This window comes from Triticum urartu, chromosome 2A, assembly GCF_056163025.1.
Source record: "Triticum urartu cultivar PI428250 chromosome 2A, HENAU_Tu73, whole genome shotgun sequence".
Classification (NCBI taxonomy): domain Eukaryota; kingdom Viridiplantae; phylum Streptophyta; class Magnoliopsida; order Poales; family Poaceae; genus Triticum; species Triticum urartu.
In genome coordinates, this window is record NC_141874.1 from 685,494,397 (window position 1) to 685,566,485 (window position 72,089).

Below are 72,089 nucleotides of genomic sequence, written 5' to 3' on the forward strand. Positions count from 1 at the left end.
GCGCGCTTCTTGGGTCTCTGTGCAGCTGTGCTGTTAGTGGCTTCAGTTGATGCAGGGGCACGTGTGGTGCCAGCCATTGGATACACTCGGGAGAGAGCTTCAACACCTTCAATATTTTGAGTGAAGCTCTGGTGTTCTGCATTCTGAAGACTTAATGGTTGCTTGGCAGGCTCTGGATATATTGCTTCAGCTGATGTGTCCACATCTGGCAAAAATATCCTATGGTTGCGGGCTGAGGGTTGATAGGAGATTGCAGAGTGAAGCTTGATCAGCCTCATAACCCAAGGAGCATAGAACTTTAATCCAAACAGTTCTGAGGCAGACGCTGCAAAGTGACGGATGAAGAGATCCTGTGCATTGAAGCATTTGCCATGAAGAATGCAGAAGATGAGAGTCTTCATTGCACCATCAATTGTTGCATATCGAGAGTGTCCCTTTACAGGCCATAGAGCCCGCCTTATGATGTGATATATTGTTCTGGGCAGGTACTCTAAGTCTTCAACGAAGAACCTAGTTGGATAGGGTGCATTAGGAGGCAGTGGCTTCATTATTGAGAGCATCTGACTCATATCTGGCTCAGGACGCTGAAATATGCTCTCAATTGCTTCAGCATGGAGTTGGCACCCTTCTTCAAAGAATTCGCCAGGAGTGGGAAGGCCGGTAAGCTCAATTAGGTCGAAAGCATTGGCTTCATGATGGATATTGCCTGTCATCCACTCCAGAATCCATATCTTCGGATCTCTGTTATAGCCTTTGATATGCAAAGTGGCATATAACTGGAGCAGAAGCTCTTCGTTCTAGTGCTCTTCATCAGTGATAAATGGCAGCAAACCCACTTGCTTGAAGCAATCCAGTGCTTCTTCCAGACCAGGCAGACCAGCAACAGCTTCAACCTCAAGGCGCTTGTGAGGAAAGATGCGGCCTTGGTTGTATAGGATGCAAGAATAATAGCTGCGCTGTTGATGGCTCCAGAACCTATCTGATACAATCCATTCCCTTGAATAAGGGTTCTTGGAGCGGTCGAAAAACGTGTTATCTGCCCTGAAGCCGTTGATGTTGAAGGAACCAGGAGCTGATGCAGGACCTGGGAACCTTGGCAGTCGTGGGATCGGCTTCTGGACCTGGGGTCTGTACGCAATATGATAGTTGAATTGTGGTCCGTCAGCAGACTCAGGCACAGAATGTTCAGGAGCAGTAGCTTCATTGTCTTCTGAAGCTATTGTTGGGTTGGGCTCCACATTTGCTTCGGCGTTGTTTGTGGCAGCCTCAACATTTGCAGACTCAGGCACGTTCTCCTGGAGAACTGCTTCTTGTTGGTGTGGGGGAGTTGGAGCTTGTGGTATCTCTGCATGCTCTTCGGCTGATGCAGCCTGAATGTCGTCAGCAGCCTGAGCCCTTGGCCCTTTGCGAAGCCTACGGAATGTAGGAGGCGGTGGAGTTGTAGTGGGTTGGGGCTCATCTTCCTCCTGTGGGCGATCTGCCCACGATGCATCTTGTGTGATTGGCGTCAATGGACGACCAATAATGATCAGTTCGCTTGTCTCAAGCTGAGGAAGGGCTGCATCACCTTGCACATTGTCTTGGAGACCAATGTCTTCAGCAGCGTTGGGTTCGTCTGCTGGAATGTCTTCAGCGTTGGGTTCATGCACAGTCAACTGACGATCTGCGTCAGGATAGCGGACGGAGAGGGGTTCAACTGTCAAGGGCTCTGTGGGAGCAGCCCGAGATTTCTTGGTCTTGCGCTTCTTGATGATGGGTTCAGAAGGAGAGGCTTCAGAGTGTTTTCTCTTCTTAGCTTCAGCCTCTGCAGTCCGTGTCTTCTTGAGCTGTGAGGCGGTTGATCGACTCTTTGGCTTTGAGCCAGTCGTTGCTGCGGGGAAGACAATCGGAGCAGTTTCTGACCTTGGCGCTTTAGGTTCAGGCACAACAGCCTTCTTTTTCTTCTTCGCGGCCATCCTGGGGTCAATGCCGGGACGCCCAAGTGCCTTGCGCTTCTCTCCCTCATTGTAGGCCTGCACGCAGCGATCAGCCAAAGTCTTCATGCGCTCTCGCGAGCCTAGAGCTTCAGCACGCGTCTTCAGAAAGTTCTCTTTCAGCTCGTGCAACATGATCTTGAAGTTTTTCACTTCTTGCACGCTGAGCTTGGCCACGTGCTTCTTGAACTGAGCCTTTTCATAATCAATTTTCTGCTTCAGTTCTACAATTCGCTGGGCTATTGCAAGTTCTGAAGCAATTGCACCTTGAAAGGCAACGCTGAGGCCTATGGGTAGCTGCAGATCATCGAAGCTTATGTCTGGTGTGTCAAACCATTCATCAATGAAGCTGTGGATGACGGCGACATCAAACAGAGGCAGATTGTTGAAGATTTCAGCCTCCTCCTTGCTCTTGATGAGCTGCTCAAGTGCGTCATCTCCAAGATCTTCATCGCTTGATAGATCAATGTTTTCGCAGCGCAGAACGGCAGCAGCTGTGAGCTCTTTGCCTGTGTGTGGCTGAGGTTTCTTGGCTTCTTGGGGCTTGGAGACTCGTGATATGTCTTCAGACTGCACACTGGCTTCAGGAGGTGCAGTTGCCAATGGCTTCGCTTGTGAGATTTTGGGAGAAGCGGCTGGCTTTGAAGCTTTTGGAGCTTTTGGCTTCTTCTGCTTTGGCTTCGGAGCAACAGGGGCGTCATCTGACTCAGTATCTGCTGGAGGGTCATTCACAGCAGTCCCTTGGACTAGGATGCGAGTGATGAGGCCTGCAAGATTTGCATACGGCCCGATGATATTGGGATCGGCGTCGCGTGTGCCATCTTCCCTTGGTGAGGAGGGACCAGGGTTGAAGTCAAGCCCAAATTTCTTCTTGTTTATCTTCGCTGACTGTTGTGCAAACTGAAAGTTGCGCTTGAAGAGATTATCATCGCGGCACCAGAGAAGTGATGACGGATGTGCTTCAGCTGGCTTTGGTCCTCTCACCATGCATGGATAGAAGCCTTGAGCAATGGCTTCGACTCTGGACCTGGGTACGAGATTTTTGTATAGTATGTCTCCCCACGGTCTCTTGATGGCGCACTTCTCCGCATATTCCTGAGTGACGAAGCGGTAGTGGAACCATTGCTCTGCCCAATATCTTCGAATCCATTGGATTCGTGTCTTGCGCTGACCATAGCTTTCTTCAGGATCAGTTTTGTACATCTCTGCCAACTCATCAGGCAGATCTTTGGACGTTTCACCACGTCGCTGTCTGCCTCCCTTCCTTGCAGCTGTTTCTGAAGCCATGAATCTTAACTTGGAAGGCTTCAAGACGTTCAAAGTCTTCAAAGGCTTCCTTTTGCTTGACCAACAAGAACTGGCTTCAGGAGAGTTGATGTGATGCTGCAAGTACTCTGCAAATGAATGCAGACTATGAGAACCAAAGGATTCTCCCACGGACATGTACCTGTGACAACATTAAGGTGCGAGGGAAGGGGAAGAGGTCATATGCATTCTCAGAAGATTTTGAAGATAAATCGGTTTAGAAGACATTGACCTCATCGTGCGAAGACATTCACTTATAGATAAGAAGTTGGTTCCAGATTTGTACGAACCCATAGATCAGTACAAGTGAGGAATCTAACTACTTTATGAAGCACAAGTGAATATACTAGGCATGTTATGAGTTGCAGCGAGAGATCTAACGTGTGTGAAGAGAAACTTCTTATGGTTGAAAGTGACAGAACCAAGAGATCAAAAGAAGCTGTAAAAAGAAGTTTTATTTACCCCACTGGAACTGCTAGACGAAGTGGGAGTTGAGGCCAAGCAGTTCGATCCTCCGTGCCCTAACTTGGCGACGGAAGACACCTACGGCGACGGTGGAGAGAGCGATGTCCGCTGTCGGCGTGAAAACGGCGTCGGAGAGGTTGCGGCAGTGAAGCGCTTCGTCGCCGGCGTCGTCGAGAGCTAGCGGTGGCGCTAGGGTTCGTGTGAGGGTGGAAGAAGAGATAATGACCGCAGTGAATCGTGTATTTATAGGGATATAGGCGGCACTGCGCTATTACTCAGGTGCCCCTGGCGGTTCGCATTTGAGGCACGTGTGGCCAGTTAGAGGATATTGGGGTTTGTTCCACGTCCCACGCACGCCTAAATTGTCGGGCGGTCGTTCCTGCTTCTCCGGATCTTATGTGGAGGAATGAGCATTAAAAAAACGGACTTTTATGGTTGTCTCTATGTCTTCAGCTGGCAAGGACACAGTGAAGACATTCGACAGTTTCAACAGAATGCATATGACTTGGAGAGATAGAGTTTGAGATAGAAAGCATAGATAGGTTAGGGTCCGATCACATTCACTTAGTTCAAAAAATTCAACCAAGAAGACATAGCTATAAGTGAATGCTGTAGAGGACAGAAATATAATCAACATATTGAAGCTAATCATGAAGACATGTTGAGTTCGAAGCCAAAACCAAATGTGAAGACATTTCGAGGTAACGCCATGAGTGAAACACTTCAAAATAGAACGTTTGGTGGTGGCGTTACCCACCGTATAGGAAGTATTAGACCCAGACACAGCGCACAATTATCGTGGCGCTCCGAAGTCAAATTCCACATTAATGTATTCACACTTAGAATGTATGTCTTCATTGATTGAAGATATACGTTACTTCGTGTGTTGCACATCTAAATCTTCAATATGCATAAGTGTTAGGATGTGTGCCTGATCACAGGACATTTGAGGATTCCAAGATATTTAGCTCACACCGTAACTTGCAAAACCTCTTCTCATCCAAAGGCTTGGTGAAGATATCTGCCAATTGCTCTTCAGTGTTGACGTGTATGATATCAATGTCTTCCTTCACAACATGATCTCTGAGAAAGTGATGACGAATTTCAATGTGCTTTGTCTTCAAGTGCTGAACTGGGTTGTTGGCAATCTTGATGGCGCTTTCGTTGTCGCAGTAAAGTGGCACTTGCTTCAGATGGATGCCATAATCCTTGAGTGTTTGCTTCATCCACAGAAGCTGAGCGCAGCAAGATCCAGCAGCAATGTATTCAGATTCAGCAGTGGAGAGAGATACATAGTTCTGCTTCTTTGAAGACCAACATACAAGTGATCGTCCCAGAAAGTGACATGTTCCTGATGTAGACTTGCGATCAACTTTGTCACCAGCATAATCAGCATCCAAAAATCCAACCAAATCAAACTCTGAGCCCTTTGGATACCATAATCCTAGAGTTGGGGTGTGAGCCAAATATCGAAGAGTTCGCTTCACAGCTAAGTGATGCGACTCCTTTGGTGCCGCTTGAAATCGAGCGCACATGCAAACACTAAGCATGATATCTGGCCTAGATGCACATAAATAAAGCAAAGACCCAATCATGGAGCGGTATACCTTTTGATCGAACTCTTTACCATTGTCGTCAGGACCTAGATGATGTTTGGCTGGCATTGGTGTTGTGAAGCCTTTGCAATCTTGCATACCGAACTTCTTCAGGCACTCTTTAAGATATTTCTCTTGAGATATGAAGATGCCGTTGCGTTGTTGCCGTATCTGAAGACCGAGGAAGAACTTCAGCTCCCCCATCATGGACATCTGATATTGCTCTTGCATCATGTATCCAAACTCTTCACTGTACTTCTGATTGGTGCAGCCGAAGATAATGTCATCCACATATATTTGGCACACAAACAATTCACCATCGTATGTCTTCGTGAAAAGAGTGGGATCCAGTGAACCAGGTATGAAGCCTTTGCTCTTCAGAAAGTACTTCAGTGTATCATACCAGGCCCTAGGGGCTTGTTTGAGGCCATACAGTGCCTTGTTGAGCTTGTATACCATATCAGGATGTTTTGGATTTTCAAAGCCAGGTGGTTGTGCAACATACACTTCTTCTTCAATCTTGCCATTGAGAAAAGCACTTTTCACATCCATTTGATATAGAAGTATGTTATGATGATTTGCATAGGCCAGCAGTATGCGTATGGCTTCAAGCCTAGCCACAGGAGCAAATGTTTCATCGAAGTCAATGCCCTCCACTTGAGTATATCCTTGAGCAACGAGACGAGCTTTGTTTCTGACAACTTGACCATGCTCATCTTGCTTGTTGCGGTATATCCATTTGGTGCCTATTATGTTGTGCTTCCGTGGATCAGGACGCTTAACCAGTTCCCATACATTATTCAGCTCAAACTGTTGAAGCTCTTCTTGCATAGCTTGAATCCATTCCGGTTCCATGAAGGCTTCTTCAACTTTCTTGGGTTCTGATATTGAGACGAATGCGAAATGCCCACAGAAGTTTGTTAGCTGAGTTGCCCTTGAACGAGTGAGTGGACCAGGTGCATTGATGCTGTCAAGTATTCTGTCAATCTGTACTTCATTTGCAACACGAGGATGTGTAGGGCGAAGACTTTGCTCTTGCTGATCTGCGTTGTCGTTTGGAGGAATGTCTTCATGCTGAGCGTTGTCTTCATGTTGATCAGGTGCTGAGATGATAAGTTCTTCTTCAGGATGAGCTTCAGAAGGCATGATCTCACCAGTTCCCATAAGCTTGATTGATTCACTAGCTGGGACTTCATCTAGCACTTTTGGTAGTTGCTCTCTTTGTGAACCATTTGTTTCATCAAACCGCACATCCACTGTTTCGACCACTTTGTAATGGAAGAGATTGAAGACTCTGTAGGAGTGTGAATCCTTTCCATATCCAAGCATAAAGCCCTCATGTGCTTTTGGTGCAAACTTTGAGGTGTGGTGTGGGTCCTTGATCCAGCACTTTGCGCCAAATACTCTGAAGTAACTGACATTTGGCTTCTTGCCAGTTAGGAGTTCATAAGATGTCTTGTTCCGAAGCCTGTGAAGATAAGCACGATTGATTGTATGACATGCAGTATCAATGGCTTCAGTCTAGAATTTCCTTGGAGTCTTGTATTCATCTAGCATTGTTCTGGCCATCTCAATGAGTGTTCTGTTCTTGCATTCGACGACGCCATTCTACTGTGGCGTGTATGGAGCTGAGAATTCATGTGTGATGCCCAAGGTATCCAGATATGTATCAAGGCCAGTGTTCTTGAATTCAGTGCCATTGTCACTTCTGATGTGCTTTATCTTGGCGCCAAAATTGTTCATGGCTCGATTGGCGAAGCGTCTGAAGACATCCTGCACTTCAGTCTTGTAAAGGATTATGTGTACCAAAGTATATCTAGAGTAATCATCAACAATGACGAAGCCATAGAGGCAAGCAGAAGTAGTAAAAGTTGAGTAGTGAGTGGGACCGAAAAGATCCATGTGAAGCAGTTCGAAGGGTTGTGTAGTAGTCATGATTGTCTTCGAAGGATGTTTTGCCCTTGTCATTTTCCCTGCTTCACAGGCACCGCATAAATGATCTTTCTTGAACTTGACGCCCTCGATGCCTATGACGTGCTTTTTCTTCGCAAGGGTGTGGAGGTTCCTCATGCCAGCATGCCCAAGCCTTCGATGCCAAAGCCAGCATTCTGAAGCTTTTGCAAGAAGACATACTGCAAGTTGTGGTCCTGCGGAGAAATCTACCATGTACAAATCACCTTTCCGATACCCTTCAAACACTAGAGATTTGTCAGATTCCATTAGCACCAGGCAACGATATTTTCCAAACATTACAATCATATTCAAATCGCAAAGCATTGAGACAGACATTAAGTTGAAGCCAAGGGATTCAACAAGCATGACTTTATCCATGTGTTGATCCTTTGAGATTGCAACTCTACCTAGACCCAATACCTTACTTTTACCAGTGTCAGCAAATGTGATGTGACTCTTGTCGGATGGACGTAAAGTTGAGTCCATAAGAAGACTTCTTCTGCCAGTCATGTGATTTGTACACCCACTGTCAATAATCCATTCTGAAGACTTTGAAGTTGCTGGTGTCGTACCCTACAGTGCAGTTAGGGGGATAGGCTTCACGAAGAGAGTTGTGAAGCATAAACATTTGACGAACCAGTGGGTTATGAAAACTTAGATCCAGATTAGGACTAATAGGGAGAGTAGCATGCGATTCAGGAGCAAAGTACATAATGATGCCATTCGGGCATTTTATCTTGCGCCCTACAAGATTTTTAAGGTCCCCAGCAATAGCATCAGAAGATTTTGTTTTTCTGCTGGAGACCTTTCCCTGCAAAACAGAGTTAAGCTTTCTTAAACACCCACATCTTCAAGGGTGGCTTAGAAGCAATAAGTCTAAGTGCAGCATCTGAGAATTTTGGCTTTGGAGCCCTAGCAAACAGTCTAGCAGGGGGACAATAATACTCATAGGAATAAGTAGAATAATTTTTGGTCATATGAGCATGACGGTTTGATGAACCGCTCTCATATTCATATGTTTGAGTATGGTTTCCCTGCAAAACATTTGCATTAGTGTAACTCAGCTGAGTCCTGTGTTTGTATGAAGCCATTGGACCGTATGAAGCCTTTGGTCTGAGGTTTGTCTTCTTTAAGTGAGGTGTCATGAAGACATTCACAGGAAGATTTTCCAGACACTTTTTCGGAACCCAGATCTTCTTCATAGGCGGTCCATTCCTGCAGTTAGTACCAATGTACCTGGCAAATACTTCACCATTCTGACTCTTAAACAGTTTGTAGTTTGCATCAAAGGATTCATCAATGATAATGGGGTTGGCACAAGCGAAGCCAGATAGATTCGATGGATCTGCTGAGGATTCCTTTGCAGCAACCCATGTGGTTTTGGGGTACTGCTCAGGTTTCCAGTAAGAGCCATCTGCATTAGTTTTCCTCACGAACCCAACACCCTCTTTCCTAGGGTTTCGGTCCAAAATCTGCTTCTTAAGGACATCACATAGTGTCTGATGCCCTTTCAGACTTTTGTACATTCCTGTTTCAAGCAATGTCTTCAACCTAGCATTCTCATCAGCAATAGTAGTGGTATCCTCAGCAGAGGGGTTAGTTACCACATCAACAGTTGAAGATATTGGAATAGCAGTAGCAGTGGAGCATTCGGCAACAGAAGTAGCATTATCACGCTCAATGCATTTAAGGCATGGTGGTTCAAATCCTTCCTGAGCGGAACTGATCTGTTCGGCTCGAAGTGACTCATTTGCCTTTTGAAGATCTTCATGATCCGCTCTCAACTTCTCAAGATCTTGCTTCTTTTGAAGATAATCATAGGAAAGCTTTTCATGAGTAGTTGAGAGAGTCTCAAGACGATCTTCAAGTTCCTGATACTTAACGTGAAGATTTTTTATGTCTTCAATTAAGGATTCAGAACGAGTCATTTCAGCACCCAACAGATCATCGCTTCTGTCTAACAGTTTTTGAATATGTTCCATAGCTTTCTGTTGTTCAGTTGCAATTTTAGCAAGTGTTTTGTAGCTAGGTTTTGAATCACATTCAGAGTCATCGTCACTAGATGTTTCATAGCGAGTAGTGCGTGTGTTTACCTTGGCACCGCGTGCCATGAAGCAGTAGGTAGGAGTGGAGTCGTTCTTGTCATTTGCGTCGGTGTCGGTGATGCAGTCATTGTCTTCAGTGTTGAAGATGGACTTGGCAACGTATGCTGTAGCCAGACTCGCAATGCCAGAATCAGACTCCTCCTCAGACTCCACCTCTGCCTCCTCAGATGCGGACTCCTCCTCTGAATCCATCTCCTTTCCAACGAACGCACGTGCCTTGCCAGATGAGCTCTTCTTGTGTGATGAAGACTTTGATGAAGACTTGGAAGAAGACTTTGAGTATTTCTTCTTTTTCTTGTCGTCATAATCATATTCCTTGCTCTTCTTCTTCCTTCTGTTCTCATTGTCCCATTGTGGACATTCAGAGATGAAGTGTCCAGTTTTCATGCACTTGTGACATGTTTTCTTCTTGTAGTCATGAGCAGAAGCTTCATCATTCCTTGAGCTTGATCGTGAAGATTTTCTGAAGCCTTTCTTCTTGGTGAATTTTTGGAACTTCTTCACTAGCATTGCAAGTTCCCTTCCAATGTCTTCAGGATCATCAGAACTGCTGTCAGATTCTTCTTCAGATGAGGAAGCAGCTTTTGCCTTCAAGGCACGAGTTCGCCCATAGTTTGGACCGTAGATATCTCTTTTCTCAGAAAGCTGAAACTCATGTGTGTTGAGCCTCTCCAGTATGTCAGATGGATCGAGTGTTTTGAAATCAGGACGTTCTTGAATCATCAGGGCCAGGATGTCAAACGAACTATCAAGTGATCTCAGCAGCGTCTTGACGATTTCATGTTTGGTGATCTCAGTGGCGCCGAGGGCTTGAAGCTCATTTGTGATGTCAGTGAGCCGGTCAAATGTGTGCTGGACATTCTCATTGTCATTTCGCTTGAAGCGGTTGAAGAGATTGCGAAGGACACTGATTCTTTGATCTCTCTGGGTTGAGATGCCTTCATTGACCTTGGAGAGCCAGTCCCAAACCAGCTTGGATGTCTTCAAAGCACTCACACGGCCATACTGTCCTTTGGTCAGATGACCACAGATGATGTTCTTGGCAGTAGAGTCCAGTTGAATGAATTTCTTGACATCAGCAGCAGTGACACCTTCTCCAGCCTTGGGAACGCCATTCTCGACGACATACCATAGGTCGACGTCAATGGCTTCAAGATGCATGCGCATCTTATTCTTCCAGTAGGGATATTCAGTTCCATCGAAGACGGGGCACGCAGCGGAGACTTTGATTATCCCTGCAGTCGACATAGCTAAAACTCCAGGTGGTTAAACCAAATCACACAGAACAAGGGAGCACCTTGCTCTGATACCAATTGAAAGTGCGTTATATCGACTAGAGGGGGGGTGAATAGGCGATTTTTATGAAAGTCTTCAAAACTTGGGAGTTATGAAGACAAACAGTGAAGATTATGCCTATTACTATGCAGCAGAAGTTAGATTACACTAGGCCAGCCATGGTCATGTATTTAATAGAGTGAAAGCACAGTGACAAACAGCTTCAGTGTAATAAGGATCAAGTAGGAAGAAGTTATGAAGCCAAACAGATCATGCATTCATGTTGTGAAGACAAATGATAAAGCAAGCACGCAATGACTTCACAATGAATAACAGTAAGTCAAAGGAAGTGAAGATGAAACCAGTGACTCGTTGAAGACAATGATATGTTGGACCAGTTCCAGTTGCTGTGACAACTGTACGTCTGGTTGGAGCGGCTAGGTATTTAAACCAAAGGACACACAGTCCCGGACACCCAGTCAAGGACACTTAGTCCAAGACACCCAGTCCTCACCGTTTTCTCCTTGAGCTAAGGTCACACAGACCTCGCTCAATCACTCTGGTAAGTCTTCAAGGTAGACTCCCAAACCTTCACAGACTTCGTTCACTGGCAATCCACAATGTCTCTTGGATGCTCAGAACGCGACGCCTAACCGTCTGGAGGATGCACAGTCCTCAAGTGTAATAAGTCTTTAGGTCACACAGACAAGAAGACTTAAGTGATGCCCAATTTACTCTGGCTCTGGGTGGTTAGGGCTTTTCTCCTCACTAGGAATTTTTCTTTCAAAGGCTTCGAGGTGGGTTGCTCTCAAATGACAAAAGCCGTGCACTGAAATCTGAGCAGCCAACCGTTTATGGTTGTGGGGGTGGACTATTTATAGCCACTTGGCAACCCGACCTGATTTGTCCGAAATGACCCTGGGTCACTAAGGAACTGACACGTGTACCAACGGTCGAATTTTGAACTCACACGGCAACTTTACTTGGGCTACAAGTAAAGCTGACTTGTCTGACTCTGGACAAGATTTGCTCTCATAGTCTTCGCTCGAAGACATAGGATTTGAGTTAGGCATCACTTCGGTCATTCTGTCTGGTTCTCTTGGACCCCACTTAACAGTACGGTGGTTCCTACGACACAACATAAATGAAATGAAACTACGAAGGATCTAAGTCTTCGAGTTCCATAAGCTTCATAGGGAGTCTTCTCATGTCATTGTCTTCAATATGAATATCTTCATAAACCAGCATTGTCTTCAACGTCTTCGTACATTTTTAGGGGTCATCTCTGGTGGTAAAACCGAATCAATAAGGGACTTCTACCTGTGTTTTCCTGCAATTCTCACAAACACATTAGTCCCTCAACTAGGTTTGTCGTCAATACTCCAAAACCAACTAGGGGTGGCACTAGATGCACTTATATCCGTGATCTGAGGTTTATCCTCATTGCTGCACAGAAGAATTATGTCCTTGATGCACCGCTAGGTCACGGACCTATTGCAGGAGCAGATGCAGACGTTATGAACGTTTGGCTAGCTCAATATGATGACTACTTGATAGTTTAGTGCACCATGCTTAATGGCTTAGAATCGGGCCTTCAAAGACGTTTTGAACGTCATGGAGCATATGAGATGTTCCAGGAGTTGAAGTTAATATTTCAAGCAAATACCCGAGTTGAGAGATATGAAGTCTCCAACAAGTTCTATAGCCAAAAGATGGAGGAGAATCGCTCAACTGGTGAGCATGTGCTCAGATTGTCTGAGTACTACAATTGCTTGAATCAAGTGGGAGTTAATCTTCCAGATAAGATAGTGATTGACAGAATTCTCTAGTCACCATCACCAAGTTAGTAGAACTTCGTGATGAACTATGATATGCAAGGGATAACGGAAACGATTCCCAAGCTCTTCGTAATGCGGAAATTAATGAAGGTAGAAATCGAGAAAAACATCAAGTGTTGATGGTAGACAAGACCACTAGTTTCAAGAAAAGGGCAGAGGGAAGAAGGGGAACTTCAAAAAGAACAGCAAGCTAGTTGCTGCTCAAAGTGAAGAAGCCCAAGTCTGATCCTAAGCCTGAGACTAAGTGCTTCTACTGCAAAAGGGACTGGTCACTGGAAGCGGAACTACCCCAAGTGATTGGCAGATAAGAAGGATGGCAAAGTGAACATAAGTATATTTGATATACATGTTATTGATGTGTACTTTACTAGTGTTTATAGCAACCCCTCAGTATTTGATACTAGTTCAGTTGCTAAGATTAGTAACTCGAAATGGAAGTTGCAGAATAAACAGAGACTAGTTAAGGGTAAAGTGACGATGTGTGTTGGAAGTGGTTCCAAGATTGATATGATCATCATCGCACACTCCCTATACTTTCGGGATTAGTGTTGAACCTGAATAAGTGTTATTTGGTGTTTGCGTTAAGCATGAATATGATTTGATCATGTTTATTGTAATATGGTTATTCATTTAAGTAAAAGAATAAATTGTTGTTCTGTTTACATGAATAAAAACTTCATGGTTACACACCCAATGAAAATAGTTCGTTGGATCTCGATCGTAGTGATACACATAATCATAATATTGAAACCAAAAGATGCAAAGTTAATAATGATAGTGCAACTTATTTGTGGCACTGCCGTTTAGGTCATATTGGTGTAAAGCGCATGAAGAAACTCCATGTTTATGGGATTTTGGAATCACTTGATGCTTGCGAACCATGCCTCATGGGCAAGATGACTAAGACTCCGTTCTCTGGAGCGAGCAACTGACTTATTGGAAATAATACATACTGATGTATGCGGTCCGATGAAGTTAAGGCTCACGGCAAGTATCGTTATTTTCTGAACTTCACAGATGATTTGAGCAGATATGGGTATATCTACTTGATGAAACATAAGTCTGAAACATTTGAAAAGTTCAAAGAATTTCAGAGTGAAGTGGAAAATCATCGTAACAAAAATTGAAAGTTTCTACGATATGATCGCAAAAGTAAAATATTTGAGTTATGAGTTTGGTCTTCAATTAAAACAATGTGGAATAGTTTCACAAACTCATGCCACCTGGAATACCACAGCATAATGGTGTGTCCGAACGTCATAACCGTACTTTATTAGATATGGTGTGATCTATGATGTCTCTTACTGATCTACCACTATCATTTTGGGGTTATGCATTAGAGACAGCTGCATTCACGTTAAAAGGGCACCATCTAAATCTGTTGAGACGACACCGTATGAACTATGGTTTGGCAAGAAACCAAAGTTGTCGTTTCTTAAAGTTTGGGGTTGCGATGCTTATATGAAAAAGTTTCATCCTGATAAGCTCAAACTCAAATCGGAGAAGTGCGTCTTCATAGGATATCCAAAGGAAACTATTGGATACACCTTCTATCACAGATCCGAAGGCAAGAATTTTGTTGCTAAATTCGGAAACTTTCTGGAGAAGGAGTTTCTCTCGAAAGAAGTGAGTGGGAGGAAAGTAGAACTTGACGAGGTAACTTTACCTGCTCCCTTATTGGAAAGTAGTACATCACAGAAAAATGTTTCCGTGACACCTACACCAGTTAGTGAGGAAGCTAATGATGATGATCATGAAACTTCAGAACAAGATACTACTGAACCTTGTAGATCAACCAGAGTAAGATCCGCGCCAGAGTGGTACGGTAATCCTGTTCTGGAAGTCATGCTACTAGATCATGATGAACCTATGAACTATGAAGAAGCGATGGTGAGCCCAGATTCCGCAAAGTGGCTTGAAGCCATGAAATCTGAGATATGATCCATGTATGAGAACAAAGTATGGACTTTGGTTGACTTGCCCAATGATCGGCAAGCCATAGAAAATAAATGGATCTTCAAGAGGAAGATGGACACTGATAGTAGTGTTACTATCTACAAAGCTAGAATTGTCGCAAAAGGTTTTCGACAAGTTCAAGGTGTTGACTACGATGAGATTTTCTCACTCGTATCTATGCTTAAGTCTGTCCGAATCATGTTAGCAATTGCCGCATTTTATGAAATCTGGCAAATGGATAAACAAAACTGCATTCCTTAATGGATTTACTAAAGAAGAGTTGTATACGATGCAACTAGAAGGTTTTGCCGATCCTAAAGGTGTTAACTAAATATGCAAGCTCCAGCGATCCATCTATGGACTGGTGCAAGAATCTCGGAGTTGGAATATACGCTTTGATAAGTTGATCAAAGCATATAGTTTTATACAGACTTGCGGTGAAGCCTGTATTTACAAGAAAGTGAGTGGGAGCACTACAACATTTCTGATAAGTATATGTGAATGACATATTGTTGATCAGAAATAATGTAGAATTATTCTCCAAAGCATAAAGGAGTGTTTGAAAGGAGTTTTTCAAAGAAAGACCTCGGTGAAGCTGCTTACATATTGAGTATCAAGATCTATAGAGATAGATCAAGACACTTGATACGTTTTTTCAATGAGTACATACCTTGACAAGATTTTGAAGTAGTTCAAAATGGAACAGTCAAAGAAAAGGTTTCTTGCCTGTGTTACAAGGTGTGAAGTTGAGTAAGACTCAAAGCCCGACCACGGCAGAAGATAGAAAGAGAATGAAAGTCATTCCCTATGCCTTGGCCATAGGTTCTATAAAGTATGCCATGCTGTGTACCAGATCTATTGTATACCCTACATTGTGTTAAGCAAGGGAGTACAATAGTGATCTAAGAGTAGATCACTGGACAGCAGTCAAAATTATCCTTAGTGGAATAAGGAAATATTTCTCAATTATGGAGGTGACAAAAAGGTTCGTCGTAAAAAGTTACATCGATGCAAGCTTTGACACAGATCTGGATGACTCTAAGTCTCGATCTAGATACATATTGAAAGTGGGAGCAATTAGCTAGAGTAGCTCCGTGCAGAGCATTGTAGACATAGAATTTTGCAAAATACATGCGGATCTGAATGTGGCAGACCCGTTGACTAAACTTCTCTCACAAGCAAAACATGATCACTTTTTGGGTCTTAATCACATAGCGATGTGAACTAGATTATTGAATCTAGTAAACCCTTTGGGTGTTAGTCACATGGAGATGTGAACCAATCACATAAAGATGTGAACTATTGATATTAAATCACATGGCGATGTGATCTAGATTATTGACTCTAGTGCAAGTGGGAGACTGAAGGAAATATGCCCTAGAGGCAATAATAAAGTTATTATTTATTTCCTTATTTCATGATAAATGTTTATTATTCATGCTAGAATTGTATTAACCGGAAACATAATACATGTGTGAATACATAGACAAACAGAGTGTCACTAGTATGCCTCTACTTGACTAGCTCGTTAATCAAAGATGGTTATGTTTCCTAACCATGGACAAAGAGTTGTTATTTGATTAACGGGATCACATCATTAGGTGAATGATCTGATTGACATGACCCATTCCATTAGCTTAGCACCCGATCGTTTAGTATGTTGCTATTGCTTTCTTCATGACTTATACATGTTCCTATGACTATGAGATTATGCAACTCCCGTTTGCCGGAGGAACACTTTGGGTGCTACCAAACGTCACAACGTAACTGGGTGATTATAAAGGAGCATTACAGGTGTCTCCAAAGGTAGATGTTGGGTTGGCGTATTTCGAGATTAGGATTTGTCACTCCGATTGTCGGAGAGGTATCTCTGGGCCCTCTCGGTAATGCACATCACATAAGCCTTGCAAGCATTGCAACTAATGAGTTAGTTGCGAGATGATGTATTACGGAACGAGTAAAGAGACTTGCCGGTAACGAGATTGAACTAGGTATTGGATACCGACGATCGAATCCCGGGCAAGTAACATACCGATGACAAAGGGAACAACGTATGTTGTTATGCGGTCTGACCGATAAAGATCTTCGTAGAATATGTAGGAGCCAATATGGGCATCCAGGTCCCGCTATTGGTTATTGACCGGAGACGTTTCTCGGTCATGTCTACATTGTTCTCGAACCGTAGGGTCCGCACGCTTAAGGTTTCGATGACAGTTATATTATGAGTTTATGAGTTTTGATGTACCGAAGGAGTTTGGAGTCCCAGATGAGATCGGGGACATGACGAGGAGTCTCGAAATGGCCGAGACATAAAAATCGATATATTGGATGACTATATTCGCACATCGGAAAGGTTCCGAGTGATCCGCGTATTTTTTGGAGTACCGGAGAGTTACGGGAATTCGCCGGGGAGTATATGGGCCTTATTGGGCTTTAGGGGAAAGAGATAGGAGAGGTTGGGCGCCCACCAAGGCCTAGTCCGAATTGGACTAGGGGGAAGGGCTGCGCCCCCTCCTTCCTTCTCTCCTCTTTTCCCTTGCCTTGACTCCTACTCCTAATACATGGAAGGACTCCTAGTTGGACTAGGAAAGGGGGAATCCTACTCCCGGTGGGAATAGGACTCCCCTAGGGCGCGCCATAGAGAGGGCCGGCCCTCCCCTCCTCCACTCCTTTATATACGGGGGCATGGGGCACTCCAAAGACACACAAGTTGATCCTCGTGATCGTTCCTTAGCCGTGTGCGGTGCCCCCCTCCACCATATTCCACCTCGGTCATATCATAGCGGTGCTTAGGCGAAGCCCTGCGACGGTAGAACATCAAGATCGTCACCATGCCGTCGTGCTAACGGAACTCCTCCCCGACGCTTTGCTGGATCGGAGCCCGGGGATCGTCATCGAGCTGAACGTGTGCCAAGAACTCGGAGGTGCCGGAGTAACGGTGCTTGGATCGGTCGGATCGGGAAGACGTACAACTACTTCCTCTACGATGCGTCAACGCTTCCGCTTCGGTCTACGAGGGTACGTAGACAACACTCTCCCTTCTCGTTGCTATGCATCACCATGATCTTGCGTGTGCGTAGGAAATTTTTGAAATTACTACGTTCTCCAACAATTACACGGACTGGGTCCGTAACTTGAGGATTATCCTCATTGCTGCACAGAAGAATTACGTCCTGGAAGCACCGCTGGGTGCCAGGCCTGCTGCTGGAGCAACACCAGATGTTATGAACGTCTGGCAGAGCAAAGCTGATGACTACTCGATAGTTCAGTGTGCCATGCTTTACGGCTTAGAATCGGGACTTCAACGACGTTTTGAACGTCATGGAGCATATGAGATGTTCCAGGAGTTGAAGTTAATATTTCAAGCAAATGCCCGGATTGAGAGATATGAAGTCTCCAATAAGTTCTATAGCTGCAAGATGGAGGAGAACAGTTCTGTCAGTGAGCATATACTCAAAATGCCTGGGTATAATAATCACTTGATTCAATTGGGAGTTAATCTTCTAGATGATTGCGTCATTGACAGAATTCTCCAATCACTGCCACCAAGCTACAAGAGCTTCGTAATGAACTATAATATGCAAGGGATGAATAAGACTATTCCCGAGCTCTTCGCAATGCTGAAAGCTGCGGAGGTAGAAATCAAAAAGGAGCATCAAGTGTTGATGGTCAATAAGACCACTAGTTTCAAGAAAAAGGGCAAAGGGAAGAATAAGGGGAACTTCAAAAAGAACAGCAAGCAAGTTGCTACTCAAGAGAAGAAACCCAAACCTGGACCTAAGCCTAAAACTGAGTGCTTCTACTGCAAGCAGACTGGTCACTGGAAGCAGAACTGCCCCAAGTATTTGGCAGATAAGAAGGATGGCAAGGTGAACAAAGGTATATGTGATATACATGTTATTGATGTGTACCTTACTAATGCTTGCAGTAGCACCTGGGTATTTGATACTGGTTCTGTTGCTAACATTTGCAACTCGAAACAGGGACTACGGATTAAGCGAAGATTGGCTAAGGACGAGGTGATGATGCGCGTGGGAAATGGCTCCAAAGTCGATGTGATCGCGGTCGGCATGCTACCTCTACATCTACCTTCGGGATGAGTATTAGACCTAAATAATTGTTATTTGGTGCCAGCGTTAAGCATGAACATTATATCTGGATCTTGTTTGATGCGAGACGGTTATTCATTTAAATCAGAGAATAATGGTTGTTCTATTTATATGAGTAATATCTTTTATGGTCATGCACCCTTAAAGAGTGGTCTATTCTTATTAAATCTCGATAGTAGTGACACACATATTCATAATGTTGAAGCCAAAAGATGCAGAGTTGATAATGATAGTGCAACTTATTTGTGGCACTGCCGTTTGGGTCATATCGGTGTAAAGCGCATGAAGAAACTCCATACTGATGGGCTTTTGGAACCACTTGATTATGAATCACTTGGTGCTTGCGAACCGTGCCTTATGGGTAAGATGACAAAAACACCGTTCTCCGATACTATGGAGAGAGCAACAGATTTGTTGGAAATCATACATACAAATGTATGTGGTCCGATGAATGTTGAGGCTTGTGGCGGATATCGTTATTTTCTCACCTTCACAGATGACTTAAGCAGATATGGGTATATCTACTTAATGAAACATAAGTCTGAAACATTTGAAAAGTGCAAAGAATTTCAGAGTGAAGTTGAAAATCATCGTAACAAGAAAATAAAATTCCTGCGATCTGATCGTGGAGGAGAATATTTGAGTTACGAGTTTGGTGTACATTTGAAACAATGCGGAATAGTTTCGCAACTCACGCCACCCGGAACACCACATCGTAATGGTGTGTCCGAACGTCGTAATCGCACTTTACTAGATATGGTGCGATCTATGATGTCTCTTACTGATTTACCGCTATCGTTTTGGGGTTATGCTCTAGAGACGCCTGCATTCACGTTAAATAGGGCACCATCAAAATCCGTTGAGACGACTCCTTATGAACTATGGTTTGGCAAGAAACCAAAGTTGTCGTTTCTGAAAGTTTGGGGTTGCGATGCTTATGTGAAAAAGCTTCAACCTGATAAGCTCGAACCCAAATCGGAGAAATGTGTCTTCATAGGATATCCAAAGGAAACTATTGGATACACCTTCTATCACAGATCCGAAGGCAAAACTTTTGTTGCTAAATTTGGAAACTTTCTAGAGAAGGAGTTTCTCTCGAAAGAAGTGAGTGGGAGGAAAGTAGAACTTGATGAGGTAACTGTACCTGCTCCCTTATTGGAAAGTAGTACATCACAGAAACCAGTTTCTGTGACACCTACACCAATTAGTGAGGAAGCTAATGATGATGATCATGAAGCTTCAGAACAAGATACTACTGAACCTCGTAGATCAACCAGAGTAAGATCCGCACCAGAGTGGTACGGTAATCTTGTTCTGGAAGTCATGCTACTAGATCATGATGAACCTACGAACTATGGAGAAGCAATGGTGAGCCCAGATTCCGCAAAATGGCTTGAAGCCATGAAATCTGAGATGGGATCCATGTATGAGAACAAAGTATGGACTTTGGTTGACTTGCCCAATGATCGGCAAGCAATTGAGAATAAATGGATCTTTAAGAAGAAGACTGACGCTGACGGTAATGTTACTGACTACTAAGCTCGACTTGTCGCAAAAGGTTTTTGACAAGTTCAAGGGATTGACTATGATGAGACCTTCTCACCCGTAGCGATGCTTAAGTCTGTCCGAATCATGTTAGCAATTGCCGCATTTTATGATTATGAAATTTGGCAGATGGATGTAAAAACTGCATTCTTGAATGGATTTCTGCAAGAAGAGTTGTATATGATGCAACCGGAAGGTTTTGTTGATCCAAAGGGAGCTAACAAAGTGTGCAAGCTCCAGCGATCCATTTATGGACTGGTGCAAGCCTCTCGGAGTTGGAATAAACGCTTTAATAGTGTGATCAAAGCATTTGGTTTTGTACAGACTTTTTGAGAAGCCTGTATTTACAAGAAAGTGAGTGGGAGCTCTGTAGCATTTCTGATATTATATGTAGATGACATATTACTAATCGGAAATGATATAGAATTTCTGGATAGCATAAAGGGATACTTGAATAAGAGTTTTTCAATGAAAGACCTTGGTGAAGCTGCTTACATATTGGGCATTAAGATCTATAGAGACAGATCAAGACGCTTAATTGGACTTTCACAAAGCACATACCTTGACAAAGTTTTGATAAAGTTCAAAATGGATCAAGCAAAGAAAGGATTCTTGGCTGTGTTACAAGGTGTGAAATTGAGTAAGACTCAATGCCCGACCAATGCAGAAGATAGAGAGAAAATGAAAGATGTTCCCAATGCTTCAGCCATAGGCTCTATCATGTATGCAATGCTGTGTACCAGACCTGATATGTGTCTTGCTATAAGTCTAGCAGGCACGTACCAAAGTAATCCACGAGTGGATCACTGGACAACGGTCAAAAACATTCTGAAATACCTGAAAAGGACTAAGGATATGTTTCTCATATATGGAGGTGACAAAGAGCTCATCGTAAATGGTTACGTTGATGCAAGCTTTGACACTGATCCGGACGATTCTAAATCGCAAACCGGATACGTGTTTACATTAAACGGTGGAGCTGTTAGTTGGTGCAGTTCTAAACAAAGCGTTGTGGCGGGATCTACATGTGAAGCAGAGTACATAGCTGCTTCGGAAGCAGCAAACGAAGGAGTCTGGATGAAGGAGTTCATATCCGATCTAGGTGTCATACCTAGTGCATCGGGTCCAATGAAAATCTTTTGTGACAATACTGGTGCAATTGCCTTGGCAAAGGAATCCAGATTTCACAAGAGAACCAAGCACATCAAGAGACGCTTGAATTCCATCTGGGATCTAGTCCAGGTGGGAGACATAGAGATTTGCAAGATACATACGAATCTGAATGTAGCAGACCCGTTGACTAAGCCTCTTCCACAAGCAAAACATGATCAGCACCAAAGCTCCATGGGTGTTAGAATCATTACTGTGTAATCTAGATTATTGACTCTAGTGCAAGTGGGAGACTGAAGGAAATATGCCCTAGAGGCAATAATAATGTTATTATTTTATTTCCTTATATCATGATAAATGTTTATTATTCATGCTAGAATTGTATTATCCGGAAACGTAATACTTGTGTGAATACATAGACAAGCCAAACGTCACTAGTATGCCTCCACTTGACTAGCTCATTAATCAAAGATGGTTATGTTTCCTAACCATAGACATGTGTTGTCATTTGATTAACGGGATCACATTATTAGGAGAATGATGTGATTGACATGACCCATTCCATTAGCTTAGCACCCGATCGTTTAGTATGTTGCTATTGCTTTCTTCATGACTTATACATGTTCCTATGACTATGAGATTATGCAACTCCCGTTTGCCGGAGGAACACTTTGTGTGCTACCAAACGTCACAATGTAACTGGGTGATTATAAAGGAGCTCTACAGGTGTCTCCAAAGGTAAATGTTGGGTTGGCATATTTCGAGATTAGGATTTGTCACTCCGATTGTCGGAGAGGTATCTCTGGGCCCTCTCGGTAATGCACATCACATAAGCCTTGCAAGCATTGCAACTAATGAGTTAGTTGCGAGATGATGTATTACGAAACGAGTAAAGAGACTTGCCGGTAACGAGATTGAACTAGGTATTGAGATACCGACGATCGAATCTCGGGCAAGTAAAATACCGATGACAAAGGGAACAGCGTATGTTGTTATGCGGTCTGACCGATAAAGATCTTCGTAGAATATGTAGGAGCCAATATGAGCATCCAGGTTCTACTATTGGTTATTGACCGGAGACGTGTCTCAGTCATGTCTACATTGTTCTCGAACCCGTAGGGTCCGCATGCTTAAAGTTTCGATGACAGTTATATTATGAGTTTATGAGTTTTGATGTACCGAAGTTAATTCGGAGTCCCGGATGTGATCACGAACATAACGAGGAGTCTCGAAATGGTCGAGACATAAAGATTGATATATTGGACAGCTATATTCGGACACCGGAAGTGTTCCGGGTGATTTCGGAGAAAACCAGAGAGCCGAAGGGTTACCGGAACCCTACCGGGAGAAGTAATGGGCCATATGGGCCTTAGTGGAGAGAGAGAAGGGCAGCCAGGGTGGGCCGCGCGCCTCCTCCTCCCTGGTCCGAATTGGACTAGGAGAGGGGGGGGGGGCGCCCCCCTTTCCTTCTCCCTCCCCACTTCCTTCCCCCTCCTAGTAGGAGTCCTACTCCTACTAGGAGGAGGACTCCTCCTGGCGCGCCAATAGGAGCCGGTCAGCCTCCTCCCCTTGCTCCTTTATATACGGGGGTAGGGGGCACCCCTAGACACACAAGTTGATCCACGTGATCATATTCTTAGCCGTGTGCGGTGCCCCCTTCCACCATAATCCTCTATAATATTGTAGCGGTGCTTAGGCGAAGCCCTGCGACGGTAGTACATCAAGATCGTCACCACGCCGTCGTGCTGACGAAACTCTTCCCCGACACTTTGCTGGATCGGAGTCCGGGGATCGTCATCGAGCTGAACGTGTGCTAAAACTCGGAGGTGCCGTAGTTTCGGTGCTTGATCGGTCGGACCGTGAAGACGTACGACTACATCAACCGCGTTGTGCTAACGCTTCCGCTGTCGGTCTACAAGGGTACGTAGATCACACTCTCCCCTCTCGTTGCTATGCATCACCATGATCTTGCGTGTGCGTAGGAATTTTTTTGAAATTACTACGTTCCCCAACAATTGGAAGCCTATATTTGTGGAGCGCACTCCTCTAGTCCTGTCTTGAGCTTAGCTTTCTTTTCCGTTGAATTAGTTGCCTATTCGAATCTTCCTTTTCAAATAGTTGACAAAGCTAGACTTTATCGAACGAATAGGTCTAGCTTTCGCCTTCTATTCCTTTTGGAAGGGGGCTCGGGGGAAACCTTTTATCGGAAAATATAACTGAGTCAATTTGCCCAAATTTTCAATTCGCAAAATTCATGTGACTAAAATACATACCTTTCTTTAGTCTTCTGGTATAGCGTGACGTCGGTCGATGTCACAGAGTCCAATCCTTTTTCGGACTTGAACTCAGTGGGTTCCAGCAGCTAGCGTATGCCGGAGAAGAACCACAACCTGTGCCGTCTCGTTCTCAGCGGTGACAGTCTCTTTTTCAGTTCATTACCAGGGAGATAGATGACACTGATCCAATCTCAAATTGGTCTAATTGTCATGATCTTTCCTAGTTGATTGAAGCAACTTGCATTCAGGGAATGTCTGGTAAGGCCGGTTGCCTTGTAGTTTCACCTTATCCCCGGGAGATGATTTTACTCGATAGGATCGTGGCACTTCGAAAGCTAGTCTACCGAATGTTTGTCGAAGCAACTGTCGTACGCGCTGAGAGTTCACAGGTCAAGCTATGTCAATTCATAACGGCCTAAGTTTGAATGAAATTAGAGATCTGAAATAGGATCAGTTTCCGTACTTCTTTCTTTTTCAGAAAGTAAGGTCTGCCGGTTTGCAACTCCGAAGCTGAAAAGTAAAAGTAACGTTAGCAGGTTTCCAGTTCGTTAGCTGACTGCTCCGCCTTAACGCAAAAAGATAGGAAAAGTGCCTTTCTTATTTTTCGGTTCAAGTTCCTTGCACTTGAAATAGGGTCCTACTTCGTTTTTAGTGGAACGCATTTGAAGGCGATTCCTTTAGTAAAAGAGGCGTTGTGGTACCTCTTATTTCCCTTGTGAAAACAAGGCTTCGATAGGTAGGGTCTCGAAGGGGCCTCCCTCGTTCTTGCTCGTAAAACAAGTGTCTCCTTCGGTTTTGATTTTTTTTTGGCTTCCTTAATTTGAGGAAATAAAGCTGTTCGACCACAGATAGGAAAAGCCACTGTTTCCTGCCCTTTTCTGAATAGGGAAATCTGCTCGGAAAAGCTCCTTGTTGCTAGTTCGGTAAATAAATAAAGAGTGTCCGACCCTTGGGAGGACTTCCATTTAATAGCTAAGCAGTTCTATTCCTTGCCCGGAGTGGAGTGCAAATGTGCGGTTCTGAATGCATTAGGCAGAGCCCTTGTTTTCTATTAAAAAATGTTTCTAAGAAGGACTTGGAGCCTGATTGTGCAGGATCATACGTCTGGTCTCCTAAATCGGCCAAATAGGCCTCCTTTTTGGAGTGCAATAGCCTTTTCCCTTTGATCCCGTGAGGGATCAAATCAAGTAAGTCTACTGGAAAGCGAAGTACATCAACGAATAGTAGTTCATAATGTTGGTCTTATTCAAGGTTTTTCAAAATCTAGCAATACCATTCAGAACAAGGTCGACGAGGAGTGACCGATCGATGGAACGAACGAGGAAGACCACATCGGAATAGTTCCGGGTGAAATCGGGATTTTACCAGAGTACCAAGAGGTTACCGGAACCCCCCGGTAAATGTATGGGCCTTATTGGGCCATAGTGGAGAGAGAGAGAGGAGACCATGGTAGGCTGCGCGCCCCCTCTCCCTTTGGTCCGAATTGGACTAGGAGGGGGGCGGCGCCCCCCTTTTCCTTCCTTCCTCTCTCCCCCTTCCTTCTCTCCTAGTCCAACTAGGGAAGGGGGGAATCCTACTCCCGGTGGGAGTAGGACTCCTCCCGGCGCGCCCTGCTAGGGACGACCGGCCTCACTGTTGGGGAACGTAGTAATTTCAAAATTTTCCTACGCACACACAAGATCATGGTGATGCATAGCAACGAGAGGGGAGAGTGTTGTCTACGTACCCTCGTAGACCGGCAACGGAAGTGTTGACACAACGTAGAGGAAGTAGTCGTACGTCTTCCCGATCCGACCGATCCAAGCACCGAACGTACGACACCTCCGAGTTCTAGCACACGTACAGCTCGATGACGATCCCCGGACTCTGATCCAGCAAAGTGTCGGGGAAGAGTTCCGTCAGCACGATGGCGTGGTGACGATCTTGATGTTCAACTGTCGCAGGGCTTCGCCTAAGCACCACTACAATATTATCGAGGATTATGGTGGAAGGGGGCACCGCACACGGCTAAGAAAACGATCACGTGGATAAACTTGTGAGTCTAGGGGTGCCCCCTGCCCCCGTATATAAAGGAGCAAGGGGAGGAGGCCGGCCGGCCCTATGGCGCGCCAAGGAGGAGTCCTCCTCCTAGTAGGAGTAGGACTCCTACTAGGAGGGGGAAGGAAGTGGGGAGGGAGAAGGAAAGGGGGTGCCGCCCCCCCTCTCCTAGTCCAATTCGGACCAGGGGGGAGGAGGCGTGCGGCCCACCCTGGCTGCCCTTCTCTCTCTCCACTAAGGCCCATATGGCCCATTACTTCTCCCGGGGGGGTTCTGGTAACCCTCCGGCTCTCCAGTTTTCTCCGAAATCACCTGGAACACTTCCGGTGTCCGAATATAGCGGTCCAATATATCAATCTTTATGTCTCGACCATTTCGAGACTCCTCCTTATGTCCGTGATCACATCCGGGACTACGAACTAACTTCGGTACATCAAAACTCATAAACTCATAATATAACTATCATCGAAACCTTAAGCGTGCGGACCCTGCGGGTTCGAGAACAATGTAGACATGAACGAGACACGTCTCCGGTCAATAACCAATAGCGGAACCTGGATGCTCATATTGGCTCCCACATATTCTACGAAGATCTTTTATCGGTCAGACCGCATAACAACATACATTGTTCCCTTTGTCATCGGTATGTTACTTGCCCGAGATTCGATCGTCAGTATCTCAATACCTAGTTCAATCTCGTTACCAGCAAGTCTCTTTAACTCGTTCCGTAATGCATCATCTCGCAACTAACTCATTAGTTGCAATGCTTGCAAGGCTTATGTGATGTGCATTACCGAGAGGGCCCAGAGATACCTCTCCGACAATCGGAGTGACAAATCCTAATCTCGAAATACGCCAACCCAACATTTACCTTTGGAGACACCTGTAGAGGTCCTTTATAATCACCCAGTTACGTTGTGACGTTTGGGAGCACACAAAGTGTTCCTCCGGCAAACGGGAGTTGCATAATCTCATAGTCATAGGAACATGTATAAGTCATGAAGAAAGCAATAGCAACATACTAAACGATCGGGTGCTAAGCTAATGGAATGGGTCATGTCAATCACATCATTCTCCTAATAATGTGACCCCGTTAATCAAATGACAACACATGTCTATGGTTAGGAAACATAACCATCTTTGATTAACGATCTAGTCAAGTAGAGGCATACTAGTGATGTTTAGTTTGTCTATGTATTCACACAAGTATTATGTTTCCGGATAATACAATTCTAGCATGAATAATAAACATTTATCATGATATAAGGAAATAAAATAATAACATTATTATTGCCTCTAGGGCATATTTCCTTCAGTCTCCCACTTGCACTAGAGTCAATAATCTAGATTACACAGTAATGATTCTAACACCCATGGAGCTTTGGTGCTGATCATGTTTTGCTCGTGGAAGAGGTTTAGTCAACGGGTCTGCAACATTCAGATCCGTATGTATCTTGCAAATCTCTATGTCTCCCACCTGGACTAGATCCCGGATGGAATTGAAGCATCTCTTGATGTACTTGGTTCTCTTGTGAAATCTAGATTCCTTTGCCAAGGCAATTGCACCAGTATTGTCACAAAAGATTTTCATTGGACCCGATGCACTAGGTATGACACCTAGATCGGATATGAACTCCTTCATCCAGACTCCTTCGTTTGCTGCTTCCGAAGCAGCTATGTACTCCGCTTCACATGTAGATCCCGCCACAACGCTTTGTTTAGAACTGCACCAACTGACAGCTCCACCGTTTAATGTAAACACGTATCCGGTTTGCGATTTAGAATCGTCCGGATCAGTGTCAAAGCTTGCATCAACGTAACCATTTACAATGAGCTCTTTGTCACCTCCATATATGAGAAACATATCCTTAGTCCTTTTCAGGTATTTCAGGATGTTCTTGATCGCTGTCCAGTGATCCACTCCTGGATTACTTTGGTACCTCCCTGCTAGACTTATAGCAAGACACACATCAGGTCTGGTACACAGCATTGCATACATGATAGATCCTATGGCTGAAGCATAGGGAACATCTTTTATTTTCTCTCTATCTTCTGCATTGGTCGGGCATTGAGTCTTACTCAATTTCACACCTTGTAACACAGGCAAGAATCCTTTCTTTGCTTGATCCATTTTGAACTTCTTCAAAATTTTGTCAAGGTATGTGCTTTGTGAAAGTCCAATTAAGCGTTTTGATCTATCTCTATAGATCTTAATGCCCAATATGTAAGCAGCTTCACCGAGGTCTTTCATTGAAAAACTCTTATTCAAGTATCCCTTTATGCTATCCAGAAATTCTATATCATTTCCGATTAGTAATATGTCATCTACATATAATATCAGAAATGCTACAGAGCTCTCACTCACTTTCTTGTAAATATAGGCTTCTCCAAAAGTCTGTATAAAACCAAATGCTTTGATCACACTATCAAAGCGTTTATTCCAACTCCGAGAGGCTTGCACCAGTCCATAAATGGATCGCTGGAGCTTGCACACTTTGTTAGCTCCCTTTGGATCAACAAAATCTTCTGGCTGCATCATATACAACTCTTCTTCCAGAAATCCATTCAGGAATGCAGTTTTGACATCCATCTGCCAAATTTCATAATCATAAAATGCGGCAATTGCTAACATGATTTGGACAGACTTAAGCATCGCTACGGGTGAGAAGGTCTCATCGTAGTCAATCCCTTGAACTTGTCGAAAACCTTTTGCGACAAGTCGAGCTTTGTAGACAGTAACATTACCGTCAGCGTCAGTCTTCTTCTTGAAGATCCATTTATTCTCAATTGCTTTCCGATCATTGGGCAAGTCAACCAAAGTCCACACTTTGTTCTCATAAATGGATCCCATCTTAGATTTCATGGCTTCAAGCCATTTTGCGGAATCTGGGCTCACCTTCGCTTCTCCATAGTTCGTAGGTTCATCATGATCTAGTAGCATGACTTCCAGAACAGGATTACCGTACCACTCTGGTGCAGATCTTATTCTGGTTGATCTACGAGGTTCAGTAGTATCTTGTTCTGAAGTTTCATGATCATCATCATTAGCTTCCTCACTAATTGGTGTAGGTGTCACAGAAACTGGTTTCTGTGATGTACTACTTTCCAATAAGGGAGCAGGTACAGTTACCTCATCAAGTTCTACTTTCCTCCCACTCACTTCTTTCGAGAGAAACTCCTTCTCTAGAAAGTTTCCGAATTTAGCAACAAAAGTCTTGCCTTCGGATTTGTGATAGAAGGTGTATCCAATAGTTTCCTTTGGATATCCTATGAAGACACATTTCTCTGATTTGGGTTCGAGCTTATCAGGTTGAAGCTTTTTCACATAAGCATCGCAACCCCAAACTTTCAGAAACGACAACTTTGGTTTCTTGCCAAACCACAGTTCATAAGGCGTCGTCTCAACGGATTTTGATGGTGCCCTATTTAACGTGAATGCGACTGTCTCTAGAGCATAACCCCAAAATGATAGCGGTAAATTAGTAAGAGACATCATAGATCGCACCATATCAAGTAAAGTACGATTACGACGTTCGGACACACCATTACGCTGTGGTGTTCCGGGTGGCGTGAGTTGCGAAACTATTCCGCATTGTTTCAAATGTACACCAAACTCGTAACTCAAATATTCTCCTCCACGATCAGATCGTAGGAATTTTATTTTCTTGTTACGATGATTTTCGACTTCACTCTGAAATTCTTTGAACTTTTCAAATGTTTCAGACTTATGTTTCATTAAGTAGATATACCCATATCTGCTTAAGTCATCTGTGAAGGTGAGAAAATAACGATATCCACCACGAGCCTCAACATTCATCGAACCACATACATCTATATGTATGATTTCCAACAAATCTGTTGCTCTCTCCATAGTACTGGAGAACGGTGTTTTTTGTCATCTTACCCATCAGGCACGGTTCGCAAGTACCAAGTGATTCATAATCAAGTGGTTCCAAAAGTCCATCAGTATGGAGTTTCTTCATGCGCTTTACACCGATATGACCCAAACGGCAGTGCCACAAATAAGTTGCACTATCATTATCAACTCTGCATCTTTTGGCTTCAACATTATGAATATGTGTGTCACTACTATCGAGATTTAATAAGAATAGACCACTCTTTAAGGGTGCATGACCATAAAAGATATTACTCATATAAATAGAACAACCATTATTCTCTGATTTAAATGAATAACCGTCTCGCATCAAACAAGATCCAGATATAATGTTCATGCTTAACGCTGGCACCAAATAACAATTATTTAGGTCTAATACTAATCCCGAAGGTAGATGTAGAGGTAGCGTGCCGACCGCGATCACATCGACTTTGGAACCATTTCCCACGCGCATCGTCACCTCGTCCTTAGACAATCTTCGCTTAATCCGTAGTCCCTGTTTCGAGTTGCAAATGTTAACAACAGAACCAGTATCAAATACCCAGGTGCTAGTGCGAGCATTAGTAAGGTACACATCAATAACATGTATATCACATATACCTTTGTTCACCTTGCCATCCTTCTTATCCGCCAAATACTTGGGGCAGTTCCGCTTCTAGTGACCAGTCTGCTTGAAGTAGAAGCACTCAGTTTCAGGCTTAGGTCCAGGTTTGGGTTTCTTCTCTTGAGTAGCAACTTGCTTGCTGTTCTTTTTGAAGTTCCCCTTCTTCTTTCCTTTGCCCTTTTTCTTGAAACTAGTGGTCTTGTTGACCATCAACACTTGATGCTCCTTCTTGATTTCTACCTCCGCAGCTTTCAGCATTGCGAAGAGCTCGGGAATAGTCTTATTCATCCCTTGCATATTATAGTTCATCACGAAGCTCTTGTAGCTTGGTGGCAGTGATTGGAGAATTCTGTCAATGACGCAATCATTTGGAAGATTAACTCCCAATTGAATCAAGTGATTATTATACCCAGACATTTTGAGTATATGCTCACTGACAGAACTGTTCTCTTCCATCTTGCAGCTATAGAACTTATTGGAGACTTCATATCTCTCAATCCGGGCATTTTTTTGAAATATTAACTTCAACTCCTGGAACATCTCATATGCTCCATGACGTTCAAAACGTCGTTGAAGTCCCGATTCTAAGCCGTAAAGCATGGCACACTGAACTATCGAGTAGTCATCAGCTTTGCTCTGCCAGACGTTCATAACATCTGGTGTTGCTCCAGCACCAGGCCTGGCACCCAGCGGTGCTTCCAGGACGTAATTCTTCTGTGTAGCAATGAGGACAATCCTCAAGTTACGGACCCAGTCCGTGTAATTGCTACCATCATCTTTCAACTTTGCTTTCTCAAGGAACGCATTAAAATTCAATGGAACAACAGCACGAGCCATCTATCCACAATCAAACATAAACAAGCAAGATACTATCAGGTACTAAGTTCATGATAAATTTAGGTTCAATTAATCATATTACTTAAGAACTCCCACTTAGATAGACATCCCTCTAACCTCTAAGTGATTACGTGATCCAAATCAACTAAACCATGTCCGATCATCACGTGAGATGGAGTAGTTGTTGGGGAACGTAGCAAAAATTCAAAATTTTCCTATGTGTCACCAAGATCTATCTATGGGTCATCTAGCAACGAGGGAGGAGTGGATCTACATACCCTTGTAGATCGCGCGTGGAAGCGTTCAAGAGAACGGGGTTGATGGAGTCGTACTCGTCGTGATCCAAATCACCGATGATCCTAGCGCCGAACGGACGGCACCTCTGTGTTCAACACACGTACGGAGCAGCGACGTCTCCTCCTTCTTGATCCAGCAAGGGGGGAGGAGAGGTTGATGGAAGATGGCTCCAGCAGCAGCACGACGGCGTGGTGGTGGTGAAGCTGCAGTACTCCGGCAGGGATTCGCTAAGCACTATGGAGGAAGAGGAGGTGTTGGAGAGGGAGAGGGAGGCACCAAAGGCCAAGGTATGAAGTCCTCCATCTCCCCCACTATATATAGGGGGGCCTAGGGGGGGCTCCGGCCCTAGGAGATCCAATCTCCTAGGGGCGGCGGCCAAGGGAGGAGTCCCTCCCCCCCAAGACACCTAGGGGTGCCTTCCCCTCTTAGGACTCTTCCCCTAGGGTTTCCCCACCCTTAGGCGTATGGGCCCTAGGGGAAGTGGCGCCCCAGACCACTTTGGGCTGGATCCCTTCCCACTTCAGCCCATGGGGCCCTCCGGGATAGGTGGCCCCACCCGGTGGACCCCCGGGACCCATCCGGTGGTCCCGGTACAATACTGGTGACCCCGAAACTTGTCCCGATGGCTGAAATAGCACTTCCTATATATAATTCTTTACCTCCGGACCATTCCGGAACTCCTCATGACGTCCGGGATCTCATCCGGGACTCCAAACAACATTCGGGTTACTGCATATACATATCCCTACAACCCTAGCGTCACCGAACCTTAAGTGTGTAGACCCTACGGGTTCGGGAGACATGCAGACATGACCGAGATGACTCTCCGGTCAATAACCAACAGCGGGATCTGGATACCCATGTTGGCTCCCACATGTTCCACGATGATCTCATCGGATGAACCACGATGTCAAGGACTTAATCAATCCCGTATACAATTCCCTTTGTCTATCGGTACGACACTTGCCCGAGATTCGATCGTCGGTATCCCGATACCTTGTTCAATCTCGTTACCAGCAAGTCTCTTTACTCATTCCGTAACACATCATCCCGTGATCAACTCCTTGATCACATTGTGCACATTATGATGATGTCCTACCGAGTGGGCCCAGAGATACCTCTCCGTCACACGGAGTGACAAATCCCAGTCTCGATTCGTGCCAACCCAACAGACACTTTCGGAGATACCTGTAGTGTACCTTTATAGCCACCCAGTTACGTTGTGACATTTGGCACACCCAAAGCACTCCTACGGTATCCGGGAGTTGCACAATCTCATGGTCTAAGGAAATGATACTTGACATTAGAAAAGCTTTAGCATACGAACTACATGATCTTTGTGCTAGGCTTAGGATTGGGTCTTGTCCATCACATCATTCTCCTAATGATGTGATCCTGTTATCAATGACATCCAATGTCCATGGTCAGGAAACCGTAACCATCTATTGATTAACAAGCTAGTCAACTAGAGGCTTACTAGGGACATGGTGTTGTCTATGTATCCACACATGTATCTGAGTTTCCTATTAATACAATTCTAGCATGGATAATAAACAATTATCATGAACAAGGAAATATAATAATAACTATTTATTATTGCCTCTAGGGCATATTTCCAATAGTCTCCCACTTGCACTAGAGTCAATAATCTAGTTCACATCGTCATGTGATTAACACTCACAGGTCACATCACCATGTGACCAACATCCAAAGAGTTTACTAGTGTCACTAAACTAGTTCACATCATCATGTGATTAAGACTCAATGAGTTCTAGGTTTGATCATGTTTTTCTTGTGAGAGAGGTTTTAGTCAACGGGTCTGCAACATTCAGATCCGTATGTACTTCGCAAATTTCTTATGTCATCTTGTAGATGCAACTACTACGCTACATTTGGAGCTATTCCAAATAACTGTTCTACTATACGAATCTAGTTTACTACTCAGAATAATCTGGATTAGTGTCAAAGTTTGCATCAGCGTAACCCTTTACGACGAACTCTTTTACCACCTCCATAATCGAGAAAATTCCTTAGTCCACTAGTTACTAAGGATAACTTTGACCGCTGTCCTGTGATCCATTCTTAGATCACTCTTGTACCCCTTGACTGACTCATGGCAAGGCACATTTCAGGTGCGGTACACAACATAGCATACTGTAGAGCCTATGTCTTAAGCATAGGGGACGACCTTTGTCCTTTCTCTCTATTCTGCCGTGGTCGAGCTTTAAGTCTTAACTTCATACCTTACAACTCAGGCAAGAACTCCTTCTTTGACTGATCCATCTTGAACACCTTCAAGATCATGTCAAGGTATGTGCTCATTTGAAAGTACCATTAAGCGTTTTGATCTATCCTTATAGATCTTGATGCTCAATGTTCAAGTAGCTTAATCCAGGCTTTCCATTAAAAAACACTTTCCAAATAACCCTATATGATTTTCATAAATTCTACGTCATTTCTGATCAACAATATGTCAACAACATACATTCATCAGAAATTCCATAGTGCTCCCACTCACTTCTTTGGAAATACAAGTTTCTCATAAACTTTGTATACACCCAAAATCATTGATCATCTCATCAAAGCATACATTCCAACTCCGAGATGCTTACTCCAGTCCTCAGAAGGATTGCTGGAGCTTTGCATACTTATTAGCATCTTTCAGGATTGACAGAACCTTCCGGTTGTATCACATACAACCTTTCCTCTAGAAAATCTTCGAGGAAACAATGTTTTGACATCCTATCTGCAAGATTTCATAAATAATGCAGTAATCGCTAATATAATTCCAACAGACTCTTAGCATCGCTACGAGTGAGAAAGTCTCATCGTAGTCAACTCCTTGAACTTGTCGGGAAACTTCTTAACGACAAGTCGAGCTTTCTTAATGGTGACATTTACCATCATTGTCCGTCTTCCTTTTAAAATCCATAAGTACCTAACAGCCTTACGACCATCAAGTAGTTCTCCCAAAGTCTACACTTTGTTTTCATATATGGATCCTCTCTCGGACTATATGGCCTCGAGCCATTTTGGAATCCAGTCCCACCATCGCTTCTCCGTAGCTCGTAGGTTCATTGTTGTCTAGCAACATGACTTCCAAGACATGATTACGTACCACTCTGAAGTAGTACGCATCCTTGTCATCCCACGAGGTTTGGTAGTGACTTGATCTGAAGTTTCATGATCACTATCATAAGCTTCCACTTCAATTGGTGTAGATGCCACAGGAACAACTTCCTGTGCCCTGCCACACACTAGTTGAAGAGACGGTTCAATAACCTCATCAAATCTCCACCATCCTCCCACTCAATTCTTTCGAGAGAAACTTTTCCTCGAGAAAGGACCCGATTCTAGAAACAATCCCTTATTGCTTTCGGATCTGAGACAGGAGGTATACCCAACTGTTTTGGGTGTCCTATGAAGATGCATTTATCCGCTTTGGGTTTGAGCTTATCAGCCTGAAACTTCTTCACATAAGCGTCGCAGCCCCAAACTTCTAAGAAATGACAGCTTAGGTTTCTCTAAACCATAGTTCATATGGTGTCATCTCATCAGAATTACATGGTGCCCTTTTTAAAGTGAATGTGGTTGTCTTTAATGCCTAACCCATAAACTATCGTGGTAATTCGATAAGAGACATCATGGTATGCATTATATCCAATAGGGTGCAGTTATGATGTTCGGACACACCATCACACTATGGTGTTCCAGGCTGTATTAGTTGTGAAACAATTTCCACAATGTCTTAATTCTGTGCCAAACTCGTAATTCAGATATTCATCTCTATGATCATATCATAGATCTTTTATCCTCTTGTCACGATGATCTTTCAACTTCACCCTGAAATTACTTGAACCTTTCAATAATTTAGACTCGTGATTTATCAAGTAAATATACTCAACATCTACTCAAATCATCTGTGAAGTAAGAACATAACGATATCCACTACATGCCTCAGCACTCATTGGATTGCACACATCAAAATGTATTACTTCCAACAAGTTGCTTTCTAGTTCCATTTTACTGAAAATGAGGCTTTCAGTCATCTTGCCCATGTGGTATGATTTGCATGTCCCAAGTGATTCAAAATCAAGTGAGTCAAAACGGTCCATTTGCATGGAGTTTCTTCAAGCATATACACCAATAGACATGGTTCGCATGTCTCAAACTCTTCAAAACGAGTGAGCCCAAAGATCCATCAACATGGAGCTTCGTCATGCGTTTTATACCGATATGACTTACGTGGCAGTGCCACAAGTAGGTGGTACTATCATTACTATCTTATATCTTTTGGCATGAACATGTGTATCACTACGATTGAGATTCAACAAACCATTCATTTTAGGTGCAAGACCATTGAAGGTATTATTCAAATAAACAGAGTAACCATTATTCTCCTTAAATGAATAACCGTATTGCGATAGACATAATCCAATCATGTCTATGCTCAACGCAAACACCAATCTCGATGGTAGAGGGAGTGTACGATATTTGATCAACCTTGGAAATACTTCCAACACATATCGTCATCTCACCTTTAGCTAGTCTCCGTTTATTCCGTAGCTTTTGTTTCGAGTTACTAACACTTAGTAACCGAACCGGTATCTAATACCCTGGTTCTACTAGGAGTACTAGTAAAGTACACATTAACATAATGTATATCCAATATACTTCTATCGACAGCCTTCTCATCTACCAAGTATCTAGGGTAATTCTGCTCCAGTGGCTGTTCCCCTTATTGCAGAAGCACTTAGTCTCGGGTTTGGGTTCAACCTTGGGTTTCTTCACTAGAGCAGTAGTTGATTTGCCGTTTCATGAAGCATCCCTTTTTGCCCTTGCCCTTCTTGAAACTAGTGGTTTCACCAACCATCAACAATTGATGCTCCTTCTTGATCTCTACTTTTGTGGTGTCAAACATCGCGAATATCTCAAGGATCATCATATATGTCCCTGATATATTATAGTTCATCACGAAGCTCAAGCAGCTTGGTGGTAATGACTTCGGAGAAAACATCACTATCTCATCTGGAAGATCAACTCCCACTCGATTCAAATGATTGTTGCACTCAGACAATCTGAGCACAAGCTCAACAATTGAGTTTTTCTCCTTAGTTTGTGGGCTAAGAAAATCGTCGGAGGTCTTATACCTCTTGACGTGGGCACGAGCCTGAAATCCCAATTTCAGCCCTCGAAACATCTCATATGTTTCGCGATGTTTTAAAACGTCTTCGGTGCCTCAACTCTAAACCGTTTAACTGAACTATCACGTAGTTATCAAAATGTGTATGTCAGATGTTCGCAACATCCACAGACGACGTCCGAGGTTCAGCACACTGAGCGGTGCATTAAGGACATAAGCCTTCTATGAAGCAATGAGGACAAACCTCAGTTTACGGACCTAGTCCGCATAATTACTACTATCAACTTTCAACTAAATTTTCTCTAGGAACATATCTAAACAGTAGAACTGAAGCGTGAGCTACGACATAATTTGCAAAATCCTTTTGACTATGTTCAGGATAAACAAGTTCATCTTATGAACTCCCACTCAGATAGACATCCCTCTAGTCATCTAAGTGATTAAATGATCCGAGTCAACTAGGCCGTGTCCGATCATCACGTGAGACGGACTAGTCATCATCGGTGAACATCTTTATGTTGATCGTATCTACCATACGACTCATGCTCGACTTTTCGGTCTCTTGTGTTCCGAGGCCATGTCTGTACATGCTAGGCTCGTCAAGTCAACCTAAGAGTTTCGCGTGTGTAAAACTGTCTTACACCCGTTGTATGTGAACGTTAGAATCTATCACACCCGATCATCACGTGGTGCTTCGAAACAACGAACTGTCGCAACGGTGCACAGTTAGGGGGAACACTTTCTTGAAATTATTATGAGGGATCATCTTATTTACTACCATCGTTCTAAGTAAACAAGATGCAAAAACATGATAAACATCACATGCAATCAAATAGTGACATGATATGGCCAATATCATATTGCTCCTTTTGATCTCCATCTTCGGGGCTCCATGATCATTATCGTCACCGGCATGACACCATGATCTCCATCATCGTGTCTTCATGAAGTTGTCTCGCCAACTATTACTTCTACTACTACAGCTAACGGTTAGCAATAAAGTAAAGTAATTACATGGCGTTGTTCAATGACACGCAGGTCATATAATAAATAAAGACAACTCCTATGGCTCCTGCCGGTTGTCATACTCATCGACATGCAAGTCATGATTCCTATTACAAGAACATGATCAATCTCATACATCACATATATCATTCATCACATCCTTTTGGCCATATCACATCACATAGCATGCCCTGCAAAAACAAGTTAGACGTCCTCTAATTGTTGTTTGCATGTTTTACGTGGCTGCTATGGGTTTCTAGCAAGAACATTTCTTACCTACGCAAAAACCACAACGTGATATGCCAATTGCTATTTACCCTTCATAAGGAGCCTTTTCATCGAATCCGATCCGACTAAAGTGGGAGAGACAGACACCCGCTAGCCACCTTATGCAACTAGTGCATGTCAGTCGGTGGAACCAGTCTCACGTAAGAGTACGTGTAAGGTCGGTCCGGGCCGCTTCATCCCACAATGCCACCGAATCAAGATTGGACTAGTAACGGTAAGCATATTGAACAATATCAACGCCCACAACTACTTTGTGTTCTACTCGTGCATAGAAACTACGCATAGACCAAGCTCATGATGCCACTGTTGGGGAACGTAGCAAAAATTCAAAATTTTCCTATGTGTCACCAAGATCTATCTATGGAGTCATCTAGCAACGAGGGAGGAGTGGATCTACATACCCTTGTAGATCGCGCGCGGAAGCGTTCAAGAGAACGGGGTTGATGAGTCGTACTCGTCGTGATCCAAATCACCGATGATCCTAGCGCCGAACGGACGGCACCTCTGTGTTCAACACACGTACGGAGCAGCGACGTCTCCTCCTTCTTGATCCAGCAAGGGGGGAGGAGAGGTTGATGGAAGATGGCTCCAGCAGCAGCACGACGGCGTGGTGGTGGTGAAGCTGCAGTACTCCGGCAGGGCTTCGCTAAGCACTATGGAGGAAGAGGAGGTGTTGGAGAGGGAGAGGGAGGCACCAAAGGCCAAGGTATGAAGTCCTCCATCTCCCCCACTATATATAGGGGGGCCTAGGGGGGGCTCCGGCCCTAGGAGATCCAATCTCCTAGGGGCGGCGGCCAAGGGAGGAGTCCCTCCCCCCCAAGACACCTAGGGGTGCCTTCCCCTCTTAGGACTCTTCCCCTAGGGTTTCCCCACCCTTAGGCGTATGGGCCCTAGGGGAAGTGGCACCCCAGCCCACTTTGGGCTGGATCCCTTCCCACTTCAGCCCATGGGGCCCTCCGGGATAGGTGGCCCCACCCGGTGGACCCCCGGGACCCATCCGGTGGTCCCGGTACAATACCGGTGACCCCGAAACTTGTCCCGATGGCCGAAATAGCACTTCCTATATATAATTCTTTACCTCCGGACCATTCCAGAACTCCTCATGACGTCCGGGATCTCATCCGGGACTCCAAACAACATTCGGGTTACTGCATATACATATCCCTACAACCCTAGCGTCACCGAACCTTAAGTGTGTAGACCCTACGGGTTCGGGAGACATGCAGACATGACCGAGATGACTCTCCGGTCAATAACCAACAGCGGGATCTGGATACCCATGTTGGCTCCCACATGTTCCACGATGATCTCATCGGATGAACCACGATGTCAAGGACTTAATCAATCCCGTATACAATTCCCTTTGTCTATCGGTACGACACTTGCCCGAGATTCGATCGTCGGTATCCCGATACCTTGTTCAATCTCGTTACCAGCAAGTCTCTTTACTCGTTCCGTAACACATCATCCCGTGATCAACTCCTTGATCACATTGTGCACATTATGATGATGTCCTACCGAGTGGGCCCAGAGATACCTCTCCGTCACACGGAGTGACAAATCCCAGTCTCGATTCGTGCCAACCCAACAGACACTTTCGGAGATACCTGTAGTGTACCTTTATAGCCACCCAGTTACGTTGTGACATTTGGCACACCCAAAGCACTCCTACGGTATCCGGGAGTTGCACAATCTCATGGTCTAAGGAAATGATACTTGACATTAGAAAAGCTTTAGCATACGAACTACATGATCTTTGTGCTAGGCTTAGGATTGGGTCTTGTCCATCACATCATTCTCCTAATGATGTGATCCCGTTATCAACGACATCCAATGTCCATGGTCAGGAAACCGTAACCATCTATTGATTAACGAGCTAGTCAACTAGAGGCTTACTAGGGACATGGTGTTGTCTATGTATCCACACATGTATCTGAGTTTCCTATCAATACAATTCTAGCATGGATAATAAACGATTATCATGAACAAGGAAATATAATAATAACTATTTATTATTGCCTATAGGGCATATTTCCAATAGTAGTTTCATTGGTGAACATCACTATGTTGATCATATCTACTATATGATTCACGCTCGACCTTTCGGTCTCCGTGTTCCAAGGCCATATCTGTATATGCTTGGCTCGTCAAGTATAACCTGAGTATTCCGCGTGTGCAACTGTTTTGCACTCGTTGTATTTGAACGTAGAGCCTATCACACCCGATCATCACGTGGTGTCTCAGCACGAAGAACTTTCGCAACGGTGCATACTCAGGGAGAACACTTCTTGATAATTAGTGAGAGATCATCTTAAAATGCTACCGTCAATCAAAGCAAGATAAGATGCATAAAAGATAAACATCACATGCAATCAATATAAGTGATATGATATGGCCATCATCTTGTGCTTGTGATCTCCATCTTCGAAGCACCGTCGTGATCACCATCGTCACCGGCGCGACACCTTGATCATCATCACAGCATCATTGTCGTCTCGCCAATCTTATGCTTCCACGACTATCGCTACCGTTTAGTGATAAAGTAAAGCATTACAGCGCAATTGCATTGCATACAATAAAGCGACAACCATATGGATCCTGCCAGTTGCCGATAACTTGGTTACAAAACATGATCATCTCATACAATAAATTTTTAGCATCATGTCTTGACCATATCACATCACAACATGCCCTGCAAAAACAAGTTAGACGTCCTCTACTTTGTTGTTGCAAGTTTTACGTGGCTGCTACGGGCTTAAGCAAGAACCAATCTTACCTACGCATCAAAACCACCACGATAGTTTGTCAAGTTGGTGCTGTTTTAACCTTCGCAAGGACCGGGCGTAGCCACACTCGGTTCAACTAAAGTTGGAGAAACTGACACCCGCTAGCCACCTTTGTGCAAAGCACGTCGGGAGAACCGGTCTCGCGTAAGCGTACGCGTAATGTCGGTCCAGGCCACTTCCTCCAACAATACTGCCGAACCAAAGTATGACATGTTGGTAAGCAGTATGACTTATATCGCCCACAACTCACTTGTGTTCTACTCGTGCATATAACATCAACACATAAAACCTAGGCTCGGATGCCACTGTTGGGGAACGTAGTAATTTCAAAAATTTCCTACGCACACACAAGATCATGGTGATGCATAGCAACGAGAGGGGAGAGTGTTGTCTAGGTACCCTCGTAGACCAGCAACGGAAGTGTTGACACAACATAGAGGAAGTAGTCGTACGTCTTCCCGATCCGACCGATCCAAGCACCGAAAGTACGGCACCTCCGAGTTCTAGCACACGTTCAGCTCGATGACGATCCCCGGACTCCGATCCAGCAAAGTGTCGGGGAAGAGTTCCGTCAGCACGACGGCGTGGTGACGATCTTGATGTTCAACTGTCGCAGGGCTTCGCCTAAGCACCACTACAATATTATCGAGGATTATGGTGGAAGGGGGCACCGCACACGGCTAAGAAAACGATCACGTGGATCAACTTGTGTGTCTAGGGGTGCCCCTGCCCCCGTATATAAAGGAGCAAGGGGAGGAGGCCAGCCGGCCCTATGGCGCGCCAAGGAGGAGTCCTCCTCCTAGTAGGAGTAGGACTCCTACTAGGAGGGGGAAGGAAGTGGGGAGGGAGAAGGAAAGGGGGGCGCCGCCCCCCTCTCCTAGTCCAATTCGGACCAGGGGGGAGGAGGCGCGCGGCCCACCCTGGCTGCCCCTCTCTCTCTCCACTAAGGCCCATATGTCCCATTACTTCTCCCGGGGGGTTCCGGTAGCCCTCCGGCTCTCCAGTTTTCTCCGAAATCACCTGGAACACTTCCGGTGTCCGAATATAGCCGTCCAATATATCAATCTTTATGTCTCGACCATTTCGAGACTCCTCGTTATGTCTGTGATCACATCCGGGACTCCGAACTAACTTCGGTACATCAAAAATCATAAACTCATAATATAACTATCATCGAAACCTTAAGCGTGCGGACCCTACGGGTTCGAGAACAATGTAGACATGACCGAGACACGTCTCCAGTCAATAACCAATAGCGAAACCTGGATGCTCATATTGGCTCCCACATATTCTACGAAGATCTTTTACCAGTCAGACCGCATAACAACATACGTTGTTCCCTTTGTCATCAGTATGTTACTTGCCCGAGATTCGATCGTCGGTATCTCAATACCTAGTTCAATCTCGTTACCAGCAAGTCTCTTTAACTCGTTCCGTAATGCATCATCTCGCAACTAACTCATTAGTTGCAATGCTTGCAAGGCTTATGTGATGTGCATTACCGAGAGGGCCCAGAGATACCTCTCCGACAATCGGAGTGACAAATCCTAATCTCGAAATACGCCAACCCAACATTTACCTTTGGAGACACCTGTAGAGCTCCTTTATAATCACCCAGTTACGTTGTGACGTTTGGTAGCACACAAAGTGTTCCTCCGGCAAACGGGAGTTGCATAATCTCGTAGTCATATGAACATGTATAAGTCATGAAGAAAGCAATAGCAACATACTAAACGATCGGGTGCTAAGCTAATGGAATGGGTCATGTCAATCACATCATTCTCCTAATAATGTGATCCCATTAATCAAATGACAACACATGTCTATGTTTAGGAAACATAACCATCTTTGATTAACGAGCTAGTCAAGTAGAGGCATACTAGTGACGTTTAGTTTGTCTATGTATTCACACAAGTATTATGTTTCCGGATAAAACAATTCTAGCATGAATAATAAACATTTGTCATGATATAAGGAAATAACATAATAATATTATTATTGCCTCTAGGGCATATTTCCTTCACTCACCCCCTTGCTCCTTTATATACTGGGACAGGGGGGCACCCCAAGACACACAAGTTGATCAGTCGATCTTTTAGCCGTGTGTGGTGCCCCCCTCCACCATAATCCACCTCGGTCATATCGTAGCGGTGCTTAGGCGAAGCCCTGCATCAGTAGCATCATCATCACCGTCATCACACCGTCGTGCTAACGGAACTCTCCCTCGAAGTTCTGCTGGGTCGGAGTTCGTGGGACGTCACCGAGCTAAATGTGTGCTGAACTCGGATGTGTCGTACGTTCGGTACTTGGATCGGTCAGACCGTGAAGACGTACGACTACATCAACCGCGTTCTCATAACACTTCCGCTTACGGTCTACGAGGGTACGTGGACGAAACTCTCGCCTCTTGTTGCTATGCATCACCATAAACTTGCTTGTGCGTAGGATTTTTTTTGAAATTACTGCGTTCCCCAACAGTGGTATCCGTGCCAGGTTTATGCGTAGATGTTATATGCACGAGTAGAACACAAAGGAGTTGTGGGCGTGGGTATATACATATTTATTGTTGTCACTAGTTGATTCTTGATTCAGCGATATTGTTGGATGAAGCGGCCCAGACCGACATTACGCGTACGCCTACGCGAGACTGGTTCTACCGACATGCTTTGCACACAGGTGGCTAGTGGGTGTCTGTTTCTCCAGCTTTCGTTGAATCGGATTCAATGAACAGGGTTCTTTATGAAGATCAAAAAGCAATCACTATACCGTGTTGTGGTTTTTGATGCGTAGGTAAGAACGGTTCTTGCTTAGCCCGTAGCAGCCACGTAAAACTTGCAACAACAAAGTAGAGGACGTCTAACTTGTTTTTGCAGGGCATGTTGTGATGTGATATGGTCAATACATGATGCCAAATTTTATTGTATGAGATGATCATGTTTTGTAACACAGTTATCGGCAACTGGCAGGAGCCATATGGTTGTCACTTTGTTGTATGAAATGCAATCGCCATGTAATTGCTTTACTTTATCACTAAGTGGTAGAGATAGTCGTGGAGGCAATAGTTGGCGTGACGACAATGATGCTTTGATGGAGATCAAGTTGTCAAGCCGATGACGATGGTGATCATGACAGTGCTTTGCAGATGGAGATCACAGGCACAAGATGATGATGGCCATATCATATCACTTATATTGATTGCATGTGATGTTTATCTTTTATGCATCTTATTTTGCTTAGATCGACGATAGCATTATAAGATGATCTCTCACTAAATTTCAAGGTATAAGTGTTCTCCCTGAGTATGCACCATTGCGAAAGTTCGTCATGCCAAGACACCACGTGATGATCGGGTGTGATAAGCTCTACGTTCACATACAATGGGTGAAAGCTTTGCACACGCAGAATACTCGGGTTAAACTTGACGAGCCTAGCATATGCAGATATGGCCTCGGAACACTGAGACCGAAAGGTCGAGCGTGAATCATATAGTAGATATGATCAACATAGTGATGTTCACCATTGAAACTACTCCATCTCATGTGATGATCGGACATGGTTTAGTTGATATGGATCACGTTACCACTTAGATGATTAGAGGGATGTCTATCTAAGTGGGAGTTCTTAAGTAATATGATTAATTGAACTTTAATTTATCATGAACTTAGTATCTGATAGTATTTTGCATGTCTATGTTGTTGTAGATAGATGGCCCGTGCTATTGTTCCGTTGAATTTTAATGCGTTCCTTGAGAAAGCAAAGTTCAAAGATGATGGTAGAAATTACACGAACTGGGTCCGTAACTTGAGGATTATCCTCATTGCTGCACAGAAGAATTACGTCCTGGAAGCACCACTAGGTGCTAAACCCGCTGCAGGAGCAATGCCAGATGTTATGAATGTATGGCAGAGCAAAGCTGATGACTACTCGATAGTTCAGTGTGCCATGCTTTACGGCTTAGAACCGGGGCTTCAATGACGCTTTGAACTCATGGAGCATATGAGATGTTCCAGGAGTTGAAGTTAATATTTCAAGCAAATGCCCGGATTGAGAGATATGAAGTCTCCAATAAGTTCTACAGCTCCAAGACGGAGGAGAATAGTTTTTTCAGTGAACATATACTCAGAATGTCTGGGTACCACAACCACTAGACTCAACTGGGAGTTAATCTTCCTGTTGATAGTGTCATTGACAGAGTTCTTCAATCACTGCCACCAAGCTACAAGAGCTTCGTGATGAACTATAATATGCAAGGGATGGATAAGACGATTCCCGAGCTCCTTGCAATGCTAAAGGCTGCGGAGGTAGAAATCAAGAAGGAGCATCAAGTGTTGATGGTCAACAAGACCACCAGTTTCAAGAAAAAGGGTAAAGGGAAGAAGGGGAACTTCAAGAAGAACGGCAAGCAAGTTGCTGCTCAAGTGAAGAAGCCCAAGTCTGGACCTAAACCAGAGACTGTGTGCTTCTACTACAAAGGGATTGGTCACTAGAAGCGGAACTGCCCCAAGTATTTGGCGGATAAGAAGGATGGCAAGGTGAACAAAGGTATATGTGATATACATGTTATTGATGTGTACCTTACTAATGCTCGCAGTAGCACCTGGGTATTTGATATTGGTTCTGTTGCTAATATTTGCAACTTGAAACAGGGGTTACGGATTAAGCGAAGATTGGCTAAGGACGAGGTGACGATGCGCGTGGGAAGTGGTTCCAAAGTCGATGTGATCGCGGTCGGCACGCTACCTCTACATCTACCTTCGGGATTAATTTTAGACCTAAATAATTGTTATTTGGTGCCAGCATTGAGCATGAACATTATATCTGGATCTTGTTCAATGCGAGATGGTTATTCATTTAAATCTGAGAATAATAGTTGTTCTATTTATATGAGTAATATCTTTTATGGTCATGCACCCTTGAAGAGTGGTCTATTTTTGATGAATCTCGATAGTAGTGATACACATATTCATAATATTGAAGCTAAAAGATGCAGAGTTGATAATGATAGTGCAACTTATTTGTGGCACTGCCGTTTAGGTCATATTGGTGTAAAGCGCATGAAGAAACTCCATTCTGATGGACTTTTGGAATCACTTGATTATGAATCACTTGGTACTTGCGAACCATGCCTCACGGGCAAGATGACTAAAACGCCATTCTCCGGAACTATGGAGCGAGCAACAGATTTGTTGGAAATCATACATACTGATGTGTGTGGACCAATGAATGTTGAGGCTCGCGGCGGGTATCGTTATTTTCTCACCTTCACAGATGATTTGAGCAGATATGGTTATATCTACTTGATGAAACATAAGTTTGAAACATTTGAAAAGTTCAAAGAATTTCAGAGTGAAGTGGAAAATCATCATAACAAGAAAATAAAGTTTCTACGATCTGATCGTGGAGGAGAATATTTGAGTTACGAGTTTGGTCTTCATTTGAAACAATGCGGAATAGTTTCGCAACTCACGCCACCCGGAACAGCACAGCGTAATGGTGTGTCCGAACATCGTAATCATACTTTACTAGATATGGTGTGATCTATGATGTCTCTTACTGATTTACCACTATCGTTTTGGGGTTATGCTTTAGAGACGGCTGCATTCACGTTAAATAGGGCACCATCTAAATCCGTTGAGACGACACCTTATGAAGTGTGGTTTGGCAAGAAACCAAAGTTGTCGTTTCTTAAAGTTTGGGGCTGCGATGCTTATGTGAAAAAGCTTCAACCTGATAAGCTCGAACCCAAATCGAAGAAATGTGTCTTCATAGGATACCAAAGGGGACTGTTGGGTACACCTTCTATCACAGATCCTAAGGCAAGATATTCGTTGCTAAGAATGGATCCTTTCTAGAGAAGGAGTTTCTCTCGAAAGAAGTGAGTGGGAGGAAAGTAGAACTTGATGAGGTAATTGTACCTGCTCCCTTATTAGAAAGTAGTTCATCACAGAAATCTGTTCCTGTGACTCCAACACCAATTAGTGAGAAAGCTAATGATGAAGATCATGTAACTTCAGATCAAGTTACTACCGAACCTCGTAGGTCAACTAGAGTAAGATCTGCACTAGAGTGGTATGGTAATCCTGTTCTGGAAGTCATGTTACTTGACCATGACGAACCTACAAACTATGAGGAAGCGATGATGAGCCTAGATTCCACAAAATGGCTTGAGGCGATGAAATCTGAGATGGGATCCATGTATGAGAACAAAGTGTGGACTTTGGTTGACTTGCGCGATGATCGGCAAGCCATCGAGAATAAATGGATCTTCAAGAAGAAGACTTACGCTGACGGTAATGTTACTGTCTACAAAGCTCGACTTGTTGCAAAAGGTTTTCGACAAGTTCAAGGAGTTGACTATGATGAGACTTTCTCACCCGTAGCGATGCTTAAGTCCGTCCGAATCATGTGAGCAATTGCCGCATTTTATGATTATGAAATTTGACAAATGGATGTAAAGACTGCATTCTTGAATGGATTTCTGGAAGAAGAGTTGTATATGATGCAACCCGAAGGTTTTATCGATCTAAAGGGAGCTAACAAAGTGTGCAAGCTCCAGCGATCCATCTATGGACTGGTGCAAGCATCTCGGAGTTCGAATAAACGTTTTGATGGTGTGATCAAAGCATATGGTTTTATACAGACTTTTGGAGAAGCCTGTATTTACAAGAAAGTGAGTGGGAGCTTTGTAGCATTTTTAATATTATATGTGGACGACATATTATTGATTGGAAATGATATAGAATTTCTGGCTAGCATAAAAGGATACTTGAATAAGAGTTTTCAATGAAAGACCTCGGTGAATCGGCTTATATATTAGGCATCAAGATCTATAGAGATAGATCAAGACGCTTAATTGGACTTTCACAAAGCACATACCTTGATAAAGTTTTGAAGAAGTTCAAAATAGATCAAGCAAAGAAAGGGTTCCTGCCTGTGTTACAAGGTGTGAAGTTGAGTCAGACTCAATGCCCGACCACTGCAGAAGATAGAGAGAAAATGAAAGATGTTCCCTATGCTTCAGCCATAGGCTCTATCATGTATGCAATGCTGTGTACCAGACCTAATGTGTGCCTTGCTATTAGTTTAGCAGGGAGGTACCAAAGTAATCCAGGAGTGGATCACTGGACAATGGTCAAGAACATCCTGAAATACCTGAAAAGGACTAAGGATATGTTTCTCGTTTATGGAGGTGACAAAGAGCTCGTCGTAAATGGTTACGTCGATGCAAGCTTTGACACTGATCTGGATGACTCTAAGTCACAAACCGGATACATATTTTTATTAAACGGTGGAGCTATCAGTTGGTGCAGTTCTAAGCAAAGCGTCGTGGCGGGATCTACGTGTGAAGCGGAGTACATAGCTGCTTCGGAAGGAGCAAATGAAAGAGTCTCGATGAAGGAGTTCATATCCGATCTAGGTGTCATACCTAGTGCATCAGGTCCAATGAAAATATTTTGTGACAATACTGGTGCAATTGCATTGGCAAAGGAATCCATATTTCACAAAATAACCAAGCACATCAAGAGATGCTTCAATTCCATCCATGATCAAGTCAAGGAAGGAGACATAGAGATTTGCAAGATACATACGGATCTGAATGTTGCGGACCCATTGACTAAGCCTCTCTCACGAGCTGATCAGCACCAAGACACCATGGGTGTTAGAATCATTACTGTGTAATCTAGATTATTGACTCTAGTGCAAGTGGGAGACCGGAGGAAATATGCACTAGAGGCAATAATAAAGTTGTTATTTATATTTCCTTATATCATGATAAATGTTTATTATTCATGCTAGAATTGTATTAACCGGAAACTTAGTACATGTGTGAATACATAGACAAACAGAGTGTCACTAGTTTGCCTCTACTTGACTAGCTCGTTGAATCAATGATGGTTATGTTTCCTAACGATAGACATGAGTTGTCATTTGATTAACGGGATCACATCATTAGAGAATGACGATGTGATTGACTTGACCCATTCCGTTACCTTAGCACGATGATCGTTTAGTTTGTTGCTATTGCTTTCTTCATGACTTATACATATTCCTATGACTATGAGATTATGCAACTCCCGAGTACCAGACGAACACTTTGTGTGCTACTGATGTCTACTACACAACCTTCTTCTTGTAGACATTGTTGGGCCTCCAAGTGCAGAGGTTTGTAGGACAATAGCAAATTTCCCTTAAGTGGATGACCTAAGGTTTATCAATCCATAGGAGGCGTAGGATGAAGATGGTCTCTCTCAAGCAACCCTGCAACCAAATAACAAAGAGTCTCTTGTGTCCCCAACACACCCAATACAATGGTAAATTGTATAGGTGCACTAGTTCGGCAAAGAAATAGTGATACAAGTGCAATGTGGATGGTAGATAAAGGTTTTTGTAATATGAAAATATAAAAACAGCAAGGTAACTAATGGTAAAAGTCAGCACAAACGGTATTGCAATGCTAGGAAACAAGGCCTAGGGTTCATAATTCACTAGTGCAAGTTCTCTCAACAATAATACCATAATTGGATCATATAACTATCCCTCAACATGAAGGAAATATGCCCTAGAGGCAATAATAATGTTATTATTTTATTTCCTTATATCATGATAAATGTTTATTATTCATGCTAGAATTGTATTATCCGGAAACATAATACTTGTGTGAATACATAGACAAACTAAACATCACTAGTATGCCTCTACTTGACTAGCTCGTTAATCAAAGATGGTTATGTTTCCTAACCATAGACATGTGTTGTCATTTGATTAACGGGATCACATTATTAGGAGAATGATGTGATTAACATGACCCATTCCATTAGCTTAGCACCCGATCGTTTAGTATGTTGCTATTGCTTTCTTCATGACTTATACATGTTCCTATGACTATGAGATTATGCAACTCTCGTTTGCCGGGGGAACACTTTGTGTGCTACCAAACGTCACAACGTAACTGGGTGATTATAAAGGAGCTCTACAGGTGTCTCCAAAGGAAAATGTTGGGTTGGCGTATTTCGAGATTAGGATTTGTCACTCCGATTGTCAGAGAGGTATCTCTGGGCCCTCTCGGTAATGCATATCACATAAGCCTTGCAACCATTGCAACTAATGAGTTAGTTGCGAGATGATGTATTACAAAACGAGTAAAGAGACTTGCCGGTAAAGAGATTGAACTAGGTATTGAGATACCGACGATCGAATCTCGGGCAAGTAACATACCGGTGACAAAGGGAACAACGTATGTTGTTATGCGGTCTGACCGATAAAGATCTTCGTAGAATATGTGGGAGCCAATATGAGCATCCAGGTTCCGCTATTGGTTATTGACCGGAGACGTGTCTCGGTCATGTCTACATTGTTCTCGAACCCGTAGGGTCCGCACGCTTAAGGTTTCGATACTAGTTATATTATGAGTTTATGAGTTTTGATGTACCGAAGTTAGTTCGGAGTCTCGGATGTGATCATGGACATAACGAGGAGTCTCGAAATGGTCGAGACAAAAATATTGATATATTGGATGGCTATATTCGGACACCGGAAGTGTTCCAGGTGATTTCGGAGAAAACCGAAGAGCCAGAGGGTTACCGGACCCCCCCCCCCGGGAGAAGTATTGGGCCATATGGGCCTTAGTGGAGAGAGAGGGGCAGCCAGGGTGGGCCGCGCGCCTCCTCCCCCTTGTCCGAATTGGACTAGGAGAGGCGGGGGCGCCCCCCTTTCCTTCTCCCTCCCCACTTCCTTCCCCTCCTAGTAGGAGTCCTACTCCTACTAGGAGGAGGACTCCTCCTTGGCGCGCCATAGGGCCGGCCGGCCTCCTCCCCTTGCTCCTTTATATACGGGGGCAGGGGGCACCCCTAGACACAAGTTGATCCACGTGATCATTTTCTTAGCCGTGTGCGGTGCCCCCTTCCACCATAATCCTCGATAATATTGTAGTGGTGCTTAGGCGAAGCCCTGCGACAGTTGAACATCAAGATCGTCACCACGCCGTCGTGCTGACGGAACTCTTCCCCGACACTTTGCTAGATCGGAGTCCGGGGATCGTCATGGAGCTGAACGTGTGCTAGAACTCGGAGGTGCCGTACGTTCGGTGCTTGGATCGGTCGGATCGGGAAGACATACGACTACTTCCTCTACGTTGTGTCAACACTTCCATTGCCGGTCTATGAGGGTACATAGACAACACTCTCCCCTCTTGTTGCTATGCATCACCATGATCTTGTGTGTGCGTAGGAATTTTTTTGAAATTACTACGTTCCCCAATAGTGGCATCCGAGCCTAGGTTTTATGTGTTGATGTTATATGCACGAGTAGAACACAAGTGAGTTGTGGGCGATATAAGTCATACTACTTACCAGCATGTGATACTTTGGTTCGGCAGTATTGTTGGACGAAGCGGCCCGGACCGACATTACGCGTATGTGTAGGATCGAAAGTATGTCTAGAGGGGGGGTGATTAGACTACTTGACCAAATAAAAACTTCACCTTTTCCCAATTTTAGTTCTTGGCAGATTTTAGCTATTTTAGGACAAGTCAAGCAATCATCACATAATTCAAGCAAGCATGCAAAGAGTATATTGGCAGCGGAAAGTAAAGCATGCAACTTGCAAGAATATAAAGGGAAGGGTTTGGAGATTTCAAACGCAATTGGAGACACGGATGTTTTTCCCGTGGTTCGGATAGGTGGTGCTATCCTACATCCACATTGATGGAGACTTCAACCCACGAAGGGTAACGGTTGCGCGAGTCCACACAGGGCTCCACCCAAGGGCAACGGTTGCGCGAGTCCACGAAGGGCTCCACCCACGAAGGGTCCACGGAGAAGCAACCACCCACAAAGGGTCCACGAAGAAGCAACCTTGTCTATCCCACCATGGCCATCGCCCACGAAGGACTTGCCTCACTAGCGGTAGATCTTCACGAAGTAGGCGATCTCCTTGCCCTTACAAACTCCTTGGTTCAACTCCACAATCTTGTCGGAGGCTCCCAAGTGACACCTAGCCAATCTAGGAGACACCACTCTCCAAGAAGTAACAAATGATGTGTAGGTAATGAACTCCTTGCTCTTGTGCTTCAAATGATAGTCTCCCCAACACTCAACTCTCTATCATAGGATTGGATTTGGTGGAAAGAAGATTTGAGTGGAAAGCAACTTGGGAAGGCTAGAAATCAAGATTCATATGGTAGGAATGGAATGTCTTGATCTCAACACATGACTAGGTGGTTTTCTCTCAGAACATATGAGTAGGAATGGTGTGTTTGTTCTGGTGGCTCTCTCATCGAATGAGAAGGAGGTGGAGGGGTATATATAGCCTCCACACAAAATCCAACCGTTACACAGATTTCCAATCTCGGTGGGACCGAATAAATAAACTCGGTCTGACCGAAGTAGTAAACCTAGTGACTGTTAGGAATTTCGGTGGGACTGACATGCAACTCGGTAGGACCGATTCGGTTAGGGTTTGGGCATAACGTAATCTCGGTGAGACCGATTACACAAACTCGGTGAGACCGAGTTTGGTAATTAGCTAACCAGAGAGTTGGTCAGGCAAACTCGGTGGGACCGATTTTCTCTTTCGGTGAGACCGAGTAGAACTCGGTGAGACCGAAAAGTTACAAAGGGGAAACACTAAGTTTACATTGCAATCTCGGTGGGACCGATTCGCTCTTTCGGTGGGACGAAAAGTTACGAAAGGGAAACAGAGAGTTTGCAACCCCATCTCGGTGGGACCGAGATCCTTATCGGTAGGACCGAATTGCTAGGGTTTGGCAGTGGCTAATGACAATTGAAACTCGGTGGCGCCGGATAGGAAAAATCGGTAGGACCGAGTTTGGCTTAGAGTTTAGGTCATATGTGGATATGGGAAAGTAGTTGAGGGTTTTGGAGCATATCATTAAGCACATGAAGCAAGAGGCTCATTAAGTAACACCTCATCCCTCCTTGATAGTATTGGCTTTTCCTATGGACTCAATGTGATCTTGGATCACTAAAATATAAGATGAAGAGTCTTGAGCTTTTGAGCTTGAGCCAATCCTTTGTCCTTAACATTTTGAGGGTTCCACTTTCACATCCATGCCATGCCAATCATTGAGCTTTCCTGAAATAATCATCTTGGAATAGCATTAGCTCAATGAGTTATATGTTGTTATGAATTACCAAAACCACCTAGGGATAGTTGCACTTTCAATCTCCCCCTTTTTGGTAATTGATGACAACATATAGATCAAAGCTTCGACAAATGATAATAAGCATGAAGTATATCGTCGCTTTGAGAAGTATGTGATAAGTAAGAGCTCCCCCTAAATTTGTGCATATTTAAAATTTGCTTTGGACTGCAAATGCACAAAGAGTTAGAGTCATGGGTTACTCTTCCATGTCACATACATCTTGGTGGAGCGCTCAAAATGATAAGAATGAAAAACATGCACTCATCACCAAGAATAGTGAATGATCACAAACGATAGATAGAATGATAATATTTAAGCAAGCATTAAGCAAACATTAAGTGTAGCTTATGATCAAACACATGATCATCGATGTCTCACAAATAATGACATAGTATCAAGCACTCAAAAGCAGAAAAGGTTCAAAAAGACCACCAAATAAAACAAGAGAGAAAAGCAACACTCTCTCTCTCTCTCGAAGCCTATGATCTATACATCTTCTCCCCGTTTGGCAACAAGTTACCAAAAAGTTCCTAGAAAATGCATAGTGCTAAGTCGTCGCTCAGGCTTGATCTTCAGGTGGCGGTGGAGTCCGGATCACTCCAAGGACGAAGGCTTCGGTAGATGCTGAAGTAGTCGCTGGAGTTGGAGCTGAGGTAGACGCTGGAGCTGAGGCTGTGGCTGGTGCTGAAGTAGTAGCTCTGGTGTCAGCAACTGGCAGTGCAGACGACCTCGGGCCTCGTGGCACTCTAGAAAAAGCATGAGTTGTGGTCCTGCCTCTCCTCTCATTCATGTCCTCCTGGAGCTGCTCCACTACAGACTGGACTTCTGTTACCTTGACATCCAAGTCATAGAACTTCTGTTCCATGATCCTCTCTAGGCTCTGCTGATTTTTAGTGAGGTTGGCTAGACTTTGCTCAATTCTCAGCGAGGATGCAATCAAGTAACTGAGCTGCTCTTGTTTGGTCTTCAAGAAGTACTCAGATGCCTCCTCTTGAGTAGGCATCCTGGCAGCTTTCTCCTTCTTCGCCTTCTCCTTCTTTGCAAATGCTTGTGTAGACGATGGCTCATTCTCTGTCATCACAACTTCATTGTTCTCAAAATCTGGACGGATGGGCAGGTGTTCCTTATCCAACAAATATATGCCCGTGCCCATCTTGGAGTTGATGAGCTCCTGAATCTGAGGGGCATATCCACAGCTCCTCTTTTGATCTGCAGCTGTCCTCTTAATGGTTTCCACAATGAGACTCATGACCTTGAATTTCTGAGGCACGTCAAAGACATGAAGCAGGTTGATCGCGTGACCTCTGATCATCTTGTGATCTCCAGACTTAGGCAACAGAGTGTGCCTTAGTATCCAATTGATAGTAGGCAATCCTGAGAGCAGATAGTGCACTGAGACAAACTTGAATGTGTCAAGAGCTTCATTGGGAATTTCCTTGTACATGTTGGACATGGAGTTATGGTCCATTTTCTTCTTGGCATAGATGTCCAAGTCCTCATCTTGCTCTTCTGGGGCATTGATGATCTGTGCCCACTCAGCCACTGTAGATTGGTACCTTGTACCCTCAGACATCCAAGTAATCCTTCCATCCGGATAAAAGTGAGCTGTGGAGTAGAACTGCATGATGAGTTCCTCGTTCCACTTTGTGAGCTTCTGCCCAACAAAGTCCTCTACTCCACATGCTCTGAAGCTGTCCTGAACTCCTGGGTAGTGCTCTTCATTCTCCTTGATGTATGTCTAGTCGACCCATCTCATGTCACAAACGATTGGCTTCTTGTCAAGCAAAACAGTCTCATAAAAATCTTGTTGCTCCTTTGTGTGAAATTTGTAGTCCACGGCAGTCCTTCTCCTAGAAGCATATGGATTTGCTTCTCTCCATTTCCTGAGCCCTGAGTCTCTCCAGAGCTTCATGTCCTCAGCCACAGGATGAACATCGTTGTGGTCTGGGATCTTGGGCTTGAGCTTCCGAAGGACACTCTCTTCCTCTTCTTCAATAGCTTCAGGCACTGGGGCCTTGTTCTTTTCTGCAGCAGGTATACTCCTTGTGTTTCTCTTTGGAGCTGTCTTGGGCTTAGATGCAGCCTTAGGAGCTTCCTTGGGCTTGGATGCAGCTCCCCCTGACCTTATGGCATCTCCCATAAGTTTGGCTGCCTTGGGTGCTGGTGCAGCAACCTCTTCTTCCTTTGACGTGTGGCAGCCTTAGGCAGATTGCTGGGTGTGCTCCTGCTGCCATCATCAGAAGAACTTTAGGGGCTAGTGCCCTCACTCATCACAACTTGCTGCTCTGAGAGGTTCTGGCTGTCACTTTGATCAGACATGTTGCAAACTGACTGCTGACCCTGTGAATAGATTATAGAAGAGATAGAGTGGATGAGCATCACAAAAAGCAGAGATTTTTGCAAAAGATTAATTCAAAAACTTAGTTTTAGTTTTCCACAGAAAGCATCTCGGATCTACCGATTTTCAAACTCGGTGACACCGAAGCAGTTTTGGCACCAGAACTGGTGAACTCGGTCAGACCGAGTCACAGTTCGGTGGCACCGAGACTGCTAGGGTTTCACAGAATTCCAAAATCGGTCGCACCGATAAGTTGTTCTTGGTCAGACCGAGTTTAACTTGTGCAATGGCAAAAGCCAGATCGGTGGGACCGAGTTTTTCAACTCGGTGGGTCCGAGATGGTTTCGGCGGAAACCTAACCCTAAAATTTTCAAATTAAACCTAATCTACGAGCGTTTTGACTGGATAGAAGTTTATCAATCGTGGCAAGATTCATGATGATCACAATGCGCTAGGAATCAGATTGAGGAATATCACAATGATCAAGTCCATACCCTAGTTCGGCGTGGACTTGCTACAGCGGCAACGGCGGGGCAGAAATCCGTTACGGCGGCGAAGACCAGCGACTGGAGGCTGCTGGCGGCGAGGAGACGATCCGGAGACCTCAGGGGCAGAGCAGGCTATCGCGCGGGCGAGGAGGTTTCGGAGAAATTTCCAAAATTCTGCCCGTCACTATATATAGCCCGACCCTGTCGGTGTGACCGAGTGGAACAACTCGGTGGCACCGAGATGCAAAACTGTGTGTAGTTATTGCAACTCGGTGTGACCGAAAAGTTCAAATCGGTTGCACCGAGATCAAAAACCTAGATCAACTTAATGAACTCGGTAGGACCGAAATGGAGTATCGGTCAGACCGAGATTCATAAAGAGGTTTTGGAAGTTTAAGTCTATGACGAATCGGGGACTCTGAGCGCTCCTCACACAGAGTGGTTCGAATCTGACTTGATCAAATTTTGTGATGCAGCATGAATAGAGTTTGAGACGAGAAAAGCATAGATAGCTAGAGGAGGTTCTTAGGCATTCTTGTCCATCCACTTGGCAAAAGAAGATAAAGCCAAACAATCAAAACAACAAGTGGATGTCCTTGAATGAGTAAAATATGCAATCAGCATGCTCACACAATAAGATAGCAAATGAAATATGTGGCAAAGCATGCACAACCAACTCTAGCATCTATCAAGCAATTTGCGATGACTAGGTCATCTATATATGAGTATATTGACTTAGGAGTCAAGTGAGAACACTTGATCGTAGGTCATACTCATCGTTTAAGCTCAAGTGGGGTTGCCACTTTTACATAAAGCATTGTTTTGTTCACATCTTTAGAGTTGCTTTAGCTCAAGTCTTAGAGTAAAGCTCCCCCTAGATGTGATATCCCCCCTAAGAGGGATGAACTAACCTTGGGTTTTGTCGATGATGACTTCATGTAGATGTTGAAGATGTGGATGCTCAATGTTGATGTAGATCTCTTGGAGCTATCCTTTTGAGTGAATTGCACTTTCAATACCTACATGGGTTAGTCCCACAAGGAACAAACAAGGATATCCATAGACATAGAGTGATGCACACAAAAGATGATGTCCATGAAAACTTTAGGTTACCTTGTCCCTTGTCTTACCAACAAGAGGGTTTGTGACTCCTTGAACTAGTGCAAGATGTGGAAGTTGATTGCACTTATTCTTGCCAAAATGATAAGAGTGAAGTATGTTGGCGGAGTCACCCTCAAGAACTCTTTAGTTCTTCTTCTTTTGGATCCACATCATCTTGATGGGAATCCTTGGAGTTGTAGTCGTACTTGATGAAGTGGAACTTGAAGTAGTCTTGGGAATCCACTAGACTAAGGTCTGTAACATCCCAAAATTCTAAATTTTGGAATGTTATAATAAATAGATAGATTTGATTGATTGTTTGATTGATTGACTGAAAGTGAGTGAATTCGAAACTCTTTGAAAGTTAAATGAGAGGGAATAAAAGGACTTTCCCAAACTTTCATATTTGCTTTCTGATCTCCATGAATTCAAATGCTTTTCAAACACAAAACCCTTGAGCGAAGATGATATGACTTCTTCCATTTAAAAATTAAATGAAAGGGTATTTGAAAATATTTGAATTCCATTGGGAAATATCTTCAATTCTGAAACTTTATGCAACTCAATGATTTTCACGAGAGAAGATAAAATGACTTCTTCAAATTATATGAAATATGAGTTGGGAGTTTCAAAGAATTAAATTCAAAGCTCTTTTGAATTTATTTTCAATTTGGAATGTTATATATTAGATCATCATGCATATCTTATTTTTCTTGCATTTTGGTCGATCCTAGAAATTTCACGCAACTCAAGGACCTTCGGAGAGAGTTGGAGATTTCGTTATTTTCTTATTTGAGAGTTTTCTCGAATTGGAAAAGAGGATCATTTTATTTATTTATTTCATCTTCAATTATTTTTCCGGCGTCAAAAAAATATATAAGAGAGGGAATAATATGACTTTCCCAAAATATAGGAAAAATGAAGATTTAATAAATAGATCAAATTTTGTTTTCCGGAGTTTTATTTGCATTTTATTTGGATAGGAAAAAATGCGCGTTTTTGAAAATTTTGTTTTAGGCCCGGAGAAAAGTTCATTTTGTTCGGCTCATTTTTAGGAGTCGGGGAAAATTTACTTTATTAGTTTTGGAGTTCGGTAGATTTTGTTTTTCTGTGTTTTTCCGAGCGTGGAACCGTTTAAAAAAAACTCAGCGCCTTGGGCCAAAGGCCCAAGCCGCCGGCCGGCCAGCCAAGGCCAAGGCCATCGTCGCGCCGCGCGCGTGCCCAGGCTCCAGGAGCCGCCGCCTTTGTCTTTTGGAAGTCCTAGTAGGACTTTTGTCCTACTTCCGTTTATTCCGTTTCTTTTTCTAGATCTTTCCTACTCCTATTCTTATTTCTTGTCCCCTACCCCAAGTAAACCCTCTCCCCTACCCAATATAAATACCCCAACACCCCCCCCTCTCCCCACACAAAATCCCAAGCCCCTCTCTCCTCTCCAAGCCGTGCCCCACCCCGCGCCTCTCACCCGCCGCCGCCCTAAGCCGCCGCCCGCGCCCTGCGTCACCGCCGCTGCCGCACCTTGCCGCGCCGTCGTCGCCCTGCGTCACCGCCGCCGCCGCCGCCCAACGCCGCCGTCGCCGCCGTTCGCCGGAGGTACCGCGCCGCGTCTCTTCTCTCCCTCAGTTTGGTTTTTCTTATCAACTGTTCCGATTCTTTTCTTCTCTACCGATTCGTTTCTTCGCCAAACCATTCCGGTGTTCTAGATCGGTTTTTCGTTTCGATCTCTTTTTCCGAAAACCCTAGATCGGTTTTCGTTCTTCTTTCGGACCGTTCGTCTCAACGAACGTGATCACCGATTATTCTAGGTCAACGAACGTCCGTTCGTTTAACCGTTCTTCTTTTTCTTCTCGTCGGATTTATTCCGCGATCGCGATCTCAGATCCGACCTTCGTTCTAGTTTATCTTCTCGCTCGTTTATCAGAATCAGGTGATTCAAGCGCCTGGAGTTTCATTTCAAAACCGCCGTTCCGTCTAATCAACTTGAACAAGTTTGCTACAGTAAAATTTTGACCTAGTTTCAACTTGCTAGAACCGAGTTGTTTTCTTCCGCCGTTTGTTTTCCGTTTCTTTGTTGGATCGTTCTTTCTTTGCAACCGGAGTTCTTAAGTTGAACTTTCTAGTTCGTTCTCTTGTTCGAGTTTTACCTGTGCATTAGATGAGTACTTATTGTGTGGTTACTATTGTTTGCTTACGATAGATTGACCGGAGTATGACGAGTAGATCTATCACGAGTTTTGAGTGCGAATCATCTTCATCAACATTGCAGGCAAGTAACACTTTGATCATACCTTTTCTACAACCCATGTTTTATTGCATTAGATCAATCCTCACACATTGCATGATTAGGATCTAATTAAATTGTGGGATGGGAAGTAGATGAGGTAGTACCTATCACCTGTATTATTATCAAACCTTTGGGAGTTACTTCTACGTTTGCTTATTATGCCTTGCTATGCTAGTAGACGTGGATTGGGTGAGTGATATCCATGACAGATGTGAGTTGATAATTTTAATGGTTTATCTAAGGTGGCAACTTAAACACACATCTGGGTGGATTGAGGCACCTGATGTCTATCAGGACTTGCCTGTTTTTTTTTCGGACCGCCACCCAGGCTCAAAGGGATCATAAGGTAATTCATGCTAGAAACTTCCGTGTGCAGCCACATGCTACTATGGGCTCTAGCATAGTTGACTAAGTTGTGCGAACTCTTACGGGGTGGACTAGCAGATGTAGGGGATGTAGGTGTATCGGTCTACCCCACATGTAAGGTGCTAGTGCTTCTGAAAGACTATGTCTCGGTCATCCGTTTCTCAAACACCATGTAGTGCGAGAAAACAAACGGAGGCGATCGAGTCATGTGGGGAAAAGTGCGCAAACCTCTGCAGAGTGTACAAACTAATCATGATTAGCCGTGTCCCCGGTTATGGACATCTTGAGTATCTAGTACTTGAATATCATGTGAATCTCGACATGTTACTTCTAATTAATGTTATTGGGTTTAATTTATTTTTAATTGGGATTGAGAATGCTGTCAACCATTCTCAATGTTTCACAACCACCATGATAGTTAAATAAACTTATTCCTTTGCAGTAGGGAAAAATTGGCTTTACGCAAAAACCTTATAACCATAGAGCTTTTCCACCAGCCAAATATGCATATAGTGATAGCCATTGTTCATTACTCTCTATGGTGTGAATTTGCCAGTACATTCAATGTACTGACCCGTTTCGGGCTGCAGCGTCTTATGTTGTAGGTTTCTTACGATGAGTAAGTGATACGTTAGGGTTACGATTTCTACACTCAACTTTGCCATTGGTGTTGATGGGAATCCACAACCTTGTTGCTTCCGCTATATGGATTGAGGTAATAGTATTTACGTTACTATATACATGTGATTTACCTCTGTTATAAATCCTTCGAGTACTGTGTGTGTCAGCATACTGATCCAGGGATGACACATAAGCACAGAGACTTGATCCATTCGGGTCGGGTCGCTACAAGATGGTATCAGAGCACATGTTGACTGTAGAACGTGACCCTAGAAACTGGCAAGCCCATAGCAAAGATTTTTCTCTACAACTTTTCCTTTCAAAAAGATCTTTTACCTCTCTTCCCTTCTGAGCTTATTCAAAAATTCCCTTTAGTGAGACCATACCCCTTTCCCCTTTTGACCACACGAAGATTCGACTGATGAGACCACTCCAAGAAGTACAGGGTATCAGACAAGTAAGACCATTCGGAATGAAGAGGATTTTACCATACATTATGATAATGGAAACTACAACGTTGAAGACTATAAAGACTAGGAGAATTGGAGGCTCTGAAGAATCCCCAGATTTGTATGACCTAGGAAGGCTACCCTTATGGAACTTGGCAGACTATGGAAGTTGTCAATACCCGAGATCAAGGTGTATCGGAGAAAGACTGAAACAAGGAGTACGAGAACTCGAAGAAAATCCTAAGGCAGGGGATATCAACTATGGAAGATAGCTCATGGAAATGACAAGGGCAGAAACACGGTTATCCGTGATGTCATCACCCGCTAATGCTATTGTCACCGTGCTGAGTTAAGGATGCAAGTCTTCAGAATGGATTTGATGGAAGAAGGCTGACGGAGCACCTATCATAAGATGAAGTTTTAACCCTAGCCGGTGTATCACCAGGATCTGGAGTATTACATCAAGAAGTTTAAGGTGGAGCTCCAGGAAGTCGTATTAGACAAGGAAGCATTTCGTGAAGAACTTAAGACCAGAAGTTAAAAGCAGCCAAGCTAGAGAAGTAAAACCTTGAGATACCGGAGATTTGTCAGGAACTGGAGGACAGTATGACCATGGTTCATGTGAAGGATGTTGAAACCTAGAAGTTTGGAATGCAATTCCAGAATATTCAAGGATGTCACGAGAGACTTCGCGTCAACAGAGTTGATCTGGCAAAAGAACTTGAGAAGGACAAGCATGATTGGAAGAAGCCATTGGAGGCATGAACAAGACTTGAAGAGTTTGACGACGTTGACCTTTAGAAGACCAAACCCCTGTTATATACCTACATTAGATGCGATGCTTGTGAGCTGTCATTTGTTTGTTGTTTTTTCAACAGCCACAACAAAAATCTGTCTTTCAAAACTTTTGTTTGCATTGTGTGCATCTCCCTCTCGATCTCTCTTATCTCACCCCAAACCCATGGACCTAATAGAGGATGAATGGAGATGAGCTTGTATTTTCTGGACCGATGAGTCAATTGGAGACAGACTGATGGATTCAGAACATGGAGGATCATATGGAGAACAACCCTATAGTCGGAAAGGATATGGCTCAGCATGCTCTTCAATGCTTTGAAAGAGGTGCTGCTACTTGGTGGAGGATGTACCAAACCATGAATGGATGGCAAGGAGTAACCACTTGGAAGGAATTTAAGTTGACTTTGCTAAAGTCTCGGTTTGTGTCCCAGAAGTTGAAGCCTTATGGAAAGGATATGAAGAAAACTTATGCATGCAAACCTTGTGGAGAAATAGGACACAACCATAAAGAACACAAGGATGAATGCCCTAATTGTGAAGGAAGTCACCCAGTTGAAGAATGCCCAACTAGGAAAATTACTTGTTTCTTGTGTGAAGGGACTACCCACTACCCTGCTCAGTGTCACATTTACCCCTTGGTACAAAGAACCATCCAGCAGAAGGAAGAAGCAATGAAAGGAGCCCTTATGGAAAGTTTAGAAGAACCCGTGATGAAGGAAGATGTGGAGGACACACCCAAAGAAGAACCAATTAAACCCTGCACCAAGTCTTGCTATTCATGTGGAGAAGAAGGACACATCTCCCAAAATTGTATGAATGGGGATTTAGTAGAATTCCCGACAGAGGAATTAGAGTATGACCCACTGGAAATAGAAGCTCTGATGGGAATGGAAAAGTCCAGAAAGAGAAGTAGATTGGATTCCAGGAAGGATCTGAGTCATGTCACTTGTTATAAGTGCAAGGAGTCAGGGCACTACCTCAACAGTTGCCCAAAAAGGAAACCTCGAGACTTGTCAGAAGTAAAATGTTTTAGTTGTAATGGAGCAGGGCACTTTGCCAGAGAATGCCCCAAGGAGAAGGAAACTTGCGCTAGATAGTTGAGTTTGCAACAAAAGAAATGAAGTAGTAGAAGTGAGAACATTTTCTTGAGGTGTTGAGTTGAGACATGTAATGGAAAAGCGAGAGATTGTAATTAATTGAGAATGAATAAAGTTGCATCGTTGGTATTGATATGGATTTTATGAGTTGTTACTCTATGAAGAAGGATGTTGACCATTTTTGAGGATATGTGAAATATGGTCTATAAAATATTGGAGCATTTTAAGGGTGGTAGTACCCTGTAAGAACCGTTGACCCCTGGAAAAGATAAGCATACTCCACTGAGTGGATTTTGGACAAAATGAATACGAGTTTTGTCTCGATATGTGTGATGCCCCAAGAGTATGTGGGATGAAGTTGGAGACCGACAGTTGTTTGTACCAAAGGAGTCAGAAGAGAATGTTCAAGATAGACTGAAGATAGCTCAGTCCAGGCAGAAGAGTTGTGCAGACTCAAGGCGATAGTCTATGAAATGGAAGACAGAGCATGTCTTCGCATGTCCCCTATGCGAGGAGTTAAACGGATTGGAGTGAAGGGACAGTTAGCCCCAAGAATTGTAGGACCATACCGAGTTATGGAGCGTATGGGAGAAGTGGCCAACAAGTTGGAGTCATCCGAAGGACGGTTAGGAGTTCATGATGTGTTTCACATTTCCCAGTTGAAGAAGTGCCATGCAGAGATGGCCAATATTCCCCTATAAGGACGTTTGACCGCGGAAAGGATAATGATGTTCCACGAAGTGGAATATGGACTTCATAAGTATAAGTTTCTACCTCGGTATGTGGGAAATCCCACGAGGATGAAGAGATGAGGTACTATTGGATATAAAGGAGGTATGATGTTGGAAATATGGATCAATGGAAATTCCATGATGAGTCTGAGTAATCATGTCCTAGTTTGGTGCCAATAGACGGAAGGAAGACAGTACAATTGGATGGATTTAAGAATATTAGGAAGTTGGAAGTTGGAATAATGAACAGTTGCCCGATGATAAGTTCAAGGACTACAAGTGATGAGATGGGCCATAACCCACAGGCCCCAGGACCTGCCAAGAAGCAAGCACATTCTTGCTGAAGGAAGGACCCTGGAGGAGGATATACCTTTGTCGATAGACGATTTTATAGGAGTAACGCAAACCTGAGAGTTGTGAAGGAACGATAGATGTTTGTCTGGCTTGCAGAATCCATGGATTATCCGAACTTAGTTCGTCGACAAGAGAAATTCTGCAATGCTTGTGAGGATGACCAAGTGTTAGTATGCAAGATTCGCTAAACTGTATACATGGTAATGATTTGGGTGCGGGATGGATTGATCACCATACCGACTTACTCTTGTTATTCGCCTTGCTATATGGAATGGTAAATCTGAGTGACTTACCTATAGTAGAGAAACGACGATATTAAACCTTGTTAAACCTTAGAATGGTATACGTAATTTTCCCTTGTACCCGGCAGCTTTGCCAACCGTAGGTTATACGGTGAGGATCAACCAAGACCCATTTCCTGCAGGAGAAACCATAAATTGTTGACCACCATGAGACATCGATAGTTGTTTAGTTTTGGCGCTAGACCCGTCAGTTAAGAAGACCCAATCTCGGAATAACCTTACCAAGAGGAAAGGACAGAAGAATTGAGGAAAAGGTTATGCCACTACCGTAAGAACCGGATAAGGAATTATCCTGAAGATCTGAGAAGGCCGACACTGTTAACAATATGGATGAAGTATATGAGTTTCGATGGAGCTGTAACCATGCTTCTAAGGGTGGTAGCACCCCAGACCCCTGTGATGATTGATGGATTTTGAGAAGACCCCCAAACCCTAACCTATTTCTTGCTAGCCTCTCCGAATCTCGAGGACGAGATTCATTTTAAGGGTGGTAGGTTTGTAACATCCCAAAATTCTAAATTTTGGAATGTTATAATAAATAGATAGATTTGATTGATTGTTTGATTGATTGACTGAAAGTGAGTGAATTCGAAACTCTTTGAAAGTTAAATGAGAGGGAATAAAAGGACTTTCCCAAACTTTCATATTTGCTTTCTGATCTCCATGAATTCAAATGCTTTTCAAACACAAAACCCTTGAGCGAAGATGATATGACTTCTTCCATTTAAAAATTAAATGAAAGGGTATTTGAAAATATTTGAATTCCATTGGGAAATATCTTCAAATCTGAAACTTTATGCAACTCAATGATTTTCACGAGAGAAGATAAAATGACTTCTTCAAATTATATGAAATATGAGTTGGGAGTTTCAAAGAATTAAATTCAAAGCTCTTTTGAATTTATTTTCAATTTGGAATGTTATATATTAGATCATCATGCATATCTTATTTTTCTTGCATTTTGGTCGATCCTAGAAATTTCACGCAACTCAAGGACCTTCGGAGAGAGTTGGAGATTTCATTATTTTCTTATTTGAGAGTTTTCTCGAATTGGAAAAGAGGATCATTTGATTTATTTATTTCATCTTCAATTATTTTTCCGACGTCAAAAAAATATATAAGAGAGGGAATAATATGACTTTCCCAAAATATAGGAAAAATGAAGATTTAATAAATAGATCAAATTTTGTTTTCCGGAGTTTTATTTGCATTTTATTTGGATAGGAAAAAATGCGCGTTTTTGAAAATTTTGTTTTAGGCCCGAAGAAAAGTTCATTTTGTTCGGCTCATTTTTAGGAGTCGGGGAAAATTTACTTTATTAGTTTTGGAGTTCGGTAGATTTTGTTTTTCTGTGTTTTTCCGAGCGTGGAACCGTTTAAAAAAAAACGCAGCGCCTTGGGCCAAAGGCCCAAGCCGCCGGCCGGCCAGCCAAGGCCAAGGCCATCGCCGCGCCGTGCGCGTGCCCAGGCTCCAGGAGCCGCCGCCTTTGTCTTTTGGAAGTCCTAGTAGGACTTTTATCCTACTTCCGTTTATTCCGTTTCTTTTTCTAGATCTTTCCTACTCCTATTCTTATTTCTTGTCCCCTACCCCAAGTAAACCCTCTCCCCTACCCAATATAAATACCCCAACACCCCCCCTCTCCCCACACAAAATGCCAAGCCCCTCTCTCCTCTCCAAGCCGCGCCCCACCCCGCGCCTCTCACCCGCCGCCGCCCTAAGCCGCCGCCCGCGCCCTGCGTCACCGCCGCCGCCGCACCTTGCCGCGCCGTCGTCGCCCTGCGTCACCGCCGCCGCCGCCGCCCAACGCCGCCGTCGCCGCCGTTCGCCGGAGGTACCGCGCCGCGTCTCTTCTCTCCCTCAGTTTGGTTTTTCTTATCAACCGTTCCGATTCTTTTCTTCTCTACCGATTCGTTTCTTCGCCAAACCATTCCGGTGTTCTAGATCGGTTTTTCGTTTCGATCTCTTTTTCCGAAAACCCTAGATCGGTTTTCGTTCTTCTTTTGGACCGTTCGTCTCAACGAACGTGATCACCGATTATTCTAGGTCAACGAACGTCCGTTCGTTTAACCGTTCTTCTTTTTCTTCTCGTCGGATTTATTCCGCGATCGCGATCTCAGATCCGACCTTCGTTCTAGTTTATCTTCTCGCTCGTTTATCGGAATCAGGTGATTCAAGCGCCTGGAGTTTCGTTTCAAAACTGCCGTTCCATCTAATCAACTTGAACAAGTTTGCTACAGTAAAATTTTGACCTAGTTTCAACTTGCTAGAACCGAGTTGTTTTCTTCCGCCGTTTGTTTTCCGTTTCTTTGTTGGATCGTTCTTTCTTTGCAACCGGAGTTCTTAAGTTGAACTTTCTGGTTCGTTCTCTTGTTCGAGTTTTACCTGTGCATTAGATGAGTACTTATTGTGTGGTTACTATTGTTTGCTTACGATAGATTGACCGGAGTATGACGAGTAGATCTATCACGAGTTTTGAGTGCGAATCATCTTCATCAACATTGCAGGCAAGTAACACTTTGATCATACCTTTTCTACAACCCATGTTTTATTGCATTAGATCAATCCTCACACATTGCATGATTAGGATCTAATTAAATTGTGGGATGGGAAGTAGATGAGGTAGTACCTATCACCTGTATTATTATCAAACCTTTGGGAGTTACTTCTACGTTTGCTTATTATGCCTTGCTATGCTAGTAGACGTGGATTGGGTGAGTGATATCCATGACAGATGTGAGTTGATAATTTTAATGGTTTATCTAAGGTGGCAACTTAAACACACATCTGGGTGGATTGAGGCACCTGATGTCTATCAGGACTTGCCTGTTTTTTTTTCGGACCGCCACCCAGGCTCAAAGGGATCATAAGGTAATTCATGCTAGAAACTTCCGTGTGCAGCCACATGCTACTATGGGCTCTAGCATAGTTGACTAAGTTGTGCGAACTCTTACGGGGTGGACTAGCAGATGTAGGGGATGTAGGTGTACCGGTCTACCCCACATGTAAGGTGCTAGTGCTTCTGAAAGACTATGTCTCGGTCATCCGTTTCTCAAACACCATGTAGTGCGAGAAAACAAACGGAGGCGATCGAGTCATGTGGGGAAAAGTGCGCAAACCTCTGCAGAGTGTACAAACTAATCATGATTAGCCGTGTCCCCGGTTATGGACATCTTGAGTATCTAGTACTTGAATATCATGTGAATCTCGACATGTTACTTCTAATTAATGTTATTGGGTTTAATTTATTTTTAATTGGGATTGAGAATGCTGTCAACCATTCTCAATGTTTCACAACCACCATGATAGTTAAATAAACTTATTCCTTTGCAGTAGGGAAAAATTGGCTTTACGCAAAAACCTTATAACCATAGAGCTTTTCCACCAGCCAAATATGCATATAGTGATAGCCATTGTTCATTACTCTCTATGGTGTGAATTTGCCAGTACATTCAATGTACTGACCCGTTTCGGGCTGCAGCGTCTTATGTTGTAGGTTTCTTACGATGAGTAAGTGATACGTTAGGGTTACGATTTCTACACTCAACTTTGCCATTGGTGTTGATGGGAATCCACAACCTTGTTGCTTCCGCTATATGGATTGAGGTAATAGTATTTACGTTACTATATACATGTGATTTACCTCTGTTATAAATCCTTCGAGTACTGTGTGTGTCAGCATACTGATCCAGGGATGACACATAAGCACAGAGACTTGATCCATTCGGGTCGGGTCGCTACAAGGTCTTAGGAGCTTCTTCAAATGCATCAATTTCCTCTTGAAGCTTGTCCTTGCCTTTTTGCTCGTAGTCTTGTGGTGGAAGATCATCTTGAGCTTGTGTCCCCTTGAAAGAAGTATACTTCTCTTGTTGAGGGACAAACTTTGTCTTGGGATATTGATCTTCTTCCCATTCAACTCCATTGGCATTGAACTTTCGTTCAAAACCAACACCTTGATTCTTCCGGTGCATTCCTTGCTTGCGCACAATTTCCTCGAATTGCTTACTCCCGGCAAGGCTCTTGTACACTCCTTTCTCTATAATTCCCTTCAATAAGCTATTTTCTTGCTCAAGTGTAACTTGGCTAAGAGAATCATTAGTGGAATCAAGAGAACTGCTAGAAGCAACAACATTGGATTTAGCATGATCATTGTTACTACTAGAGGAAGAATCTTTCTTGTTAGATTTGACTTGAGGCATGTAAGTGGATAAGAGTAAACGCTTGGCCATGTAAGAAGAACTTTTCTTGCGGAGATCATCATTGATTGCCTTTAAGAACTCATGCTCTTGCTCAAGATTGAGCTTTTCAAAGCGTAGCTTCTCATGAGCCCTTAAAAGTTCTCGATGATCTTCGAAGATAGTGTCATGAGCTAACTTAAGAGTTTTTAGTTCTTTAGTTAGAGCCTCAATCTTCTCCTTATCATTGTCATTCGTTTTATCTTGATTAGCATGATTAATTGGTCTTTCATCATAGTATTCATCACTAGAGTTGTCACCAATCAAATCATCACCTAACAAGTCATCTTCATCACTATTGAAATCAACATACTCGGGGTGTGTTACCTTAGGACCTTTGGCCATGAAGCATCTTCCAATTCCTTCATTTGGTGAGTCAAATATGTCGTAGGAGTTGGATGACACAAGTGCTAGACCGGCAACACCTTCATCTTGAGTATCTTCGGAGTCGGAGTGATAACTTCTCTCGGAGTGGCTGTCGGAGTCGGAGTCGGATACCCATTCACCAACATGAGCTTGATGTCTTCATCTTGTGTAGCTCCTTGATGATTTTTCCTTCCTTTCCGAATCCTTGCTTCTCCGTGAGTATCTTTGTTCATGACGATCATCTCTACTCCTTCTCTCTCTTGGTGGTGATCCTTTGCTTCTTCTTTTTGGAGAATCTTCTCTTCTCTTGTAGGGAGCCGTACACTCATTGGAATAGTGTCCGGGTCTTCCACAATTGTAGCAGTTTCGCTCTCGACTAGAAGATCTTTTGTCATTGTAGGACCTTGATTTGGAGCTTCTATCTTTGCTTCTATTCTTGTAGAACTTGTTGAAGTTCTTCACCATTAAGCTCAATTCTTCATTGAAGTCTTGTTTCTCACTTGATGATGTAGGGGCTTCACATGAGGCTTTGTAGGCACCACTTGATTTGTTGTGAAGTTCCTCTTTATCCTTAAGTGACATCTCATGAGCAACAATCCTTCCAATCACCTCCGTTGGCTTGAGATCTTTGTAATTGGGCATCATTTGGATCAATGTGCACACGGTATCATATTTTCCATCCAAGGCTCTTAGGATCTTCTTGATGATGAATTTATCGATCATCTCTTCACTTCCTAAGCCGGCAATCTCATTTGTGATGAGAGCAAGCCTAGAGTACATTTCAGCGACACCTTCACCATCCTTCATCTTGAACTTGTCAAGTTGGCTTTGAAGCACATCCAACTTGGATTCCTTGACGGAGTCGGTACCTTCGTGCATATCAATCAAAGTGTCCCAAATTTCCTTTGCATTCTCAAGGCGGCTGATTTTGTTGAATTCTTCGGGGCACAATCCGTTGAAGAGAATATCACAAGCTTGAGCATTGTATTGCAACATCTTCAACTCATCCGCGGTAGCTTCACGGTTTGGTTCTCTCCCGTCAAAGAAGTCACCTTGCAAACCAACACACACAATAGCCCAAACGGCGGGGTTATGTCCAATAATATGCATTTTCATTTTATGCTTCCAACTAGCAAAATTAGTACCATCAAAGTAAGGACCTCTACGGTGACAATTTCCCTCGCTAGACGCCATACTCTCCTAGGTTGTGAAACCAAGGCTATGACCACCAAAAGCTATGGAGATCAAGCAAATGGAGACCAAGGCTCTGATACCACTTGTAGGATCGAAAGTATGTCTAGAGGGGGGTGATTAGACTACTTGACCAAATAAAAACTTAACCTTTTCCCAATTTTAGTTCTTGGCAGATTTTAGCTATTTTAGGACAAGTCAAGCAATCATCACATAATTCAAGCAAGCATGCAAAGAGTATATTGGCAGCAGAAAGTAAAGCATGCAACTTGCAAGAATATAAAGGGAAGGGTTTGGAGATTTCAAACGCAATTGGAGACACGGATGTTTTTCCCGTGGTTCGGATAGGTGGTGCTATCCTACATCCACGTTGATGGAGACTTCAACCCACGAAGGGTAACGGTTGCGCGAGTCCACACAGGGCTCCACCCAAGGGCAACGGTTGCGCGAGTCCACGAAGGGCTCCACCCATGAAGGGTCCACGGAGAAGCAACCACCCACAAAGGGTCCACGAAGAAGCAACCTTGTCTATCCCACCATGGCCATCGCCCACGAAGGACTTGCCTCACTAGCGGTAGATCTTCACGAAGTAGGCGATCTCCTTGCCCTTACAAACTCCTTGGTTCAACTCCACAATCTTGTCGGAGGCTCCCAAGTGACACCTAGCCAATCTAGGAGACACCACTCTCCAAGAAGTAACAAATGGTGTGTAGGTAATGAACTCCTTGCTCTTGTGCTTCAAATGATAGTCTCCCCAACACTCAACTCTCTCTCATAGGATTGGATTTGGTGGAAAGAAGATTTGAGTGGAAAGCAACTTGGGAAGGCTAGAAATCAAGATTCATATGGTAGGAATGGAATGTCTTGATCTCAACACATGAGTAGGTGGTTTTCTCTCAGAACATATGAGTAGGAATGGTGTGAGTGTTCTGGTGGCTCTCTCATCGAATGAGAAGGAGGTGGAGGGGTATATATAGCCTCCACACAAAATCCAACCGTTACACAGATTTCCAATCTCGGTGGGACCGAATAAATAAACTCGGTCTGACCGAAGTAGTAAACCTAGTGACCGTTAGGAATTTCGGTGGGACTGACATGCAACTCGGTGGGACTGACATGCAACTCGGTAGGACCGATTCGGTTAGGGTTTGGGCATAACGTAATCTCGGTGAGACCGATTACACAAACTCGGTGAGACCGAGTTTGGTAATTAGCTTACCAGAGAGTTGGTCAGGCAAACTCGGTGGGACCGATTTGCTCTTTCGGTGAGACCGAGTGGAACTCGGTGAGACCGAAAAGTTACAAAGGGGAAACACTGAGTTTACATTGCAATCTCGGTGGGACCGATTCGCTCTTTCGGTGGGACCGAAAAGTTACGAAAGGGAAACAGAGAGTTTGCAACCCCATCTCGGTGGGACCGAGATCCTTATCGGTAGGACCGAATTGCTAGGGTTTGGCAGTGGCTAATGACAATTGAAACTCGGTGGCGCCGGATAGGAAAAATCGGTAGGACCGAGTTTGGCTTAGAGTTTAGGTCATATGTGGATATGGGAAAGTAGTTGAGGGTTTTGGAGCATATCATTAAGCACATGAAGCAAGAGGCTCATTAAGTAACACCTCATCCCTCCTTGATAGTATTGGCTTTTCCTATGGACTCAATGTGATCTTGGATCACTAAAATATAAGATGAAGAGTCTTGAGCTTTTGAGCTTGAGCCAATCCTTTGTCCTTAACATTTTGAGGGTTCTACTTCTCCATGCCATGCCAATCATTGAGCTTTCCTGAAATAATCATCTGGGAATAGCATTAGCTCAATGAGTTATATGTTGTTATGAATTACCAAAACCACCTAGGGATAGTTGCACTTTCAGTACGCTTACGCGAGACCGGTTCTCCCAACGTGCTTTGCACAAAGGTGGCTAGCGGGTGTCAGTTTCTCCAACTTTAGTTGAACCGAGTGTGGCTATGCCCGGTCCTTGCGAAGGTTAAAACAGCACCAACTTGACAAACTATCGTTGTGGTTTTGATGCGTAGGTAAGATTGGTTCTTGCTTAAGCCCGTAGGAGCCACGTAAAACTTGCAACAACAAAGTAGAGGACGTCTAACTTGTTTTTGCAGGGCATGTTGTGATGTGATATGGTCAAGACATGATGCTAAAATTTTATTGTATGAGATGATCATGTTTTGTAACCAAGTTATCGGCAACTGGCAGGAGCCATATGGTTGTCGCTTTATTGTATGCAATGCAATTGCGCTGTAATGCTTTACTTTATCACTAAACGGTAGCGATAGTCATGGAAGTATAAGATTGGCGAGACGACAACGGTGCTGCGATGATGATCAAGGTGTCGCGCCGGTGACGATGGTGATCACGACGGTGCTTCGAAGATGGAGATCACAAGCACAAGATGATGGCCATATCATATCACTTATATTGATTACATGTGATGTTTATCTTTTATGCATCTTATCTTGCTTTGATTGACGGTAGCATTTTAAGATGACCTCTCACTAATTATCAAGAAGTGTTCTCCCTGAGTATGCACCGTTGCGAAAGTTCTTCGTGCTGAGACACCACGTGATGATCGGGTGTGATAGGCTCTACGTTCAAATACAACGGGTGCAAAACAGTTGCACACGCGGAATACTCAGGTTATACTTGACGAGCCAAGCATATACAGATATGGCCTCGGAACACGGAGACCGAAATGTCGAGCGTGAATCATATAGTAGATATGATCAACATAGTGATGTTCACCAATGAAACTACTCCATCTCACATGATGATCGGACATGGTTTAGTTGATTTGGATC